Source organism: Natrix helvetica (assembly GCF_964273705.1).
Source record: "Natrix helvetica genome assembly, chromosome: 14".
NCBI classification, from domain to species: domain Eukaryota; kingdom Metazoa; phylum Chordata; class Lepidosauria; order Squamata; family Natricidae; genus Natrix; species Natrix helvetica.
The window spans coordinates 13,842,256-13,909,947 of NC_138564.1; the positions used below are offsets into that span (position 1 = coordinate 13,842,256).

At 49.6% G+C, this 67,692-nt stretch overlaps 6 protein-coding genes across 11 annotated transcripts in view; 3 read left to right on the forward strand and 3 right to left on the reverse strand.

Moving 5' to 3' along the window:
- Positions 1 to 1,518, forward strand: part of WSCD2 (WSC domain containing 2) — a 19,503-nt gene extending 17,985 nt beyond the window's left edge. For all 3 annotated transcript variants that reach the window (XM_081966251.1, XM_081966250.1, XM_081966252.1), the window contains one exon: positions 584 to 1,518. In XM_081966251.1, the coding sequence (XP_081822377.1) occupies positions 584 to 936 (353 nt within the window). In that variant the 3' untranslated portion in view covers positions 937 to 1,518. The remainder of the gene's footprint in view (positions 1 to 583) is intronic.
- Positions 1,519 to 7,136: 5,618 nt separating this feature from the next.
- On the reverse strand, positions 7,137 to 21,581 carry CMKLR1 (chemerin chemokine-like receptor 1). Of its 3 annotated transcripts, none has more exons than XM_081967006.1 (4): positions 21,224 to 21,581; positions 14,603 to 14,705; positions 11,808 to 11,886; positions 7,137 to 9,671 (listed from the first exon to the last, which is right to left on the reverse strand). In XM_081967006.1, the coding sequence occupies exon 4, from the start codon at positions 9,666 to 9,668 to the stop codon at positions 8,589 to 8,591; it is 1,080 nt and encodes a 359-aa protein (XP_081823132.1). In that variant the 5' UTR covers positions 9,669 to 9,671; positions 11,808 to 11,886; positions 14,603 to 14,705; positions 21,224 to 21,581; the 3' UTR covers positions 7,137 to 8,588. The 3 variants fall into 3 exon arrangements, with proteins under 3 accessions (XP_081823132.1, XP_081823131.1, XP_081823130.1); XM_081967005.1 differs by lacking the exon at positions 21,224 to 21,581 and adding an exon at positions 15,190 to 15,603; XM_081967004.1 differs by lacking the exon at positions 21,224 to 21,581 and adding an exon at positions 15,083 to 15,101.
- An 8,398-nt stretch (positions 21,582 to 29,979) lies between these two features.
- FICD (FIC domain protein adenylyltransferase) lies at positions 29,980 to 33,944 on the forward strand. The gene is made up of 3 exons (XM_081966256.1): positions 29,980 to 30,062; positions 30,455 to 30,811; positions 31,606 to 33,944. The coding sequence occupies exons 2-3, from the start codon at positions 30,505 to 30,507 to the stop codon at positions 32,700 to 32,702; spliced, it is 1,404 nt and encodes a 467-aa protein (XP_081822382.1). The 5' UTR covers positions 29,980 to 30,062; positions 30,455 to 30,504; the 3' UTR covers positions 32,703 to 33,944.
- Positions 33,945 to 34,465: 521 nt separating this feature from the next.
- On the reverse strand, positions 34,466 to 47,580 carry SART3 (spliceosome associated factor 3, U4/U6 recycling protein). 2 transcript variants are annotated; one of them, XM_081966716.1, is made up of 20 exons: positions 47,473 to 47,580; positions 46,785 to 47,092; positions 45,051 to 45,177; positions 43,725 to 43,829; positions 43,333 to 43,517; positions 42,711 to 42,816; positions 41,859 to 41,983; positions 41,304 to 41,459; positions 40,722 to 40,860; positions 40,267 to 40,374; positions 39,985 to 40,062; positions 39,831 to 39,889; positions 39,605 to 39,714; positions 38,879 to 38,991; positions 38,703 to 38,779; positions 38,037 to 38,295; positions 36,833 to 37,296; positions 36,199 to 36,351; positions 35,869 to 36,050; positions 34,466 to 35,433 (listed from the first exon to the last, which is right to left on the reverse strand). In XM_081966716.1, the coding sequence occupies exons 2-20, from the start codon at positions 46,956 to 46,958 to the stop codon at positions 35,274 to 35,276; spliced, it is 2,880 nt and encodes a 959-aa protein (XP_081822842.1). In that variant the 5' UTR covers positions 46,959 to 47,092; positions 47,473 to 47,580; the 3' UTR covers positions 34,466 to 35,273. The 2 variants fall into 2 exon arrangements, with proteins under 2 accessions (XP_081822842.1, XP_081822841.1); XM_081966715.1 differs by lacking the exon at positions 47,473 to 47,580 and having other exon boundaries at positions 46,785 to 47,202.
- On the forward strand, positions 47,546 to 50,210 carry ISCU (iron-sulfur cluster assembly enzyme). Its single transcript, XM_081966717.1, has 5 exons — positions 47,546 to 47,743; positions 48,708 to 48,821; positions 48,921 to 49,031; positions 49,231 to 49,309; positions 49,452 to 50,210. Exons 1-5 carry the CDS (start codon positions 47,561 to 47,563, stop codon positions 49,547 to 49,549), a joined length of 585 nt encoding a protein of 194 aa, XP_081822843.1. The 5' UTR covers positions 47,546 to 47,560; the 3' UTR covers positions 49,550 to 50,210.
- A 4,020-nt stretch (positions 50,211 to 54,230) lies between these two features.
- TMEM119 (transmembrane protein 119) lies at positions 54,231 to 57,518 on the reverse strand. Its single transcript, XM_081966659.1, has 2 exons — positions 57,485 to 57,518; positions 54,231 to 57,350 (listed from the first exon to the last, which is right to left on the reverse strand). Exon 2 carries the CDS (start codon positions 57,311 to 57,313, stop codon positions 56,408 to 56,410), a length of 906 nt encoding a protein of 301 aa, XP_081822785.1. The 5' UTR covers positions 57,314 to 57,350; positions 57,485 to 57,518; the 3' UTR covers positions 54,231 to 56,407.
- Between the last annotated feature and the right edge of the window lie 10,174 nt (positions 57,519 to 67,692).

A 67,692-nucleotide genomic window follows, 5' to 3' on the forward strand; every position in this document is an offset into this window, starting at 1 on the left:
TCTCCTGCTTCTTCCCACCTGTGGGCTCTGAGGGATAACCTGGGTGTGTGTGTGTATGTCCATACTTTGTGACTGCCATGCGACTGCCATGGACCTCCTAGGACCTTCACCTTTCTACCTTCATAGTTCTTAGCTGTAGGCAGGCAGGAAGGCAGGCAGGCTGTCTATCTAACTAACTAACTATATTATCTATATCTATCTCTATCATCTATCTATCTATCTATTTATCTTCTATCTATCTATCTATCTATCTATCTATCTATCTATCTATCTATCTATCTATTTATCTTCTATCTATCTATCTATCTATCTATCTATCTATCTATCTATCTATCTATCTATCTATCTATCATCTATCTGTTTTGCTGTATGGCAGTAATTTTAAGATGGCCTTAGGAAAGTTTTATGAGATAGGAGTTTACAAGAGGTGCTACACTGTTGATGTTTAACGAAGCAAAGAGGCTATTTAAAGCTTTTATCTCTGCTTGGGAGTGGGGAAAGATGGGATAAAAGTCCAGACAGACCCTGAAGAGGCCAAGAAAAGGTTTCACGAATAACCTATTTCCTTCCTTCCTTCGTTCAGAATGGCCGGAGTTCGTCAAGAACTATGCTCCGTGGTGGGTGACACATACGCTCGACTGGTTGAAATTTGGCAAGAAGGTCTTGGTGGTTCATTTTGAGGACCTGAAGCAAGATCTCTTTGTCCAGCTGAAGAGGATGGTCAGCCTGCTGGGCATCGCCGTTCAGGAGGACCGCTTGCTGTGCGTCGAGGGACAGAAGGATGGAAACTTCAAGCGATCAGGGCTGAGGAAACTGGAGTACGACCCTTACACCCCAGAGATGAAGAAAATGATCAATGGCTACATCAAGACGGTGGACATGGCCCTGAAGCTCAGGAATCTCACTGGTGTCCCCAAAGACTACTATCCCAGGTGATGGACAGCTGCTGGGGCCGAGGAACTGGTCTCCTTGGGAGGTGCAAATTCGCTTCCTCCCGGCCAGGAACCATTTCCACCCAGTGGGTGGTGTAGGAGGACTCATCCTGCCGGGCTCGCTTTTAAAGGACTCTTTTGCATGAGCAAAGATGGCAAAATTCATGGTTGAGCGAAGATGTTTTGGCCAACCTGTCTCCAGAAAATGAGGTCCATTGGTGGGAGATATTTGCTGCTGCTGCTGCTTCTGCTGCTGCTTCCCCCCTGCCCCCCCCCCCCAGGAGTTTTGTGTTCCTTCCTACTCTGCTCTTCCTTAGCTGGTTGCCTTCTTGAACCCAGCAATTTGGTTAAAACCCCCACCGTGTGGTCGCCTTCCTTGGTTCTGCTGACCCGAGAAGAATCCTCTGTTTTTGAATCCTGGACTCTCCAAGGCTGGTCAAGATGGATCAACTGATGGATGCTGAGCTTTGTGCTAGCAATATAGTTTCTACATCTTCCTTCTTGGGGCAACCTCAAAGCTGCTGGACTCCATCTGAACAAACCTCAGGTTAAATGCTGCCCATTAAACCAACATTTTGTTAATATCTCCATGGCTGCAATTGTGGGTCTTTTGTGGGATTCGGCGCTCGTGTCTGGGAGGATGGTACTATTTTGGGTGTGAGTTGGTGGATCTAGTCACAGTGGATCTGTCTCTCCCTAATCTATATTCATCATGCAGTTGAATCTCTATCTCCTGTTGAACTTCCAAGGAGCAAGTAGGTAGTTGCCATGCTATGATGATGTTCAAGGGGATTAGAATTTTATCTCATGTCTTAAATAACACAGATTCCATATATGACTTAGCCTATCTATGTCACCTATCATCCCTCTATTTATGTCTGTCTGTCTCTATCATCCATCCATCTTTCTTTCTTTCTTCTTCTTTTCCTCTTCCTCCTCCTTCCTTCTTCTTTCTTCCTTCCTCCTTCCTCCTTCCTCCTTCTTTTGTTTGCATAAAGGCAAAGACAGACTGGGGAAAAATCCATTGGGCTGTTTTTTATGTACCTAACGAGGACCAGCTATGTCCTAGGCCCACCCAATGCTGAGGAGGAGCACGGGATTGCGAGGGATGAGAAGAAGCTCAGAGAACGCAAATGGCAGCCTTGTGAGAAAGCAAAACCATCTGGCCAAGATAGCCGCACTGCCCGTTGCGACATTTCTCTTCAGCTTCCACTCGTTTGTGGGGTGTCGTTTTGTCTTTCCGAACAGAGCATTCCTGCTTTGCATTGTGCTGATGCTTCTCCTTTGGCAAAGAATCTGCTTGCAAAGCAAGGCTCGCCTGCCCATCAGCTCCCCGGCAGGATGACGGGGGAGCAGGGGGGCCTTGGGGAAGGGGCAGAGCTGAGCTGAACGTGACGGCGGCTTCAGTCCAGCAGTGGCGGGAACATCGCCGGGGCTAGATGTGGGTTTGCAGGACTGTGGATGAGGCAAGGAGGGGCTGCAATGCTTCCTACCAGAAAGGGTTCTGTGTGCCCTCCCCTCTTTCATTTCTATCCCCTCCCTCCTTTCCTGCACCCTTCCTCCCTTCCCGCTTGCTCTGTCCATGGTGCTGAATACAAAATGAGAGGCTCCCGTTCGGTGTTTTCACAGGTGCTCCCACTACCGGCTCTTCCGATCAGCCCCCCACCCCAGAGATGTTGACTGCATTATAATCATATCATTTTGAGGAGGGGCTGCTGGTGAGGGGCTGTGGATCTCTTCCGCCCTGGGTGGCCCTCCTTCCAGGCCAAGGTCTGGGATGTTCTCTCATTGCCCTTTGCTTGTGTTGATGCAGTAGCTAATGAATAAAAAAAGGGAGTTCACAATCAGAACTTCTTGGAAAGTACAAGCAAGGCCACGAATGTAATTCCGGAATTTCTTAAGACATTCTTCACGAAGGGTTTGGTGTCCATGGTGGGCACAGAAACAGGAAAATTAGCTGACCGAAGGCTGTTTAGGGGATGAGGAGGAGAGGAGGAAGGAAGAAAGGAGGGAGGAAGGAAGAAAGGAGGGAGGGAGGGAGGGAAGGAAGGAAGGAAGGAAGGAAGGAAGGAAGGAAGGAAGGAAGGAAGGAAGGAAGGAAGGAAGGAAGGGAAAAAATGATACTGTCTCCCTGTTGCATAGTTTTGACAGTTTAGGCTCACTAAGAAATATCTACAGCCTCCAAGTTAAAATTTTCCAGTGTCCATTTGAAATTTGTTTTCTGCCTTCATCCTAATTGTGCTTGCGCATCATAGTTAACCAGACTCGTGCCAAGACTGAGTAAAAACATTCCCACAAAAGGCTAAGGCGTGTGAGGCTTAATTGTGATTCGGATTTGCCGTCCCCGTGTTGCGTAAATGAAGCTCGCTTGGCTAGACTGACTGGGGAGACGGTGCAAATCCCTCCAAATTGATTTAATTCAGAAGCGTCGGATTTCGCCCTCGGAGGGACTTATCACGGGATTATGCCAGATCAGGAAAATTCAAAATAGGCAGATAAGAGAGCTAGGAAAACAAATCTTCTCTCTGCCTGCCTGCTTCTCTTTTTTCAGCCCTTCAGCTCCTGAGGCCGATGTTTTCCTGCCGCCTTGCAGAGCTGCTGAGCTACGCAAAACCCCCCGAGAAATGCCCTAGAATGGGAGGAAAGGCCCATCACGCCAAATCAAGCTACGTTTGCAGATTAGGAGGAAACCACCCCACTTCCCACTGCAGTAGGAATTGTGTGGAGGGCGTCCCCCAAGATGGAAAGGAAAGGAGAGGGCTGTTTATTCCAGAGATTCGCACCCAGCTCCTTGAGCCATTCAAATATGGGTGGGGGTCTCCCATTTAGGCGCTAACCTTCCTTGGGATTTTGCTTTGCTTTGCATCCCTCTGCCTTATGAATTTTGAGACGCCTCCCCCCACCCGGGAGGCCTGGGCAGCCCCTGGTTGGCTACCTACTGGTTGCTATAGCAACCGCCCCTTCCCATTCAAATCCAGTCTGGTTCTCCCTGTAAAATCTGAAAATACTTCGGATGAAGGGGGGGGGGGGGGCTGTTTCAGCAGATGGAGATAAATGATTCAGAACGGAAGCAGGTGAACGCGGGGCCTGAAAAATGAAGAGCTGTTCCCTTTTGCACAGATAAAAATGGTGCCCCCCCCCCAATGAACTGAAAAGCTTTTTGATCTCCTCCTGGGTGGAGACCAAGACTGAAGATGGATGGTCCCAGAGGCATCCAGTGAAGGAATTCATTGGTTTGGCTCCCAATGAAACATTGAGCGACTCTAGGAAAACATCAATTTCCTAAGATACTCAGAGGATGAAAGCATAAGCCTCCCATGCCGTGACATTCATCCCTCCACAAAAGAAAGAGGCTTGTTTGCCACTTTTGCGCTTTTTCCATAAAGTTGACAGTCCACCATCTGCCAGATCACGGGGAGCTGGGATTGAAATGGGGATCCGTCCAAGCAACATGGCAGCCGGGAAGAAAACAAATATGTCTTCCTTTTGTTTTGCTCCCATCCGTGTCTCAAACAAAAGGGGCTGATTGATGGAAATAACAGACCGCCCAGCTTTGTTTCCAAAACTCGACAGCTAACTGTGGGGGGGGAAGGGGGGAGAAGCACACGCCGCCCCGTAATTATGGAAAGCAAGGCAGGCAGGACCCAAATGTTATGGGTGTCGCTGGGAGGAATCCCTCTCTCCCAATGTTTACACCAACATGGGGTTGGAACCAGCCCAAATGCCTGAAAGGGTGCAGAGAAGGAGCTGGATGGTGCAATGTGGCTTCACCAGAACCCATCAGCTCCTGAAGACGGAGAGGGAGAGAGGCAGGGGAGGGGGAGGAGGAGGAGGAGGAAGGCTCTGAGAGGCTCCAAGAAGATAATGGAAGCAGAAGGAAGAAAAATGGAATAAGAACACCTGCAATTGAATCCCTGTAACAAAAACAGAAAACTATCCACAAGAGATCATTCTTTTCCTTTCTTTCTTTCCTTTCTTTCTTTCCTTTCTTCCTTCCCTCTCCTCCCTCCCTTTCCTCTCCTTCCCTCCTCCCTCCCTCACTACCCCATCCCCTTCCTTCCCTCCCCTCCCTCTCTTTCCTCTCCCCCAACCCCTTCCTTCCTTCCTCTCTATTTTCCTTCCTTTCTTCCCTTGCAATTGGCCAACAATATCTCCCCCCCGTGATGGTGGCAGCCAGCTGTGTTCGCCCTCCGATATGATCAAGAAAATATGCAGTTATGCTTATTTCAGAGAGAATTATTAATGACACAGACAAGAGTGCTCCCTGGTTTTGGAGCAATTTACATGTTGCTCAGCCTCAGGCGTGCCGAGGACAACATCCCCATCTCGGCTTGATGGCATTTCAAGAACCGCTCTTCAGCGTGCTCTAAGGGACATCTTTTCTCCCCTGCTTGGTGCCACCAGGAGACGTGGCCCAGTTTCACAAAAAGGAGGGCAGAAACGGATCCTGGGATCTAAGGGATTCCCAGTCTCCAGGCTATTGGCAGCCTTGAATGTGGACTTGGTTGGTGAGACAATTGGAAGATCCAGCATCTTGCGTTTGAAACCACACTTACTGAGATGATCTCTATGGGATCATATTACGGCCCAATTCTCTTACTCATCTTCGTTCCCTTTTAATATTGTGGATTTAGACGATCCATCTCTGATCTACCACTGTCTGAGCCTCAGCTATGCTGGCTGGGGAATTCTGGGACTTGTAGTCCTCACATCTTAATGTTGTGAAGATTGAGAAACACTGAGCTGATGGACGAGAAGAAACTTCTAAACCAGGTGAAGGTATGAGAAGTAGAAGAACGAGATGATGGATACAGTCAGGGGCCTTCAAACTTGGCCAGTTGAAGACTGGCTGAGGAATTCTGGGAGTTGAAGTCCTCAAATCTTCATGTTGCCAAGTTTGGAGGCCCCTGGGTAGGTGAAGGAAGAAGGACAAGGAGACTGTTGTGGGAAGCTGAGGATAACTGTCTCTGGAGTCAAGTCACGATGAGGGTGTTTGTTGAATTACTAGAGTTGGGGCTAATTTGATGGCATCTAATTGTACCCCAAGATTGAACCCACATGGAAAAAAGCCAAATTAACACTGCAGCTCCTTTTAGAAGCCGCAGAGATACAACATGGATGGTACCCAAATCACGATAACATGTGAGATGAGAAGAAAGAGGCATAGATAGGACTGGTACAGATGAGCAGCCCTGAAAGTAATGGATGGCCTTTTTAACCTGAAAAATGAAACAGGTGAAAACCAGATTGTCCAGAGCAGTTTCTCAACCTTGGTGACTTTAAGTCCTGTGGACTTCAACTCCCAGAATTCCCCAGCCAGGTTGAGAAACACTGGTCTAGAGTGATGTAAGTTATTATCGAAAGGTTCATCAGTTCTGTTTTATATTTTTCATTAAAAAAATAACTTTGGAGATGGCAGCACTGAATATTAGATGTGCCTTTCTTTGCACACGTTAGAAAATTTGTCAAAGCTAACCCTAATAACCATTAAAAGTTGGCATGGAATTCCAGAAAATCCTAACAGATTCTGATCCGTTACTTCACAGGCCTGAATAGCCAGCTCCGTCCTGTTCAAGAAAAAAAAACTTGGCTAAACCAAACCAGGGTTTAGCAGCATGTGTGAATGCAGCTAGCATGAGGGAGAGGAAGGTTGGTGCTTCCACCTCTAGCTTGTGAAACACACCAGCTGCTTCCGCCAAGACACGCTTATTTGTATGCGAAAGAGGTTGGTGCCACATCAAACAGGCAAACAAACTGGAAGGATGGAAATCAAATATTTGCTTTTGCCAAGTGTGCTTTATGTTGGTGGCTTCACCCAAGGGTTGTGCACCACTCATCAGTTCAAGAAAGCTGTTTGCAGAGATTATGGCTTTCTGGAGAGGACGGGCTGGGGAAATAAACAACAGGTGACAAATGGACCTTCTGGATTGAAGGCAATAGGCGGAAGAGACATCCTGGCCCAGGTGGCCAGGACAGGTGGGTTTGTGCCTGTAGATCCACTTCCCAGGGTCTCAGCAGAGGTCATCCCAGCCAGTTGCCCCAGACTCTCTTTGAGAGGTTGGGCTGAGGACCTTCCTTAGAAATGTGGAGGCCGTGGCTTCATTGTGCCAAGGCCTCTTGCAATCGGGCAGCTGAGTTCCAGAATCTTCGTATGAGCAACAGGATCGGGTTGGAGGTCAAGAAGAGAACTTGGCAGCCCTCAAGTCACTTCATTTTATTTATTTATTTTTTCATTTTAAAAAAACCATGGACTTTTACAAAACTGCTTACGGGGGAAAAAACAGCGCATATCTTTAGAAATACCAAGTTAAAAAAAAACCCAACTTATCTTAAATACAGATATACTTGTTAGGAATGTTACATACAACAATTACTGGTACATGCTTTTTCATTTGTAGAAAACCTGACATAACAGATTAATTTTCAACACACGCCATCATATTGCTAGGACTTGAACTGAGGGCAATGGGCTCTCATGCCAATAGTTGGAGTTACTTTTTATTTACTAAATCCTCAAGATTCTCCAGCTGGAAAACATCGTTGGATGTCTCTGCTTGTCTCCAGGGACTATTTCTGTCATCCAAGCAATTGTTCCTGATGTAGCAAATTTCCACAACTTCCTTTTAATTTTGGTTGTATTTTTGTAGACCAACAATAGTTAGAAATCCTTGTTGATCTGCTCCAGAGGTGGAGAAGTTGTTCTGCCTGACACTTTGGGGGACAGAGGGAGAGGCTCCTTCGTCCGTGTCTTTCCAGAGACAATAAGAAGTGATTTCTTTAGATTTGGGAGAAGTAAAATCAACTTAATCAAGCTATAAACCCAGGGTTGGATTCTAGCTCATCATTTCAGATTTAGGTCTATTCGGTGAAAAGAAAGAGAGGGGGAAATGAATTATTTCCCAAATTAACTGGGCATGAAATTGAATAGACGGGACACGCAGCCCACCTCCTAGAGAAAAGATTTATTCGTGGACTATGAAATCTCACCAAAGAGTCAACAAGAGAGGAAAAAGTTGCTGGACAGAACCTGTATGAAATTATTGTTCTCCGAAGCGGGATTTATAGTGTGAGAGGAAAGGGTTGGGGTTTTATTTTTTAACTAGAATTAAATTCTCCACTGGGAAAATTTGGGATTGCAGAAAATGAGCCTCTTGCATGTCTGCTCACATGGAAGGTGATAGAATGAGAAATCACACCTGGATTTACACAGGTACAAATGATTAGGAAACACACTACACACACACACATCTGTTACAGTGTCCTGTCTAAAACAAGCTAATCCTAAACTTCCAAATTCTCAGGCCAATGAAGGGGTTACTCAATTTACCCCAGAGCTCAAAATATGCTTTTTACCAAGAATGTGTAGGATGCAGTGAAGACTTTACAGGCTGAAGTTCAACCCTCGGGCCTTCCTTTGTCGTGAAGTTTGTTTACGTGGTTAGGATCAGGTGTTTATGCCATAACCTTCAAAAAGCTGTGATAAGAATAAACTAGAGTGTACTTAGAATTACATAGCCACCACTGGCTTAGATTCACCAAACCAAATGTCAAATTCCTCCTGAAACCACTGGAGTAATCCAAGAAGGCCACCACGAGGAGTTTTGGACCATTGCTGGAAACCAATGATCTGCTGTAATCCACGTTGGGCTCCAAAGCTCAGAGTAAAAATGATTCTTTTTCAGTCATTGAACTGGCTTTGGTGACGCTTTTGCGTGAGAACGAATGGACCGAATTGATTGTGTCCTCGGTCAGCGCATTGGCCAGCCTGGACAGGATGGTGACCTTAAACTTCTTGAAATCTTGGCCCATGAAGACATACAGAATGGGGTTCATGCAGCTGTTAGAAGCCGCGATGGCGGTGACAAGAGGCACCCCAATCTCGAAGACGGTGCTCGGAAATGACTGGTGGTCCATTTCCAGCAGGTGGAAAGTATGGTATGGACACCAACACAAGAAGAAGGTGGTGATAATGGTGACAATAATTCTCAAGGGCTTCTTGGACTTGGCGAGACGGTTCCTTTTCAGCCGGAATATTATGGTGATGTAACATACAGTGATAATGATCATTGGTATGATAAACCCCAACAAGAAGCGAATGGTGGTTACCATTTTGTGCCTCTGGTGGCCAAGGGCGGTGTCATTTGGAGAACTGGACAAGGAGAAGTTGTGAAAGCAAAGGATGCGGTTGCCGGAGGTCGTGGTGTCTCGAAAAACAAGGGAAGGGGAGCTCATCAGAAAACCAATCACCCAAATTAGGATGCAGAGCAACCAGGCAATGGTTGGGGTCCGACGCTTTTGGGATTGGACTGGGAAGACCACCAAAAGGCAGCGATCGAAGCTGATTGTGGTCAGCAGGAACACACTGGTGTACATGTTGAGGTTGAGAAGCAAATTGTTGACTTTGCACATGTCCCTGCCGAAAATCCAGTGGAAGCCCATGGCGGTGTAGGCGATGTTCAGGGGCAGGAAGACGTTGAACAGGAAGTCAGCAGCTGCCAGGTTGAGGAACCAGACCGTGGTGACCGACCTCTTCATCTTGAAGATAATGGCGATGACCAAGCCATTGCCCAATAGGCCCAGGAGGCAGGTGACGCTGTAGATGAGAGCAGCGACCACTTGAATGACGGTCAGGGGGTCCATTTCGGTTTTTCTGCTATATCCGTCTCTAACAGGGAAGTGGTCTTCGAAACTATAGTAGTCTAAGTAGTAATACGTAGAGTTCTCCAATTCTTCCATGACCTGTTGGAACACAGATTGGTCAAAAACTTGAGATGGAGCCAAGGTAGCTTCACACCACGGTTTGGAAACACAGAAGAGTGAAGGCTGATGGGACAAACCAGTGAGAGCTAGCCTCATCTAAGACTGCCTGTAACGGCTGAGTAACAACTGAGTAACAACAAAGAACTATTGTTGCAAGTCAAAACTAATTGATACGGATGGATGGAGAAGAACATAGACTAATTTCTACACAACGTCTTCCTTGGATGACCCAGATCCTACCGGACTTACCCAGTGATGCCAATCCCAGGGCATGGAAGGAGGAGGCTGAATACAGCATCCTCCAAAATAAATGAGCATCCTGCCTTGGAAAACGTCCCAGAATCCCTTGCAGGAGAGACAAGGCAAATCACACGTTAAGTGGGGGAACATTGGTCTGGTACCTCTGTTAGATCAAATTGTATTAAAGCACATTAAAGCTGACATTTAAAAAAGAAGAAGGAAAAATCCTTTGGCAAGCAGAGCACAGTGGTGTAAATTATTTAATACATAATAAATAGAAGGCTAACATGTTTTTTTGCCTGAACAAAAAGCCTTCGTGAGCTTTGAAATTTTAATGGCAACACTTGCAATACTCAAAACTATTGTTAAAGACAATACAAAGGGGAGTAGAAAACTTAGATGGGTTACGACAATGTTTCTTAGCCGTGGCCACTTCCCCCCAGGCTGGTGGGAATTTTGGGAACTGAAGTCCACGTGTCTTAAAGTGGCCATAGTTGAGAGAAACTGGGTTAAATCTAATTTAAGAACACAATTCAAAAGCATCCAATTTTTTTTTAAATCAGCCATTGTTCTTCTCCTTGGGGATCCTGCTGAATGGAACCGAGTGAGAAATTTTAAGCTGGAGCTTAAAAGGCAGACAAAGGATTTCCAAGCAAAGAAAAACGTTAATATTTCATGGGCAGGTTTTACATTTGGGGGCAAAAGGAAACAGATAGGTAGTGGGCTTCTGCCAGCAAAATGAAGCCAACCCATCTGGCCTGTGGAATACCAAATGAACTGTCTTTCCAAAGCTGTGGGCGAGCTGTAATCGGATTCCAGAACGCTTCCAGATCCAAGGATCCTTGGCCATCTCAATTATCATATGGGGAAGCCAAGAGAGCAGGGATTGCAAGCTATTGTCCAGCTGGATCAGAATACAGAATAAAGAGTTGGAAAGGACCTTGGAGGTCCAACCCCCTGCTCAAGCAGGAGACCCTACACCATTCTGGACAAATGGTGCAATCTCATTAAAAACTTCCAGTGATGGAGTACTCTCAACTTCCAGAGGCAAACTCTTCCATTGATTGATAGTTCTGTCTCCTTAATTCCAGGTTGGGTCTCTCTTTGCTAAGCTTCAATGCTGCTCTCCCTGAAGGTCTCTCCCAAGGATCCACTGGAAAAGCACATACGCCCAGCCAGGTACAATAATATCTACATGTGAAGTGTTAGTACTGCTCTATAAGGCCTTGGTAAGGCCACACTTGGAATCCGGCATCCAGTTTTGGTTGCCAAAATGTAAAAAAGAGGCTGAGACTCTTGAAAGAGTGCAGAGAAGAGCAAGGAAGAGGATTAGGGGACTGGAGGCTAAAACATATGAAGAACAGTTGCAGGAACTGGGTATGTTTAGCTTAAGAGAAAGAAGGACTAGGGGAGACAGGATAGCAGTCTTCCAATATCTCAGGGGTTGCCACAAAGAAGAGGGAGTCAAACTATTCTCCAAAGCACCTGAGGGTAGAACAAGAAGCAATAGATGGAAACTAATCAAGGAGAGAAGCAACTTAGAACTAAGGAAGAATTTCCTGACAGTGAGAACAATTAACAGCTTGCCTCCAGAAGTTGTGAATGCTCCAACACTGGACGTTTTTAAGAAGATGTTGGATAACCATTTGTCTGAAGGGGTGTAGGGCTTCCTGCCTAGGCAGGGGGTTGGACTAGAAGACCTCCAAGGTCCCTTCCAACTCTGTTATTCTATTCTATCTGCACAGGTTTCCTATCTCCAAATGAAATCCCAAATCAGAGGCAAACCACTGTTTTTTTGAACCAGACAGACAAAGCCAGGCACAGGAGCGAAGACAGAGGAGGATTCAGACAGGTCCTTGACCCGAGTCTTCTTACCGTCAACAAGCGAGGCTCAGAGCAGGACTACGGAGAAAAGAAGGGCAGCTGGGGCGAGTCGGCCTTACGGGAACTTTTCCTGCCACGGGTACAAAACAAACAACGATGACACCCGGTGGAGTGAAGAAGATCAGCCAGCAAGGAGGAAGAAAGCAATGTCCCTGTTTAATGAGCCATTGGAGGCCAGGACTGGGCTAGTGCTGCTTCGCAGGCGGTTTGTTTGGAAAGAGGAAACTGTTTCAGGGAAGTTTGCCTCTGTTTTGCTTTCCCTCCTGGTCCGGGAGGGAGGGAGGGAGGGAGGGCAGCGGTTTGGGTGGCTCTGCCTTGGCAGAATCAGAGGCTCTGCCACCCTGGATGGAACCAGCAGGGGCCATCCACAAAGGCTGAGCTCTGTCCTTGGGGGAGAGGGGAGTGAGGGGCCTGTAAGTTCCCTCTCAAGGACAGAAGGTGTGGGAGGACCCTCCAAATGAAGGCTCTGCATTGGGAAGAGCTTGGACTCCCACATTTTTGTAAGGACAAACATGGATTCTTCTTTCCAGAAATAGGGCTGCCTTGTGGGTCGTCCCCCCCCCCCTTGTTTAATTAATTCAATTAATCAGTAGAAGGTTTAATTAATCAGTGGAACGACTTGCCCCCAGAAGTTGTGGGTGCTCCAACATTGGGGGTTTCTGAGAAGAGAGAGGACAGCCATTTGCCTGGAAGGGTGAACAGGGGGTTGGACTAGAAGACCTCCAAGATCCCTTCCAACTCTAGTTGTTTTTTTTTTTTTAAGAAATGTAAGGATCTTTTTTTAAGAAGACCAGGGCAACATCTGTGGGCTGTTTGGTGTTTTCAACCCTACTTACTATAAGTGTCCTAAACCAACCAAGATTTCCTTTCTTCCCCAGATGCAGTTATTCACTAATTAATGTGACCCATTTGATGAGCCAAACTCCCCAGTGGCTGCATCTAATTCACCCGATTCCACCAGGGATCTTCCTTACGCCGAAGAGCTATGGATAACACTGCTCAGATTTTCTCCCCTGGTTGCCCACTGTGCCTTTCAACACAAGCTCTGGGGAGACCGTGGATCCCTGGAGTAGCCCTCTACTCTGGTGGTTACTTCAAGGAGCAGGATATGTGCGAAGGGAAGTGCTTTGTCAAGAAGGTGATTGGATGCATGTCTGAATGTAGCCTACTAGGTCGGATTCATTGCGTAAATACTTTGGGGCAGGCAATGGCTCTGAGTAAATGAAAGCATGTCCTGACCACCCAATATTTTTCGTGTCCTGAGACCAACAGTGTCCCCTGGAGTGGCCCCAATGAATGGTCCTCCTCTGCTTTTGACCTCAGAATTGACATCTCCGACTAAGGATTTCTGAGGATGGAACAGAACTTCTCAGAAGGTGGAACAGGGCGGAGGAGGAACCCAACTAGGACTTGCAAATAAGTATCAGAGCTTCTAAGCAGGTCCTCCTTAGGCTGGTGAGACCGATTCTTCACGTTCTTGTGTGTGGTCAGAATGCCCAATCGCCCATAAGGCACTGCCGGAGATTAAGCCTTGGGATGACAGGGGGTGGCTCTACTTCTGGTGGGAACATTCAGAGTTTTTAATTTCTGTCCTCAATTTGGGTGGACTTCCAGCAGCCTCATCCAACTCTGCAAAGAGAGTCCGCAAAGCAAGGCCAGCAACCAACTCAGCACTTTGTCTTCTCAAAACCCAAACAGGATGTCCTGATTTAGAAGCCTCCTGACTCAGGCAGCCCTGACCACCAACATAGTCAGCAACCCACCCACCCACCCACCCCCGCAAAAAAAGCTAAAGGGCTGCCTTTCCCTAGTTTTCTATCTCTGCCCCACGGAGGAGGATGGGCAACCGGCAGAGCTCTGTTATGCCCTGGCAAGCTCCAGGGCACCCGATTGTTGCTGCCTAGGCAGGAGATAAGGACGCCTGTAGAATTATCTGCTCAGGCTTTGTCTGCACAACCCCAGGGCAAAAAGGGAAACAAAGGGAATCTCAGCCCGGGAGGGAGGGAGGGAGGGAGGGAGGTCAAGGTGGAACAAGGCTACACAAACCACAAAACAAAAGCTGCCTGCTCTGCCCCCCCCCCCTCCGCTAAAGAGCTCCTGCCCTGGTTTAGCCATGCAGCCACCGGCCCCCTCTGCTCTCTGTCCAGAATGGCTGATATCCGGGAATTCCTGCCCATGAAGTGCCTGCCTGTGTTTTCAAGAGGACTTGAGCCAGGCCTGAATGGGCGACTAATATCTTTCCCTTCTGATGCAAATCCACCTGCAGAGGCGTCTGCAGACCAGAGTCAAAAAAGTCAAAAGAATTATGGCCACCACCGTGGGATCCAAGTTCCACCTCTTTCCTTGATGGACCCCGGAGAACGTTTGGCTTATCCAAGGAGATTTCACCAGGGGCCCTTAGATCAACAAGGACAGAAGGTGGTAGAGCTTCCAATGTGGTGACCCATCCACACACCAGTTTGGTTGCATGAGAAATAAGCCAGGTGTGCTGAGCTTGCAAAGCGTCTCCCATTCCCTCCCACCCACCCACCACCCACTCATCCCCCACCCACCAACAAATTGGGTTGCACCCAATTTTGAATCTTAGTGGCTCTGTCCCTTGGAATGGATTGAGAGAACATTGTTCTCACCCTCGGGCAATTGGTGTCTCTTCTCAGAAGGTCTTCGGCACTCCAACTTCCTTGCTGCTCTAGCTTGCCCCAGGAGGTGATACGGCTGCCTATCATTCCACAACACACACACACACACACACCAACCAACATAGAGGGGCTCCCTGGACTACTCACCTTGTGAAAAGATGGTGGTCTGTCTTTGCTGGTGAGGAAACGTCCCTTTCAGAAGGTGTTTTGGCTCAAGGGAGTCTTCAAGACCAGCAATCTGGACGCCAACCTGCACAAATCAGAAGACAATGCAAGGAAAAGAAGAAGCGATGTGCAAAGAAAGGAAGAGAAGGTGGAGCAAGTGTGATAAGATATTATTAACTCCTTTATCCTTCTTGACTTCCTGTGTTTGTCATTTCTGGTGCAACCCCCACCACCTTCACCTTCTGCTACCTCATGATCCCAGCCACAAGATGAGACTTGGGCATTGTCTCAAGCAAAGGTGGCAACTGATTTTGAGGACCTAGTGATCACCTCTTCCTTGAGACAATGCCCAATTCCCATCTTGAGGGCCTATAGCTGAGGAGCCCAGCAGCTTCAGAACATCTCATGCAAGCAGCAGAAGGTTTTTCTCGGTCTATTTGCTTAGAGAGGATTCCTACTCACTCAAGGGGACTGTGGACAAGGGCTGTTGAGGAGCTGCCCGACTGGAGACTCCAAAGTGCCCAAAGTTGTCATGAGGCCGGAAGAGAAGGACAAGTCAGGACACTCACTTAGAAGACTCAGTCTCTTCTTCTTCCACTTCTGTTCTGTTGGGTTAGCGCAAGAGCCTCTTCTTCACTTCTCTTAGCAGTCTATCTTCAAGAGATGGACCCCCAAGTGAAATCTCCAACTGGGGAAGACAAGCATTTGAAGCCCTAGCAGTTGGGGTCTGCCCAGAAGCCGTGAAACTGAAGAGGGGCGAGTCTTCAGGGGATTCCTTCAGGATCAACGGGAAGAATTTAAATGATGAAATGATCACCTGCCTCAGACGAGCCTCTTTCAGGGTACGCCGGGTGCTCCGATTGGGGTGAAATGGTTTTCTACGCTGCCCTCTGAAAGATTTTCAGATCCTCCCGCAATGCTCTCTTGGCACTGGTTGAGCCAGATGCCAGCTGGAAAGAGGCAGGGAGACCAAATATTGTTTCACGCTCCAGCCCAGATCAACAGCCACCCAGGCGTGGCTTTGCACAGCCAGATGGGGAGAAGTTTTCCCAGGCTCTCTGTTGCTTTGATCTAAGAAAGCTCCCCCTGCTTATCTCTAGCCCTGGTTGCATTGCAAACAGACTTAACCCCTGCCCTCTCTTGGACAATTCTGGGCTTAGCTACTTCCCCAGGGACAAGGGAAGAAGAAAGCTGAACAGGAGATCCAGCTGGGGCCATGGATGATAGAAACCACGGGAGAACATGCCCTCAACATCCTAAGAAAATCCAGCCATTCAGGCTTCATTGGGGTAAGGGGTTCTTGGGCACCCCACGGAAGGTCTCCAAAGAGCCTAGAAGATGGATCGGGCCAAGGGCACAGCTCAGCTGGCAGACTGAGATGAAGAGGAGGTTGGGGCTGTGGTTGAGGAAACACCTCCTTCAATTCCAGAGGGATCAAAGGCTGCGTCGGATCATCAGCCACTGACACCACCACATCCCACCCTATTTAAAAAAAACATTCACATTGTGCTTGTGCGTTGGTTTATGGGTGTGTTTGTCTACTGAGAGGTTCAGGTTGAAGGACAGAAGATGCTGTTATTCAAGCTGCATCTTTGGGCTCCTGAAGTCACCAGGGAGCCCAGGATGCTTGGCTGGAGATCGCAACCCTAGAGCTGAATCAGAAACCGATGGGCCCACCCAGCAGCTGCCCACGCAGGTGGCCAAAAAATGCAGAACTAACCAGGCAATCTGGTTGAGGATCTGCTCCCAACTCGTCCTGCGTGGTTTCATTCCGGCCCTCTGCTCCAACTAAAGGATTGCAGACTTTTTATTGCAATCGTTTGCTATAAATGCTTTGCGCAGCCTTTGGGCAGGAAGAGTTTTGGCCTTTTCACCCACCGTTTCTTCCCTCTGGGGCTGCAGGTTGGACCTGGGATCCACAGTCTATGAAGTTCCTTCCCTTGGTTTGGTTGGTGGGGTTCCTTCATTTGTCTGGCATCCCTTGGTGGGTGGCAGGAAAGAAGTGGATTTTGCCACAGGGGCTGAGCTCAAGATCCCGTCTCGGCCTCAGCAGTCATTTTAAGAAAACGAACCCATGACGGGAATCAGCGCATAAAGGGGGCGGATGAGCAGAGTGTGAATTTTCCCATCGCCAGTGCCAGTTGACCACAAAACGTCACCCATCTCAGCACTTCCTTCCTTTTTTTCAGCCTTCTCCTTTCTCCCACTGGGGCACCGCGTGCTGAGTCAGCAAAAGCGTTGTGCGATTTTTGGCACGTTATTCTGACGATGCTCGAGCCACACATATCCCCCACTGGGGTTCGGAGGGGTCTCCAAGTGGGTAGCCGTGAAAAACGACACATAAATTGTTGCAAGCTGGTTTTTAGGAATGCAAAAGGCTCTTAAGTAGCTCCAAGTAGGAAAGGCCTGGTAGGAAGAGGCCTCTGGGTTGACCCACTTCCGAAAGGGGCACTTTGCCTGCATGGGGCAAGGGAGGGGGAGCTGGGGCTGTGGGTCCAACAAGGTCCTTTTGAAGAGGGCAAATCCTGCAGACCATCATATTCAACATATTGATCTGGATTGGATTGGATGAGCTTGCTTATCTCAATCCCAATTGGAGGGGGGCTCTCATAAGGACATAAAACCAGTCAAAGCTTAAATTTCACCATGATGGTTATCATCCTGGACTTTTGGACTGCAGAGACCCTGGTTGGTTTGGCTTGGCTTGGTTTGTTTTGGTGTCGTCTCTGATATTACAGAGTTTTAGGAAGACCCCAAAACACTAAACTTTTCCAGGGTATACAGCCACACATTTCTCTCCTCTCCTCTCCTCAAGGCTTGCTCAGCTTCAGAGGCTCCCCAAAATCTGACAGAGAAGTTTGGGGAGGATATTGGAAGCCCAAGGAGCCACCAGATCTTCCTTGGTCCTTCAGCCCCTTAGAGAAGACGCCTCCTTCTTCTTCTCTGGCAGGTCTCCTGGCAACATCCTTCAAAAAGTGGAACAGAAGTTGCCTCCAGAAGTTGTGAATGCTCCAACACTGGAAGTCTTTAAGAAGATGTTGGATAGCCATTTGTCTGAAGTGGTGTAAGGATTTCCTGCCTAGGCAGGGGGTTGGACTAGAAGGCCTCCAAGGTCCCTTCCAACTCTGCTATTGTATTTATTTGTATAAAGAACATCTGGAGGTCAGCGATGCGTTTTCCACCCTCTTGGTCTCGCCCTTCATGTGCGTCTAACTCCCCCGGTGTCTTTGGGCTGAAATCTGAGGACAGCCTGTTCATGTTCACTCTGGAATCTTTATTTCGGCCGTGCCAAAGCCATGGTGGAAGCTACCCTCAAGGAACCTGTAAGAGGAGACGAGGAGCAGATGTCCGTTTCATGACATCAGCGGAGAGAACAAAAAATCAGGCTCTCAGCTGGCTTGCTCACATCTTGGCACTTCCTTTTCCTTAATCGATTGCAAAAATAAAATGTTAAAAAGATCACTTCTGCAGAGGAAATTCCCCACCACTCTTCTCCTTTTCATTCTGCTGACCATTCACATTGAGCTGGGAGGAACGTGAAGCAATCCAGAGAGCTGTTTATAAAATCACCGAATGTCATCTGGAAAACAGCCATATTCAGATCAATATTTCACTGGCTCTGCTGCCCATTGCCCTCAATTCTTATCAGGCTGGGTTGGGTTGAGGTCCAGTCCATTCTCACTAACCCAGCACTGTGGTTTGAGGATTAGGTTTGTGGTTCCGTTGTGACTTTTTCAAACCATGTCGTGGTTAAGCGGTGATTTGAGCAATGTGTGAACTTAATCACCGGTCCCTCTTGGCCTTCCTTCCTTATCTTCACTAGATAAATTCCTGGAGCGCTCACATCACGACTCGGGGCTGCTGGAAAAGCTGTCACTACAAAGTGTTGCCTTAACAGTGTTGTGATTGTCTCAAATGCCGGCTCTTGATAGCGTGTGATTGTTTGCAACCTTTTTTCACGGGCTGCAAATCCCTGAAGCCAAGATGAAAAGGAAAACAAAGTCCATTTTGCTGCAGAATTATTTGCCATTTGGCCAGAAGTGAGCAAAGCAGCACAAGAAAATTTTGATTTTGCAAAAGGGGCCCCCAAATCAGCAAACTTCCTAAGAAAACCAAAGTGAATTATTTTCCTCTAGTTATTCCATCTTTTATTGCGTGTGTGTGTGTGTGTGTGTGTGTGTCTGTGTGTCACACAATGTTGTAGGAAAGGGGATTACAACTGATAAGCAGGAAGGAAATGTTTGAGCCTTTGTTTGTCCTTAGCCATAAAATGGATCCTTACCAATCTAATGGTACACACAGCAATCTTCTGTTGTGTTGCCCACCATGAATTAATGAAAGGATGCGTGGTTTCTCGGGGCAAAATTGGTTTCACTCCATTATTGGTGTGGGGAAGGACAGAACTCATACAGCTCTTTGAACTGGTTGCATAAAAGCAGAAGACTCTGCAAAACATGGCTGGTTTGAACCATGGCTTCGCTTCTGGATCATGGCCCATGATGCTAACTTGAGCTAGTCTGAGGTTCCAGAAGCAGTGCAAATCTCCAAGGTGGTTTATTTAAGTGCCTGGTGGGAGTTCAGCCAGTTCCTCTGTGGATGGAGATCTCAGCCTCCTCAGGACCTTCTGTTCTCCACGTCAGCAGCCATTCAAGCCTGGTTTTTCAAAACTCTGGTTTGGAACAGGTCAGCCAAAATGGACAGGCCTGATTTCTCCTGTCGGCAGAGTGAGGCGTGATGGAGACGGTTCCTGGTCCATGAATAAGCCATGATTTCCCAAAACAGGACAAAACAGCCCCATTTGCTCTGTCCAGTTCTCAAGGAGTGAAATTCTCCCAGGTTCAGACAAAACCTGCCACTACCAACTCACCCACGAAAGGGGAGCAAAGCAACCAATTGTAAAACTACTAGAACATGCTAGATTTTTTTTGTAAACTTAAAACATCTTGCTGTTATTTTGAGACGGGTTTTTTTCTGTTCACAGGACATACTTAGTAGGGTCAGGGGAAGGTTAACCTATGAATTCTCTGGTTATCCCATGCGCTAAGAACATTCACAAAGCAGAACACAAATAGGCTTCATAGTTCCTTTTTGCTTTTAACCTCCTTACAGACACACAAGAGTTGGAAAACAGACAGGAATTCACCCCAGTTTTTTCTATCTCTAGATCTTTCAGACCCCATTAAGACCCCATTGGTAGTCTAACATCAACATCTGTTTGGCCAGAAATTTGACCAGGATGTGAAGCCAATTTGGAATGCTTGGAAGAATTAAGCATGACCACATCCACTATCGTCTCAGGGCCAAACTGGACACCTGTTGTTGCAAAGGAGAAAATTAATTTCCTCCACTGACTTGGTCAGGGAAGAGATCCGAACAAAATCACCAAACTGGCAGGAAGCAGTTGATAAAACAAGGTGTCCATCAACCAGTGTCCCTCAAGGTCAGACTATCCCAAGGTTATCTGGCCTCAACTGGACCCAAATCCTCCTAATTTGACCTATCCAAGAAGTCCACAAAAGAGAGGCCAGCAACCGCATTCACCCACATTCATCAAGGAGAAACTGAAAGTTGGTGGTTTTTTTGCCATTGCCACCATATCTGATGGAGATTCTCAGCTAAGTTGGAGCGGGAAGAGGGGCTACTATTTACCTATACTTAAATACTGAAGGCTTGGTTGGTTGGTTTAATTGCATTGCTGGTTTAATTTGACTTTAGCCTCCCTTTCCCCAGCTATGCTGCTCTCTAGGCAAGAAGGAAGGCAGGATAGATAGACAGACAGACAGATAGATAGAAGACAGAGACACAAGAGATTAGATATAGATAGATAGAAGACAGACAAACAGACGCAAGAATTTAGATATAAAACTTTTTCAATAAAAAGAATTTAGATATAGATAGATAGATAGATAGATAGATAGACAGATTAGATACAAGAAATTGGATGGATGGATGGATGGATGGATGGATGGATGGATGGATGGATAGATAGAAAACAGACAGACGCAAGAGATTAGCTATAGATAGATAGACAGATTAGATAGAAGACAGACAGATAGATATGATTAGATAGATAGAGAGACAGAGAGACAGAGAGACAGAACTATTACTATAGGATGAAAATATTCTTGCCCAACTGTTTCACAATCATCCTGAACTTTCAAAGAAGAGGAAAATGTGCTTACGAGGCTTCTGTCTTAGGGTTCAATTCTGGGAAAAGGAGAAAAAGGGGAAGCAGGGTGTCAAGTAAAGGCTTGAGATGCTCAAGGATTGTCTACTTGAGGTCAAGCAGCTTTTCTACAACCCAGGAAATTCTCCTCCTTAGCAGTCTGTGAGCTCTCGCACGCATTCAGCTCCTCCTCTGTGAGATCTCGCACACATTCAGAGATTGAGAAGAGTTTTTGTAGCTATCCTAAGGATGCTCAACTCCTAAAGTGACCAAACACGCCAAGCATTTCTTTAGCTTTGCAAAATAGCAGGAAGCTCCAATTTTGCAGGCCACCCACATTTCGCCTCCCAGTTCAGGCTCTACAAGTCTAGATAGAAAAGCTGACCAATGCAAAATAGGTGGTTGTTTTTTTCTTCTTCTCCCAAAGGAGAAAATACCTTTGGCTCAGTCAAGTCACCGTTCTCCCTCTTCACCGAAAGCCGTTTTCACCCCCTTCAGAAGGAGAAACAGCGGCAAATTCCTCCAACTGCTGGAGGGGTTTCAGTCTGGGTGAGGCTTGCAGGTTCTCGTCAGGAAGTCAGGAGGGGGTACCATCCTTCCTCGGAAGGGGCAGCCTGGAGGAAGGGGAAGGACCCCCGAATCGTCTGGAAGTGCAGGTGGGCCGCGAGGGTCAGGGTCCTTCAAGAGACAAGCAGCCCTCGGAACATCAACACAGCCGCGAAAAGAGGCCGAGGGAAAGAAGAGGAGCCGCCCCAGGCGTTCCCCACCACGTTTGAGCAGGGATTTCTTCACTCAACTCCGCAGCTGGAAGAGGAGAAGGTGTGGCCGTCTCCTCCTCCTCCTCCGCCAGACGAGGCTGAAGGGCTGAGCAACGGTTGCTTCATCCCAGGCCCTTCTCTGCCAGATATTTTTTCCATCCAAAAGAATCACACTCGAGGTGCCGCCTTGGAAGATGGGGGCCGGTGTGTGTGTGTCTGGTGTCACCTGGCAAGGTTTCCAAGCAGTTGGAAATGCTGCTCGTTCATCAGAAGCAGAAAGAGGGTAGCTGGGAAGAAGGTTTTGGAGGAAGGGTGCCCTGGACAAGACAGGTGCGTCTCTATCTACAGGTAGAGAAATAAATCTAGGCCAACTTCAAGCAAGTTTCTTGGCAGGTCTCTATTCCTGGGGGTTCCTGGGGGCTAAATACTCTCCAACTGGAGGTGAGGCTCTCTTCCCCAGCTCCTGTTTTCCTTTGCAAACGCTCGGCTGGGAAATCGTGACACTTTCAGCCATGGACAGCTGGAGAGGCCAGCAGCTCTTCCATGCAAAAGGCCTTTGCACAAGGTTCTCGCCCACGCACCTCTCTCTCTCTTCTCTCCAAGATTTCACAGTCAGGTGGTCCTCCGTGGGTTGCTCTGGAACTACACCAGGTGGCCTCCAGCCCTGGTGTCCTCCCAACGCTGAAGGAGAGGCACATTGCTGGCTTATAGGCCAGGAGTTGCAGGGTTTCTACTATTCATTTACGGTTCTCCAAAGTTGGCAACTTGACTTGTGGACTTCAGCTCCCAGAATTCCCCAGCTGGTGTTGCTTCTGGAAATTGAAGTCCACAAGTCTTAAAGTTGCCAACTTTGGAGAACTCTGATTTAGGGCAAAGAGCCCCTGGAGTCAAGATATTCCCACCAGCACTAAGCATCCGTCTTTCTCCAAAGACACCCAGAACAGGAAGTGCTAATCCGCAGCCAATTTGAAACCTGTGAGTCACTGTATTGTCTTCTCCTCCAGGCCATATGGTCAAGTCCTGAACTTTGCGAAATCATTTCCCCATGATTGGCTGGGGATTTCTGGGAGTTGAAATCCACTCTCTGAAAGATGCCTGGGTTGAGAAACATTGTCCAAAGACTCAATCAAAGACTAACCTTAAGACTTCGGTAAAAACCCCATCTCCATCTTCACTGGGCAATCAGGGCTAATTTCAAGTTGACCTCTGGAAGAAGTTCTCCGTGGAATGAAGCAATTCTTCCTGAGTTCAGTTGCCTCCTCCTCCTCCTTCTGAAGATGGTAGGGAGAAAGGTTGCCTCGAGGGCATTCCTGCCTGGGAGAGAGACGCTTGTGAAATGGCCACATGGAAGAATGTTCAAGGTTGCTCCCTCATCTACTTCCTAAAGACCAAAGCTGGCCCAGGTGGAGCTGGAAGCTTTTTTGGTTCCGCCAAGTTCTTCTTGCAAATTCCTAACCAAGGATTTCTTCCAGGCGACTGTTGATGCCAAGCCCACATCTGAGGCCGACCTGATCAAAAAGGAAAGGCCCTGAGAATTGCTCTCCCTAGAAGAAATTTACCCACTTGGCAGAATCGAGAAAAAGCTTTTGCTGATCTGACAGAGCCGGGGAACGAGGAAGGATAGGAGAACGGAGGCAGAAGAACTGTTGCAGTGGCTGACCTAGAAAAAGAGGCTCAACCAGCAAAACAAGCTAGGAATCAAGTCGAGACGTGCGAGGCAGAGGCTGGGTGAAGCCACTGAAATAACAATCCCATCGCTCAGGTTTCTCAGGTTGACAGGTAGAGGCTGCACACGAAGCACTGAACTGCAACAGCCACCCGGAGTCTCTGAAGCCCCTCCGTGGATGGATGGATGGATTGGATGTATCTGTCTATCTGCCTTTCTATCCATCCCTCCATCTATCCATCCATCTCTGGCTATCATCTATATCTATCTATCCATCATCCATCCATCCATTTATCCATGCTGGCTGGGGAATTCTGGGAGTTGAAGTCCATCCATCTTAACATTGAAAAGGTTGGCAAACACTTTCTCCCTCCCCCGTTGTTTTTGTAAAGTGGGATTCTATTTTCTCCCTAGCAAATTAAAACATCCCCATTTCTGAATGCTGCAATCAATTACTCTCAACTCCCAGGTGCCTCCCCCCCCCCCGCGCCCTCCGTGGGCTCATCGTGATGAATGGGGAGTAAGAAAGGCATTGTCACCCGAGGCACCAGGGTAAGCATGGAAAACACACTGAGCAGCGTCCCATAAATATTCAGAGATTTTTAAATATATCTTTGGAAGGGGAGGGGGGACAGGAGAAAGGAGGGAGATCCAGGGTTCATTTGACTTCCCTGGCAAGGTCTGATTTATCTGCCCTGGGGGCTCCAGGTGATTTCTCTCCCCTTTCCTGCCTAAAGTCTCTGTAAACTGAGTGATGTGATTTACGACTCTCCATTGGGACTCTGCAGAAAGGCCATTCACCAAAGTCAAATCACGCTGGCTGGTTTTCCTCCTTGCCCAGGTGGGGCCTGGGATTGATGTCAACCAACCCCCCCCCACACACAGACACATCTGGCTTCTTCCAGGGGCTGCAATTGAAAGGGGGGGGAAGGAAGGAAGGAAGGAGGGAGGGAGGGAAGAAGGGAAGAAGGGGAAGGAGGGAATTTGTTTAGAACTTTGTAAGAAAAAACCTTGCTGATGTTAAGCATTTCACATCGGCCAATTTGTCTTTCCACTTAAAACTACCTAAATCAGAATAAAATTATTTTTGCCATGTAGTTTGGCAGTCCCATTTTCATCTAAAAAATACAGAAAAAAATACACATATATTATTGTTTGGTGAACGTTTTACCAGGATAATTGTGACTAAGGTTATGGAATAGAAATCTGTCCCCTAAATCTCTCTCCAGAGATCCCAAGGGATCCTCACACACACACACACACACACACAAAAGGAACAAAAGCAAAACCACACACGCATGCACACACACCAGCATTTCCTGTTGTCTTTTTCCCATCTCCCCTGGCAAGAAGCAAAGGCAATAATTTTAGCTAATTTAATTAGGTTTTCCTCTGCTTTATGCCCCATGACCCAAAGATGCAATGAAATTTCGGAACGCGGGAATTTTACACCCAAACAGTATTCCTACTGCAACAGGGTTGCTGGTAGCCAAACATCAAACGACCTCATTTGCAGGCGTGTGTGCAGGATTCTCCCTGCCCTGCCCCTCCTTGCCGATTCCAGCCTCCGAAGAAGCAGGGGAGATCATCAGGGTTTTTGCAGAAGAATTGGAGAAGCCCCATAAAAGAACAGAGTCACAGACCGTGTTTGACTCCGCCAATGGCTGCTGTGGAGATTTCAGTCATTGGAAAGTCTGTATGAATCAATAGAACTAAATTGGAAAGTCTGGGCAGAATGCCACATCAATCCAGAGGGTCTCTCCGCATACCAAACCCCCTCCCCCCCGGTAACCCCCATCCCAGTGTCCAATCTGCAAATCCCTTAGGTGTCATGTGAGTTCCATCTTCAAGGAGCATCATCAGGTTGGTATGCAGGACGGTTGGCCTTGACCGACACCAAGCACTAGTCTCCAGCAAGCGCAGTAGATGGTGAGACCAAAACTCCCACTTTACAATCTCTCCTGTACTTAAACTCCCCCCCCCCAAATACCACCACCCCTCCCCGTTTCAATGGCAGCCGAAAGCAAATAGCGAAACAGAGGCTGACATTGGGTGTCCTCCTGGGGAAAGGTTAGGAAATGGGAGTCCTGCCTCTCTCGGAACCTTGCCCTTTTCCTTGTTTTCTAAACGGTCCCTGGCGGTTTCTGCAGTCTCCAAGGCCAGGGTGATAAGCCACAAAGAGCATTTTCATCTGAAAAATGTTTAATTGGGTTTTGAGAAATGAGAAACATGGCAGGATCTGGAAATTCCATCTCTCCTTGGCGCCTCTTGGGCAGCTCCGTCCCTTTGGGTTCTTCAGCGCTGGGGGAAGAGAGAAGCCACTTCAGAGTCCATATGCCTTGCTCTGCTCCGGTGCAATTAACGGGGGGTTCATCAGAGATAAATAAGGGGTGTGGATGAGCTAATTTGTTAATTAGTGGGAACCTGATGGCAACATCCTTCCTCTGCAGCCACTCAGAGCCAAGAGGAAAGGCCTCTCCTCACAGTTCATCATCCCATTTCGAGTGTTTAAGTTTGGCCAAAGAAACAATCAAACACTTCTGGAAGGAAATGAGATTTGGGGGGTCCACGACAGACCTTCCTCAGTGTGACTTTCAAGGGTTTGGGGGGGGAGTATTCAAAGCTGGGGGTGCACTTTGGAGGCTTCTGGTCAAGGGGGAACCATGTGAAAGGTCAAAAAAGGCCACAAGTAAAAGACATGGCTCTCCTGCAGCCTTGGCCGTTCAGTGAGGTAGACTGTCCCTGGAACCTGGAGGTTCTATCGTGACTCAGCGTTAATGACTTGGGGACAGGAGGAAAGGGAGTTTGGCTATTGGGCAAACTTGATATCTCTTCCTGCACGTTGAATTAAGCTGGCAGGATTTTCCTTTAAAATACAGATGAAACAGATGTTGGGATTGCTTTTTCTCTTGCTTAGAAAAGAGAAGCGCAACCGTTGATGTCGCCTTCTAGCAAAATAAATAAATAAATCCATTAATCTGGGCTGGGGGCCCTGCAGCTCTCTCCAGACATTCCTCAGAAGTCTCATCAATGGATCAAACAACAACAACAACAACAACCACCCCCAGATGTTCATTGGCAGTTGCTCCTGTGAGTCTGTCAAGAGTCCTGGCCTAGATTGGCGGCTTGGACAGATCAGACGGGCTGAACTCGCAACGGTTTGAGAAGGTGCCAGGGACTGAAAAGCAGGAGATACTGGAGTGATTGGGGGGGTAGGCAGAGAAGAAAGCCCCCTCCCCAGAAGCTATGAAGACCACCCACAGCAGCAAGAAGCTCTGCCTTGCATACAAGTTGTGTATCTAGTCATTAAGCACAAGACCCTCTCAGGTTTTAGTGTAAACCTGAATTGGGTTCCCATCAATTCACACACTAGACCCAGTCAAGAATTGTTCAACAACTCAGACCAGCCCAATCTTCCTAAGAGAGGAGAGAAGATGTGCCAAAATATTTCCAAGCTCCATCCTCCAGCTGCATCGTAACATCAGAACATGTTTCTTTCCGTTGAGCCGGCTTGCCAGCGGTGCTCCAGATGTACTGATCTCTTGACACCCGCAATGTGGACTAGAACCTTGATTGCCTTTTTTAAAGAGGAAACCCCTGAGTCTTGTGCTGCTGGGAATTTTCCCCACCGCACATGTGAATATCTCAAAGAAATCTTAAAGAAAAGAGGACAGAAACTCTTGCTGCAGTGGATTAACCCCAGAAGCAGAAAAACTGTCTACTCCCCCCACTCATAAAAAGAAAAGAGGAAAAATTAGGCAGCATCAGGCAATGTCCTTCACTCCCACCCACCCACCCAAGACTTCTCTCTCTGATGTATTAAGCAGAGGATCCTTCCCTCCCTCCCTTCCTTTTGGCTGCCATGGAAACCTGGGGAGGGGGAGTTAGAAATATATAGGGTAACTCACTTTAAACTAGCTTGCTTCTATTTTTAACTACACCAGAGGAAGGAGAAGGTGGGTGGGTGGATGAGCAGGTTTTTGCCAGCCTGGTTGGGAAAAGAGACAGGTTCTGTTGGTGTGAACCCTCCCAGGGGAAGCACAGAAATCTACATTTCCCGGATTTTGGTGAGAAAAACAGAAGCTTTTAATACCAAAAAGAAATAACCTGAAAGTTGGTTTTCCCCTGATCCCCTTCTTGCTGGAAGGACTGGCCCTAAGAGAACTGAATGCCCTAGGCGTTAGAGCCTAGGCTGGCTGCGCAAAATACATTGCAGCTCAACAAATCATGGTTTGTTTGCTGGTCTTCTGCATGCCACGCTGCCCAGCCAAGAGCTCTCAAAGCCACCAAACCGCTACCACATTGGACTCATTTTTAGTGAGAAGTTTCAGGGAGAAATTTCACTCTCTGCCTCTGGCACAGTCCTGCAGCTGAGACGAGACTTTTCTCTAGCTTGTCACTCGAACCAAAACTCCTCCACAAGGCTTTCTTTGTTGAAAAGGGGGGATCCGGGCAGGGAAAGTGTTGGGGCCGAACCCCCAAAGGGTTCCATATGGAAAGGAGATCACAGAGCCCTCCGGGAAAGCAGCTGTCAGACCCTTGGTAGAGAAACGACAGTGACAAGAGATGCTGGGAACCACAGATGGTCTTGGAAATGAAGGGAAAAGAGGAGGCTCCTTAACGCCCCCCCCCCACTCCTTCTTCTCCTTCTCCTTCTTCCTTCTTTCTTCACTGGTGCTGGCGAAGCTATGGGTGACGCTGAGCATCCTAAATCCATCAGGTTCTCTCACGTTTGACCTGCAGCAGCTTCCAAGGTGATGGAGATCTTATGGTGGTTGATCCCCCCGTTAGCCAGATGCTTAGACTGGATTTTTGTCCTCTTAATCAATGCTTTCCCTAGCTATTCCTATTCGTATTATTTGAATTGTGGGATCCTTGGGTCCTCTGAGCTTCGTCGTTTTCCTGCAGACGTTTCAATACCCAACTAGTGAACATCATCAGTGCTAGCATCACCACCTAGTACTGATGATGTTCCTTAGTTGGGTAATGAAAACATTCCACCCCGAATCTCGTCCCCTCGTCCGTTTTTGCATTTGGCCTCAAAAAAAAAAGTGACGTCACAGGCCCTCAGTTCCACATTCAAGCCAACAAACGGAGTCAGGGTACTCAGGAGGGGGGGGGGTGTCAGAAGCTCAAATTAAATGCCCTCTGACTGGCCAGGGACTCGAAGAAGCACTAACAGCTGGGAAACTGGGACCCCCACCAGAAAATCTCACGCTTTGGCAAAAAAGATATTTGGCAAGCAGATATTTCTGCAAGCAATAAACAGATCAATTATTGAATACCCTTCTCTCCATTGGAGGAACTCGAGAGAAATCAGAGGCAAGTGCGGCTTCTGGGGTTTTATTTGTTCATTTCCCTTAAGGAAGAAAAAACCTTGCATGTTTGAAATATGTCGTGGATCAGCCTGGCAGGTAAACAAATCGTGCAGTCTAAGCCTTTTCCCACAATTAATCCACCTGTCAATAAATGTCACCATTTTTATTGCCTCTCCTGGAGGAAAACAGCCAACTCCAAAGCTCCCTTCTGGTTGTGGCCAGGTAGAGAAGCTGCCTGGTTTCTTGCCAACCATTTTCACTGTGGTGGCAATGTCAAGATCCGTAACTGGCTAAGTCAAGGGAGGGTGAAGGAAGCAGCTCAGCGAATGCCAGTCTCTGCTGCCATCTCTCGGCAGGGGACTCTGCCTGCCCGGCCTGAACATTCCCTTCTTGTGGTACCAATTTTGCTCTGCTTCACCCGTAGATGGAGAGGGAAGCTTTGCCAACCAGCAATCGTGAGAATCCCTGAGGTTTTTATCTCCATGCTCACCTGCTCCTTTGCACTTCCAATCAGTATTTTGATGTTCCCCTCTGCAGATCTTGCAATTTTTTTCTGTTCTGAATTGTTTCATTAGCCGTTTAAATATAACTTTGGTACCATGAAGCCATTTGCAACTCCAAGCAACCACCCAGATTCTTTTCTCTATATATTTATTTAGAAACAAAACAGAACATCTACATTCAATATGATACAAGCGTGCCACAAATCATATAACACACATAACGTCAACGTGTATTAATTGCTGCAGTGGTTTCATTCAATAACCAATCCTGCCAAAAGCTCTCCTTAAAAAGAAATAAAAAGAAAGCGACAAAGACGCGGATTTCATCATAAAGCCGAGTCTCTGATATGAAGAAGCGGGTCTCTCTCCGCTTCCGACGTACCACGCGGATCCCGTGTTAGCCTTGGCAAGTTTGGGGAAAATGACGTCATAAACTTTCAGGCTTCCGGATGTGACGAAATACTTCGCTTCCCTGCCCAAAACAAACATGGCCGCGCCGGCTTTCTGCAGCGGAAGTTATCCTGTTTGGAGCGAGTGATGCTCGGAAGATAAAGCAGGGGGTCTTTCGCCCCCCCCCCCGAGAAAAGGGGCAATTTGCGCCCACAAAGTGTGGCGCACCCTCCGCTTCCTCCCCCCTCTCCCGTCTCCTTGACAACGCACTTCCCTCTTATTTTTTTAATCCGCGCGCCCCGCCTCCGCCTCCTTCCCATTGGTCCAAAGGCGCCTTTTTCCGATGGACGTGGAAATAAGCCAATCGCGTTCCTCCACGAAGACAAGCCTCTCGGGCTTTGCGTCTTCGCCTCCTCCCCCTCCCTCTCCGAAAGGAGGCGAGACACGAAGGGAGACCGACAGTCCGGAACAGCCAATGGCAAGTGAAGAAGGGCCGTCGGTGAAGGCGGGGCAGAAGAAGTGAGCCTTGCGGTGGCCAATCGCAAGGCAGGATAATGAGGAAGGGCGTGTTGAGAGGCGGAGCCGGAAGAGAAACTTTGGTGGGTGATGGAGGAATGCGGGGCAGAGGGAGCCGGCTCTAGGTAAGGGCGGGAGGTGGGGGGAGGGAAGGAATAGGGGGGGGGTCTGGGGAGGGGTCAGATTGGGGAAGAACCAAGGGGGGGAGAGGAGGGTCAGATGGGGCCTCCTGGGAAAGAGGGGAGGGGAGGGGGTCTTTTAGAGGAGGGGGAGAGAGGTAGGGGGAGAGAAGGAATATGGGGCGGAGTCTGGGGAGGGGTCAGACTGGGGAAGAACCAAGGGGGGAGGGGAGGGGGGGCCAGGCTGGGGGGCAGGTCAGCCTCTGCTGCCAGAGCCTAGTTAGTGGTGGCTTCTCCAGCCAAGACCCGGGTCAGATGGGTTGTGTGACTGACTGAGGAGAGTCACTTGGGGGGCTACTTGCTAAACCCCCCCCCCCTTTCCTTCCTTCCTTCCTCAGGTGAGACCCTCCAGAAGGATGATGTGGCACCCGCTGTTCCTGGCGCCCAGATGAAGTTGGCCTCCATGGCAGCCGCGGTGACGGTGGTGGAGCCAGACCTGAAATGGGTCTCCCTCTGGCTCCGGGCCCGTTGGGCAGCAGTGCTCGTGGCGGTGCTGGCGGCTCTCCTGGTGGTGCTGCTTCCGGTGCTGCTGGTGGAGGGGCAGTGCCAGGCGGTCCTGAAGGGCTGGGCCTTCCTGAGGAGCCAGCTGGGGCTGGGCTACGTGGGCATCGCCACCTACACGGGGCAGACCACCGAGCTCAGCGTGACCTCCGGCGGGTTGGAGCTGATGGTGCTGAAGGCCAAAGTCTCCCCAGGTCTGTCTCTGGAGTGGCCCCCTCCAATTTGCTCTCTAAAAGAACCCCAATCCAGGAGAATAATTGTGGGCGGAAATGTGGGGCCCTTGGTGATGAGGCTACTCCCACTGATGAAGTTACCTAGCTGGGTTATGAAACGTCTGCAAGGAAACAGTCAAGCTCAGGAGCACCAAGGAGCCCTCCCTCATCTCTAAAGATGGGGCGACCCACAAGGCTTCTGTGTTGCTTCTGGCGTCTGGCACTCCTTGGAATGTGCTTTGTTTTGAGTGTGTTCGGTTGTGTGGTGCCTGGTAGGTTGCAAGTAAACAATCTCACCAATCTCTCCCTCCTGTTATCCCTGTGCTGGCGTGTTGGAGGCCAGGACTCTGATGGAGAATGTTAGGCGCTCCCCCTCAATTGCACGCAGAGGCATTCAGTGGAGGAAGTTGAACCTAACAAGAGCCCCCCCTCCCCTATTTTCCAGGTTTAGGCTGCATTTTGAGAAGTACTTTCCTTTAGCTGCTGTTCCTGAATTGCTTAGCCAGCTGATTTCTTTGGGGTTGTGAAGGTGCAGGAAAGAATCCATAGATGCTTCAGTACAAAGCACAGAATATCCAAAGCTAACTGAAACAGCGTGAAATTCAGGTTAGATTGAGTGGTCTAGCAAAGGAGGGTAGAAATGCTTTGCCTCTAGTTCAGGGGTGTCCCAGCATTGCTGGGGGAGGAATTCTGGGAGTTGAAGCCTGACCCAGATGTCTCCGCAGAACAGGTGGCTTGAACAAAAGGCTCCTAACGGTGGTTTTGCTTCGTTTCAGAGGTCAGATTAGAAGCCAAGGCAGCCTTGCACCAGGCGCTGGAGATGAAGAGGCAAGGGAAGCGCGAGAAAGCTCAGAAGCTCTTCCTGCACGCCCTCAAAATGGACCCCGACTACGTGGATGCCTTGACCGAGTTTGGCCTCTTCTCCGAGGAGGAGAAGGACATCATACAGGCCGACTACCTGTACTCCAAAGCCTTGACCATCTCCCCACACAACAAAAAGGCTCTGGTCAGCCGGGACCGGACGTTGCCCCTGGTGGAAGAAATCGACCAGAGGTTCTTCAGCATCATCGACAGCAAAGTCCGGAAGGTCCTCTCCATCCCCAAAGGCAACTCCGCTCTGCGGAGGGTGATGGAGGAGTCCTACTACCACCACATCTACCACACGGTGGCCATCGAGGGCAACACCCTGACCCTCGCTGAGATCCGGCACATCATCGAGACCCGTTACGCAGTTCCTGGGAAAAGCCTGGAGGAGCAGAACGAGGTCATCGGCATGCACGCTGCCATGAAGTACGTCAACACCACCCTTCTCTCCCGGATCGGCTCCGTCTCCCTGCCGGACATCCTGGAGATTCATCGGAGAGTCCTGGGCTACGTGGACCCCATCGAAGCGGGCCGATTTAGGACTACCCAGGTGTTTGTTGGCCACCACCTCCCGCCCCACCCTCGCGACGTGGAGAAGCAGATGCTGGAGTTCGTGCAGTGGATCAACTCCGAGGACGCCATGGGCCTGCACCCCGTTGAGTTCGCCGCTCTGGCTCACTACAAGCTGGTGTACATTCACCCGTTTGTGGACGGCAACGGGAGGACCTCCCGTCTCCTGATGAACCTGATCCTGATGCAGGCCGGCTACCCCCCCATCACCATCCGGAAGGAGCAGCGGGCCGAGTACTACCACGCCTTGGAGGTGGCCAACGAAGGGGATGTCCGGCCCTTCATCCGCCTGATTGCCAAATGCACGGAGACCACCCTCGACATGCTCCTCTTTGCCACCACGGAGCATTCCGTGGGCCTCCCCGAAGCGCAGGATGGGGGCAGTGGCAGCTGCAGTGCCGGCTGCAAGCAGACCATCTCGCTCAAAACTCGGACCTGAACGCTGGTAGTGAAGGACGCCCCCTGTGGGAGGAGAGCTGGAAAAGCACTTTCTGTAAAACATTTCATTTATTTATGTCTTTAAGTTAAACTGTTTAATGCAGCGGCCTCTCCATATTTATTACCCCCATTAGGCCCCGAGTAACTCGTCTAATTTTATTGCAAAAGGGAACAGGTCAGATCTTACCACCACAGAGCTGCTTCCCTGGCTGGTTAAGCACCAAGCAGGACTGCTTCAGCTGGAAAAATCCAACCACCGGGTCAGCTTTCTGGCTAAAGATGGTCAGATATGGAAAATGCGGCTGTTACTTTGCCCAGCCAAGCCTGGTTGAGGAGTTCATCCTTAGTCCTTAGTGAACTGATGCAGTTTTGGTATTGTTCAGTTTGCTAAACCTTGGGGAGGGCCCAGCCTCCCTCCCACCTGTTGAGGAAAAGGGGGGGAGGGAGCTTGTGTGAAGTCCACAAAGCTGCAACTTCACCTGCCCCCCCCCCCCTTGTGTTTGTGGCAGTTTCACATCTGAAACTAAACCAGCTTCCTGCCTGCCAGTGCCTTGACTTTCATTTGTGCTGAATTGTGCCTTAGCTCTTCCCCAGCAGAACCACTCCAGGCCCTCTCAGTTCAGGCCAGAACCTAAAGAGAAGCCTGTGGGCTTTGGGCTGCTCCTTAGAAACAGACAAAAGCAAAACCGTAAGGAACTGACTACGCAATACCACAGCAGCCTCCTCTTTGAAAGTTGGGGGTAAACCACGTTTGCTGGTTGGCTCTGGTGTGGGATTGTCTGTGGGAAAAGCCTATCCAGCCTCAAAGGGCTTCTTAAACTCCTCCTCTGATAGCACTTTACTTCCGTTCTACTTGGAATGTACAAAGGTGGCTGCCTGAGATTCCAAAGGAGAAACGGTTGAGGTGGGGTCTGCGTGCTTTTTGTTAAGCTGAAAAGACAACATCCCCATGCACAACCGGTCCACCTGAATGAGCCCCTGCCCTCCTCCTGCCCACATTCTGGACTCAGCCTCTTGCCATCTTGGTTGCCCCTGGGAAGAACCCACACGCGTCGGGGCAGGCGTGATCCGATCTCAAGTCGGTCCACACCTGCCCTTCTTAGTCTACTTCTATCTAAGCCAAGCCGGGCAGGTACAAGCATAACGCAGCGTGTGAAATAGGAGCAGCGGCTAACAAAAATGCTTCTGTACAACCGTTTTGCAGTCTGTTCATATTTGGTTGGTTGCAATAAAGAGATTTCCCGACTCGTGTTCTTTTTTTAAAAAAAAAATGTAAAGAGGACTGCATCTTCCCCCTCACAGCTCCCAGGTAGGCAAAATTAGTGCCATTTTACAAGCACCCAAAAATAGTTACTCAAAATAAGATGGGCAGCCTGGAGCGCTGAGATTTCATGTGTGATATTGTTTAGTTTGCAAGGAAGGGAGCGGAATTGTCTACTTCTGTGCGTTGCTTTTGTGAACAAGGGATTGGGTGTTAATTTTCCATGCCCGCCCTGCTTCCTACTCCTTGTTGGCAGCAACCCTCCGCGTGCCTTAGGCCAGGTGCTGAGGCAGGAACAACGCAAGCGGGAAAGGCAGCCGCCCAGGTAAGCCCTTCGGGCACCCAGGGCCTGCCTAGCTACAAAAGAGGATTGCTAGGCTTGAAGTCCAACAAATGGGAGGAGCCCAGGGTGAGGGAGGGTCTCCCTAAGAACGGTTTAAAGGTTCACAATGCAAACTCTTTGCCCTTGGCTCGATTCAGCAGGTCAAATAAGCAAGCCATGCTCAATTTGCAAGAAGAACTTTAATGAACCCAGAGGAGGAACGCCACAGGCTCACGCTTTACATTGTATAAAAAACAAAACATTGCAAGCCAAACATCTCGAGAACCAAGAGGGGCCTGGCTAGAGACCCTTACAGGAACCAAGAAAAGAGAAACATCGAAGCGGAGCAGGGGGTCTGTCCCTCTAGAGCCAGGTCAGAGAAAGCTCAAAAGTAGCCATCCAGAAAGAGGTACGGATTATAGGTATATATCAAAAAAGCAGACTGGGCAAAGGGGTCAGTAGAAACGCCTCCCCTTCTATCCCAATGCTGAAATAGGCTATTATGGTGAACATCATCTCTTTACAAGCCTTTGGGTACATGAGAAGGCGCTGGGCTCGTCCGTGGCTCGTTTTGCGCGCAACGGAGGAAGCGTCGCAAAGCTGCCCGACTTCGCTCAGCGCCTGTGGTGGGATTTGTACAAACCAGATCAAGACTCAATTCACATGAGACTCTTCATTTGGAGAACAGTTGAAAAAAACCCAACTATTAAATAAAACATGCTGTGTTCAGCCTCAAAAGTGAGTGCCACACAAACCCCCAATATGAGGAAACATGTAAAGCCATTTTTCCCACAAATTCCTCAAAACACCCACCCACCCCCCAACTCAGTAACTTTGCCCTGGGGCGCTCCGAGGGGGTGGGGCACCGACACCTCCCTCTTCGGCCGCTTGGCGGATGAAAAAGTCCAAATTGGAATCGGAGGGGAACCATGATCGGCCGCTACGGGGAAAAAACAGCCAAGGGGGCCCAGGGGGTCCTCGGCAGCGGCTCACTTCTTCAGGAGCATCTTGGCGAAGTCCGCGTTGGTCATCATCTTGGGCGTTTCCGCGGGCGGGGCGGGCGGGCTCTGCCCGCTGCCGTTCTCTGCCTCACTTGCTGGGTTGTTGTGACGCTGCAAGGCACGAGGGACCATCTCCAGCTTGTGACGGCTGAGGAAAGAGAGGATTTAGGGCGCTTACAAAAGGGGCGTAGAAGATAAAAGTCTCAATGCTGTGGAGGGATGGAGCCCAGGCTGCCACGGCCAGAGCTTCCCCAATCCTAGTTTGAAAGCCCCTTGAGCTGCCGGGTGCTTCCTTCTGAGCAATCCAGAGCTGGCCTTATCCATTTCTCTGTTTCCAAAGAGACGTTTCTGCCTCCCTGTGGTCTCGTGCCACGTCATTTATCTTTTTAAACAAATCTAGCTGATGTTGTAAGTAAGTATAAAAGCTTAATACATAAAATAAAAAACCCAACTGATTTCCCAGCCACCTGAAGTTCCAAAATGGGAAAAACCTCCACAAGGCTTCGGTTAAATAAATACCCTTTGCTTAAATAAGGCTGGAGAAACCTTCTTCGGTCTGGAGTTCTGGGTTCAAAACACTCACCGGCCACCAGCCTTCTGGAAACTCTGATTCTGACTCTGGGATTCCGGCTTCTCGGGAACTTTTCGGGACGGAGGATTGCTGATGGCAACTTTGATGACGTGGCCCTTTACGGCCATCCCGTCCATTTTCAGAAGCGCCTGGGAGGCCTGCGCTTCGTTTTCAAAATCCACGTAGGCCAAGCCCTGAGGGGAGAAACACAGCGAGACGATCAACACTCCGGACTCCTCCTCCTCCTCCTCCAAGCGCAGCACTCTAATGTTGAACCTTAGCAAGACCAACGTCCCACCCTGGGTGAGCAGGGCAGGGCAGCCCCCGCCCCCAAAAGCGCACCTTGGGCTTGCCAGCTCGGTTGGTGACCAGCCGAAGTTCCTTCACCGTCCCGTGGGCTTTGCAGATCTTCTCCAGTTCCTCTTTTGTGCATGAAAAGGGCAGGCCGGAGATGAAGAGTTTGTGTTTCTCAAGAGCCGTGCTGTACTTGAACACCTGCAAGGACACCAAGGAAGGAAACTCAAGCACAGGCCTAAAAAGGGTGTGTGTGTGTGGTGTGTGTGTGTGTGTGTGTGTGTGTTCTTTTAACCAATGCAAAGTTTCACGCTTCTCATGTCAGGCTCAAGCTTCTGATCTTCAGCCTTCTTTCTAAAGCAGGGGTCTCTAAACTTGGCAACTTTTAAGACTTGTGGACTTTTAATTCCCAGAATTCCCCAGTCACCAAAGCAAAGGGATGTTTCCCCTGCTGCAGTGAGGGGAATTCTGGGAGTTGAAGTCCACAAGTCTTTAAAGTTGCCTCATTTGGAGACCTCAGGTCTCAAGGGAAATCCCACATCTGTTTCATGCACACAAGGACAGCCTGGCGACCGAAGTGACCCTGCGAAGGCGCTCTGGCTGGCTGCTTCCGCCCACTTCAGGAGCCTCGGACTGGCTGACCCTGCCCCCCCCCTCCCATGGGCAACGGCAAGAGGGGCACCTTGAAATCCGGGTTCTTGCTCTTGTCCACGTAGGGAGAGATGAAGATGGGCCTGCCTTCCACCACAGTCCGGTCCAGCTTGAAGGCCTGCAGAGCCGACCCCTCGTCCCTGAACTCCACGTAGCAGTAGCCCCGGAAGGCCCCTTTGTTGCTGTAGATGGAGCGGACTTCGGCCACTTCCCCACAGCTGGCAAAGAGGGCTCGGAGCTTGACCTCCGGGTCGGTCATTCTGTAGGCGAGGTTGCTGATGAAGATGGTGAGGCGCTCCTTCTTGCTGTCGTGAAGGACTTTGGGGGCGTCCTTCCACTTGGCCGCTGCTCCCTCTTCCTTTGCCTTGGCGTCGCCCTTCTTTCCAGAGAGGCCCAGCTCCACCTCCAGATCCGTGTTCCTCTGCAGCGTCATCTCCTCCTCTTCCACTTCGCACTGATCGTGGCACTCCATCTGCCTCTTGGCAGGCACTTCCGCTGCTCAGGGGAACAGGAAGGGATTCAGAGGTCTGCAAAGGACCTGCCCGCGGGGGGGGAACGGCTCATCAGTTAAAGACACAGAGCCTGCCAGCTGGAAAGCTGACAGCCCGTGTTCGAGACCTGTGCAACAGGCTGAGCTCCCGTTATTTCCCCAGCACCCGGCCGTTTGAAAGCACACCCATGCCAACAGATAGGGACCACCCTTCAGAGGGGAAGTGACACCGTTCTGTGAGCCTTTGGCACCGAGTCACGTGGGTTCCCTGACCACAGAAATGTCTTTGGAGAACACTGGCTCTCCAGCACCGCCTCCTACAAGTTGGGCACGGCTTCTACCTTTCAAAGCACCTGCTCTGCGGCCACAGAAGAAGCACAAGCGAAGGGCACGGCTGCTTCCCTCGACTGAGGTGCTCCACCTCCCAGCCACTGGCCCACGAGCACAAAAGGAGTCCTGGCAGGGGCCGTACTGGTGCATCCTCTTTCCCTTTCCCAGGCACGCGTTTTAGGCACGAGGGCCCTCGCCTGGCCAGGCTGCTTCTGCGCCCACTAAGGTGCCTCCCGACATGATGGCTTCGGAGATCCTCTGTAAGGCCTGTTTTGGCCAAAGGCCAGCTCAGACCACGCTTGGATTCTCCCCTCCCCGATTCCACTTTCCTTCTCACCCAGAAGCATCCCGTGGGGACTCAAGCACCCAAACCCCGAAGCAGAGCACAGGACCCCAGCCATGCTGCCACCGCTACCTTCTTCCTCCTGCCACCATTCGCCACAGCAGGGTGCCTTCCGCTTGACTCCGGCTCTGGCCCTCTTTCTTTTGCGGGATTTCCTCTTCCTCTTCACTTCCTTGGGCTGCTCTGCTTTCTCTTCCTCCAGGTAGGCCAGGGAAGCCTCTTCCTTCCATCCCTGGTCGGCCAGGGAAGCCTCTTCCTTCCTTCCCTGGTTGGCCAGGGAAGCCTCTTCCTTCCATCCCTGGTCAGCCAGGGAAGCCTCCTTCTGTGCCGCCTATCAGGACAAATGGCCCCATCAGCAGACGCTCCAATCCGGTCCTTTCTTCCCCTGGCAAGGTGTCTGCAGCCCCTTTTTGTTGTTGCTGCTGCCGCCAAGCCTGGCATGCCTGTTCAGAGGCATCGCTTGGGAGCAATGCAGGAAGGGAACGTGGGAGGCCTTGGGGGCTGCGCCGCTCATTCACGAGGGGAAGAGAATTAAGAGTAAAACCCTCCCTGGATCCTTCCAATGGGGAGATGTTTAGATCTACTGCGCCCGGGACTCTGCAGCAGCAAAGCTTCCATCCATCATTGTTCAGCTTTCTACTCCTAACTACAGGAGGCTTTCAAAAAGCTGGTAGGACCCCCCACCCTGCCTTTACTTTCAAGAGGGGAGTTCCTGTTTTTCCCAAACAGCCCCTTCACCTTTTCTCTCTGCTGTTTCACTCGAGCCAAACGGGTTTCCGTCCTCTGAACTGCCGTGTCCCATTGTTCCAAAGTGCCTGCGAGGGGACAGGAGAGGGAGGTCGGCTCTCTCCTCCCTTCCAGAAAGCTCCCAAATATCAACCTGAGCAGGAAGTGGAAGGCAGGGGGCTGCTCACCTTCGACTCTCTCCAGAGTGAGCAGCACCTCGCAGACGTGTTCGGGGTAGTCCTGAGTACATTGCACGGCCCGGTACAAAGCTTTCCTGCAGTGGGGGGTATCCCCGTGTGCCCTGCAGCCAGAGGAGACAGGAGAAGGGGTGCAGTCATCAACACCCAAGGAGACACAGCTGAGCCAAACCTTGGGAAACCCCCCACCCACCCAAAGAAAGGAAAGCTGGGGAGGCCCTGGTGGGAAAACAGCAGGTGTGCAGCACCCCACAACACCTCCCAGCTGGGCCCACCAAGCAAAACCTTCTGGTCATCATTTGGGACTGAAGAATGAATTATTTCTGGTTGCGTAGGATCAATGGCTCCTCTTCCACACGTTTTCCCTATGTCAGCCCCACACCAGCCCTGAGTAAGCTCGCATTTCCAGTCCTCTCCCAGCACATTGGAGCATGGTGGCTCCCGTGCTTAGGATGCGGAGGTCAGCAAAGCCCACGCTTGAGACCCAAGTGCTGCTGCGCAGCGGAGCGAGCTCCTGTCCTTCGCTCCAGCTCCTTGTCGAGGACATGAAAGGAGGCCCATCCGGGCATCTCCCAGTCAACGGTGATGTCACTGGCTCTTCCTTCCAACCCGGAAGACTTAAACGGGGCCTCTGACCCAAACAGGGCGGGGCTTCCAAGCACCTGACAAGAACAGAGCGCTGGTCACGGGCCGAAAGGAAGAGAGGCTCCCTCTTACCGCTCCAGGTTGTAGTACTCCAGCCACATGTTGGCATATTTTGCGTTCCCTTTCGCCATGATGAAGTCCCAGAGTTCTCGCGCTTTCTGCATGTTGTTGCAAAAGCGAGCCTAGGGAGGGGGAATGGCCCCCGATTAATATAATCTGAAAATATCCACGGGTAACCTCCACCCCACCCCCCCGAGGTCAGCAAATAAAAGCAAACAACAAGGTGAGTGAAGGTCACCTCAATCCTGGCCCAGGTCTGCATGAGGCTACAGGAAGGGTTTCCGCTGTGAATAACCCCTGCAGGCAAACAGAAATAAGCCACGATTATTTCTGCCAGCAACGCTAATCCCTGCGGCAGAAAAACCTTGTTTTCTAAACAAAAGGCAACCTACGTTCCTCGACGTTTTGCTTTAAATGTTTGATGGCACGACCAAAGGCCGACCGAAGCTCTTCCAGCTCCTTACTCGAGTCTGAAAAACAGAGAGGAGAAAGCGTGGCCATTCAGAAGCCACCCCTGGAGTACTAGCTTTCCAGAAGCAAGGTGTTTTTTCCTCCAAAGGGGGGAGTATTCAGGCCATGTCGCCCTGGGGCAAAGGTTACTCCTTCCTGGGAGCTGGAAGAGTGGGGCTGCCTCAGAGTGCTTGTGATTAGCACCTTCCTCCCCCCGTTATCACCTTGGGCAAAGTCCACTCTTCTCCGAAGAAAATCAAGGTATGCCTGCCAGATTTCCAAGTAATCGGTGGCCTTAGTGAAGCGGGCTTTTAAGCCCTTCTCAAATGTTTCTAATAGAGAGAGGAGGGGAGAGAGAAGAAATAAGGGCAAACGCAGCTTCAGCAGCCCAAGCCCTCCCCTCGCCACAGCCTTGAATTCTCCGCCTGAGCCAGGTGGAGGCCTCACAGACAGAGGGACACAGCCTACACCCTCCTCTCCCTTCCCAGCACGGGGCCTGGGGAGCAGGCAGAGAGGCTCCGGGTTAAGAAGATAAATGAAACCAGCCAATGTCTCCCGACAAAGCCTGCAGCTTGGAGAAGCTCCTGCAAACTGGATCGGGAGGGTTGTGTGGCTTCCAAGGCCGTGAAGCCCCCACCCGAGAAGACTTTCGTAGCCGTAACGGTTCTTTGGATCCTACCTGAGATCGCCTGATGTTCCATGCGATGCCTCTCCATGGCCAACAGGTACTGGCTCCACAGCTTGACGGCCCAAGGGCAATTCCTGACCGCTCGCTCATAAGCGGAAAGCACCACCTCCTTCACCTTCAACTGCTTGTCCTACAAAGGGAATCAGGTTTAAAGCTGGTTTAGAGCCGGGCTAACTGTGGTTCTGTGTCACACAGAAGGGGGCATTTCATGCTGCAACGCTTGGGGGGGGGGGGGGGGAATCCCTGCTCAGAGGCACCTTGAGCACTTCATAGAGAAAGGGTATCTGAAAGAGGGGAGAGGGCTTTTATTAAACTCTCAGAAGCACCGGGAAGGCTGAAGACTACATCGAGTGGACACTTGTCCCTCTGCAGAGCTAGCACTATCAAATAATCTGCAATAAAGCTTTTGTGCAGACCTGTTACCCTGCGTGCCCCGAATTTCCTGAGGTTCTGAAGTTCTTTTAACAAGAATGACTCTGGTTAACCCGAACAACTGACGAGGACCAGGAAGGCTCTTTCGCAGAAGGACATGAGGCTGGAGGAGGAGGGAGCCTGCTGATGGCAGACGCTTACCAAGTACTGAGTGTACTGCACCCAGAGGTGCGACACAAGGCAGTTCTCGCCCAGGGCACGCTCAAACACCAGCTGAATGCGAGTTGGATCCCCCATCTTTATTTCGAAGCCGATGTAAGCTAGATATTCGTACAGCTTTGGGGTTTTAGCTATCAGCTGGAACAACAAGAGAGGAAGAAAGCTCTTTAGGGAAAGTAGAACAGGGGAAAGAAAGCATTAAGAAGCAAGACCAAAAAAGGCTGCATTGCATTGGTCAGCGTAAAACTCATTTTTTTAAAAAAAGGGGGTGGTGGAAGGGGGACAATCCCAGAAAGTTCTGAAAAAGAGAACCATTTAGATACCACCAATTTGACCCAGACTTAAAAGCAGTTTTGTTCCTCCTTCCCTGGCAAGCTTGAGGGCAATTTCCAGATTCTTCCCATGGTGTCACCCTATAAAAATACCTTCCAAAGGAAAATTGGAAGCCCAGCAGAAGAACCAAGGGAACACGCTGCCACTTGGAAGGAAGCGCCTTAAAGGGAGGGTGGGCAACACGGCCCTGGGGAAGCTACTTACCAGAGCCTCTTCGTAAGGCTTGTACTTCTGCAACTGATTCAAAGCCTTTACATAGTTTTGCATGACTGTCTCCGGGATCGGCTCCTCGGACCAGTTTTCGTATTCCAAAAATGTGGATTCCATATCTCCAGGAAGAGAGACAAGCCCGTGTCAGCCAAGAAAGGGAACACAGACTCCCAAGCCCTTCCCTCGCCTTAAGCCTCCCCTGTGGCTGCTTCGGCTTTTGGTGCCCTATGCAAAACTCAGCCAACGATGCCTTCAAGGAACAAGAAGCCAAAGGATTTTAGCTAAAATGTTTAAAAATATGTCTAGCAAGTGTTGGAAATGTAATTTAAAAATGGGCACATTTTATCATGTGGTGGATTTGTGTTAAACAAAAAAAAAATTGGGCAAAAATACACAGATGGCTAGAAAAGATAATAGGGAAACATGTAGATTTTAAATCTGAACTGTTTTTATTAGGGATGATATCAGAAAAAGCTTGATAAGAAAAGTATGTATTTAATATCACATGTCTTAAGAGCAGCGAGGGTTGTCCGCACTATATTGGAAGAAAGAAGAAACCACAAGACAAAGACACTGGATTGTGAAGAATGTAAACAGGCTTGTATTGAAAATCAAACAGAAAGAAAAGAAGACACGGATTATTATCAAACATAGAACTTATTTTACCAGTGGTTGGAAAAAAGGGATGGCGATTAAGAATAGGATATGTATGGCTAAGCACTATGAAATGTAGTTAATAAAAAATTTATTAAATTTATTTCTTAAAAAAAGAAGCCGAAGGATTTGGGGGCAGGCCTTGGGCTGAGAGGCAAGCGATAAAGGTGATCCTTTGCAGGTGATCCTTACCTAACAAGGGAACCCCCAGCTGCCGATGATAGATCGAGTGTATCTTCTCCAGCTGTGCCTTGATGTTCTGCTGCTGCTCAGGGGTTGGGACACTGCCCGGTGCTGGCTGCCAGGGGAGGAACAAAGTACACAGATCAGTCTTTGTCCTAAGAGGAGCCGAGTCCCCAAAGCAGCTAAAAGATGCATGTGCAGGAATAGTTTAAAAAAGACGCCTCCCAATCCTGGGTCAGAAACGGGCACTGCGGAGCGAGCCCTTGCCATTCCAGATGCCCAGAGACTGAGCTCTGGTAGAGCGCTGTTAAAGTGCAGTACTGCAGGCGAAACTCTGCCCACAGCCTGGAGTTCCATCTCGACGGGGCTCAAGGTTGACTCAGTCTTCTATCCTCCCGAGGTCGGTAAAATGAGGACCCGGATAGTTGGGGTTTGCAACATGCAAATAATACTTCAAGATGGTAAACCGCCCAGAGGGCGCTGGAGAACTGTACGGGATGGCATAAAAGCCTAAATGCTAAAATGCCACGGCTATCTTTTCTCTGACACTTCCTGCAAAACACGCACGCTCTCTGGGAAATCATCACCTGACCAAACTCCACGCAGCGGAGTGCGGCATGCCAGGGCTTACCTGCATGGTCGCCAATATGGCATTTTCAAATTCCCGATAGGCCTCCCAAATAGCGGCTCCTTTGGTCACATGGAGGCCAACTGCGATGAGCGCCCGTTCCAGGATTGTGCGAACTCTCGCGATCCCTCCTTCCTGACCGATGCCCCCAATAGAGTACTGGGCGTACTCCAGCCAGATTTTAGGACCTAGAAAACAAGCACAGGAGGGGGAGGGGAATCACTTTGGGGGGCTTTTGGGGAAAGAAGCTGAAGTTAACTTTGCATTTTTCATTTCCTCCAGCAGAGTACGTTCTTCGGAGAACCTGTTGCACCTTGAATCTACCTATTTTGGTGCTGTTTATCTCCGCTTGTTTGAGTATGCCTGAAAGAATATCCATTTAAGAGTAAACTTACAGATGTAGTCTTTCACAGCTCTCTCAAAAAGTTCGTAAATCTTCTCCCGCTCCGAGTCCTTATTAGCCAGCTGAATCTCATCCTTCAGCCACTCTAACCACAGCTCTGTGAACAAGGGACAAAGCCCAAGAGGGTTACCAGAGTTTACTCTGGAAAACGATATTGCTAAATAACATATTATTAAGGCAGAGCCAAATATATATATGTAGTTTTGGTTAAAATGACTAGTGATTATTAGTAGAATATATGCATGTGCGTGTTTGTTCCATTAAATTCAAGAGGGTTTACATCTGAACAGATGTTCACACAGCTACGTTCTACTTACATCTCAAGAAACCCAACTCTTCTCTGAAACAAACTTAACCTGAATAATTCTCTAAAGCAAATGCTCTGGAGTTTTGCTTGGTTTCCATCTTGATGGCGCCAAACATCTGGCGGCAATTAAGTGGTGCCACAAGTAAATCACTAGTCATTTTAACTAAAATTACAGCAAAGCTGCCATTTTTAATGCATCCCAGAAAACGGAAGATAAAACGGGTGACTTAATTAAGAAACCTCAGCTTTCATTTAAAAGCCCCACAAAATGTTTGCCAGGAAAGCTTCTACTCGCTGGAGGTTTGGCGGTTGAGAGAATCTTGAATATTACTCTTCAAATTGCCAAAACAACCCCCCCCCCCCCGGATATGGGGGAACGAGCAAAGGCAATGGCATAGAGACCACAGCAGCATGTGCACATTTAACAGGCTCCACAGCACTACAAATTGCTGTACATTTTCATCCAAGGATGTATTCTCTGATGCTGCCAAAACTGGACCAGTGTGAATGCAAGTCTGCTTTCCTTTTAAGGTTTTCAAGCAATTCTACCTAGCCTGTACAGTACAAAATGGAGTGTCTATAGCCCCATCCCCAGTACATCAGCAGGATTGCATATCTCCCCTAAAGTATTCTTAGAGTCTCTCTCGGGAGGGAGGAATACCAAGTCTGGTTATTTTTAACAGAGACACTAAGACAAAAAGAGCAGTATTTTTTAAAAAAAAAACTCTGCCACAACATCAAGGGAGATGGGGAAATATAACTGTGTGTGTGTGTGTGTGTGTGTGTACATATACATATATATGGTTATATAACCACCCAGCTGTTTTTTATTAAGCACATCAATAGAAAACGCACTCTATATGCAAACTTTACCAGTAACAACAATTTCATTTACGGAGTAAAAAATTTTTTTTTGTGATCACCCACTATCTGATCTCAATTTATGTTTTACAAAACAAAACAGAGTATATCAAAATTTGAATTTTTGCAAAACCGAAAAACTTTTCCTACCTTCAGTGAGAGGAAAAATCTTGCTCATGTCTTGGCGGGCATTGTGAAGGTCATAGTCAAGTGTTTGCTGCCGCAGCAGTTTTATCAGATCCAGGTGAGTGTTATAATCATAGGGATTTTCAGATAGCTAAAAAAACATGGTCAAAACAGTCGTTTTATTTACACAGTTCTATAGAAACCTACCTAAAAGCTACTGATGATTGCCATCCAGGGATTTTGGAAAATGTTACTTATTATGGAATAAACAGGCACAAAGACCACGAGGGTTTCCAATGCAGCACATTAATTATCTTGGGCCAGGTACAATATGCCACTGCTTGGGAACGTCTCATAGTCAAGGTCCCAAAGCGAATCATGAGGTACGGATTCCACTAGAGATCCCTAATCCGGTGTTAGACCAAGAAACGCCTGCAGTTTATGGGCCATTTAGAGTGGAGCCAAGAAGGAAAGAAATCCTTTTCTGGGCCGCCTGGCTGCACTTGCGACTCTCAGCGGAGTCCTAACCCCTTAAGACTTCCAATTTCAGTCCCTGCAAGATAAAAAGGTCTAAATGCAAAATTCGCATCGACTGATGCAGAATATCATGACTAGCAAATTTAGGTAAACTCAGCTCCAATTTACAGAGGAGGCAAAATCTGTGAAGGTTGCTCTGCCATCAATCATCGTTGCATGTGACAGTCCTCGACTTACAACAGCTTGTTAGTGTCTGTTCAAAAGTTACAACAGCCAGGGGGGGGGGGGGAGTGACTCAGGGCTATTTTTTTGCACTTAAAACCTTTGCAGCCTCCCTTCGGTCACGTAATTAAACTTCAGGCTCACAATTGTATTTGAACAAATTGGAAAATGGGAAAAATTCCCTCAGAGGGAGCGGCAATTAAAAAAATATTAGACTCTGCAGAAATGAACTGATTAACATTGGCAATTAAAAGGGAAGGAAGAATTGGCATATTATAAGATACGGGAGTGTTTTTATCATTGGATAGAAAATGAATATAGGCAAAAACAGAGAACTGAATAAATTGGGAAAGAAAACAGAATTATAGGGGAGGAGTTGAATTAAAAAGCAATTGAAATGTAAAGGTAAATGGAAAGATAAGAATATATTAAAAATGATGTAAATGTTAAATGTGATGACACAAAAATTGTACTCAGATGACACACCGTAAGATTCATGAGGGAAGAGTGGTGATGGAAAAATAAAAATAAATTACACAGAAAAAAGCAAACAAAAACTTCAGGTTCACATTTACGACCGCCGCAGCTTCTGGGAGGTTCACGTGATCCCCCTTTTGCGACCTTCCAACAAGCAAAGTCGATGGGGAAGACCCGGATTCACTTAACGACTGGTTTACTTAACTTAGCAACCACGGTGAATTTATACTAATGTGTCACTAGCTTAATGACAACAGGAAAGGTCGTAAAGCAGGGCAAAACGTATTTTAACAACTGCCTCGCTTGGCCACGGAAATTTCGGACTCCGTTGGGGTCGTAGGTCGAGGACTAGCCGTGTTGGGGAAAGCAGAGGGGTCCCTGCCTGCCCCTCCCCCATGCCTCCCCTCCAAAGGCCTTCGGGGCAGGGCAGGGGCTCCTGGCGAAGAGGAACAGCCTCGTAGGCGGCCTCCCTTCCTCTCGCCCCCCCCTTCATTCCTATTCCCAGGCGCCCCGCCCCACCCGAGGAAGCAGAAAAAGAGGGGAGTGGGCGTGGCCCACCTGCAAGAAGCCCCGCCCCCTCACCTTATCCTGCAGGCGGACGATCTCGGCGTCTGCCAAACTATCCTGATAGCGGCGTTCGAGGTCGTCGTCATCGTTCTCGGAGTCGTCGATGGGGCGGTCGTCGGAGTCCCTCGCCGCATCCAAGAGCTCGATAAGTTGTGAGAGGGCCGAATCCGAGTCCTCCACGTCCGACATCGCGCCCACCGGCGGCCGCCTTCGCTGCGCCCCCTGGCAGGACCCCCTCGCGCGCGCGACACGAGCCTCCGGGCTGCCCCGAGCGGCGCCTGATCCGGGAAGAAGCCCACCAGAAGAGAGCCGGGCGCCTGAACCTTGAAAGAGAGGCGATTTTCGGCGTGAAGTGGGATCTTCCGCTGCAGGCCGAGCGGGCGCGGGAAGAACTCCCGAAAGGGAAGGGCAGTGCTGGGCCCCGCTCCAGACAGGCACTCACGGAGGGCAGCCCTGGGGAAGGGGGCCTCAGGGATGCCGCAAAGAGCCCTGGGAGGAGCAAGCGGCCCCCCACCGTGCAACGAGGGGGCGGGGCTAACCCATGCACCACGAGGGGGCAGAATGAAAACGAAATAAAACCGATATAAAATGAAAATGCCCGGATTTTCTCATTCGGGGGGAGGAGGGGAGGAGGCAGCGCTTACGTCTCCTGAAGCGGAGGCTCGGCTGCTTTTTCCCGCGGCCTCAGAGGCGCAAGAAATACCTGGCACGCAGCGAGCGGTTAAGCTCCCTCCTCGAAGGCCAAGGGGGCGTGGCTTGGCGGCTCCGCGCCTTCTCCTTGGCGCGCCGTGATGGCGTCACGGGCGCGTCGCCCCGCCCCTTCTGTTTACCCTGCGTGCGTCCCCCAGCGGCAGCAGCGCAGCGACTGCGAAACGGACAAGATGGCGGCGCTGCGAGCAAGCGGCGTTAGGGTCGCGGCGCTCCTCAGGCCCGGCCTGGCCCGTCCTCCTCCGGCCGCCGGCTACCACGAGAAGGTGGGCCGGGCCTAGAGAGGGAAGGCGGGAGACGTTCCTCCCCGCACCGGAGGGACTACAACTCCCATCGCTCCCGATAACGGGAGCCGCAGCCCCGCCCCTTTCACGACCCAGGCTGTCAAAGGCTTTGAGGACGCGGGTTCCCGTCAAAGTAGACACGTGTCTGTACCGGGGAGGAAGGGAGTATGGGCTGGGTGCCGGCCGGGGCTTGTGGGGCGGGGAGTTGGAGGGAGCCCCGTCCACCCGCCGCCTCCCTCGAGAAGGAAGGGCAGGGCAGGGCCGGGCGCTTTCTGCTTCCTGTGGGCGGAGGAGGGAGAAGAAAGAAGAAGCCGGAGGTGCTGGGTTTCCTTCTCCCCGGTTCCTCCTCTTGGGTCGCCTCTCCCTCAAAAGCAGCAAAAGGGCGTTGAGCGAAACTCAAAACTGCCCCGAGATTGGCTGGGCCTGATCCTGGGGAGGGAGGCTGAACAGAAAGAAGGGGGGCCAAGAGTCCCGATCGCCTGGGATCCGTTCTTGGCTTGCTTTTCAGCCGCTGGTGGGCGAAAAAGCCTCCCAACCTCACTTTCACCCTGTTTCCCCGAAAATAAGCCCTCCCCGGATAATAAGCCCCATGTGGCTTTTGAGCACATGCAGCAAAATAAGCCCTCCCCGAAAACATTGCAACACAGCAGCAGCCATGAGGTGACCACACTCACCACCACCTGCACCTCAAAAATAGTAAGACCTCCCTGAAAATAAAGCCAAGCGCTTATTTCAGGGCTCAAAAGAAAATAAGACCCTGTCTTCTTTTTGGGGAAACACGGTAGGGAACTCGTCAATCACCTGTCGCAACCTCCAAACAAGCTGAGAGGGGGAAGAGAGGAATCCTGCGTTATTTGGGGAGGCTTCTCTTGCCCCTCTTCTATGAGGAGGATTCTCTCAGCTCCTGAAGGATTGTCCTGTTTTCACCCTGAATTTTCCCTTTCAGGTGGTAGATCACTACGAGAATCCCAGGAATGTCGGTTCCCTGGACAAGGGGGCGAAGAACGTGGGGACTGGCCTGGTGGGGGCTCCAGCCTGCGGTGACGTCATGAAACTGCAAGTAAGCAAAAGCCCTGCTTTTCTCAGCCTGCCCAGCCTGTCCCCGTTACGTTAGCCTTGCTAACAGGCCAGTAATTGGGGTCTTTGTAACTGCCCTCAGATCGAGGTGGACGAAAACGGAAAAATCATTGATGCCAGGTTTAAGACGTTTGGCTGTGGGTCAGCAATCGCTTCGAGTTCTTTGGCGACGGAGTGGGTGAAAGGAAAGACGGTACGTGCTGTCCGTTCCAGATCCTTGGCCATGTTTTTTATTAGAGTCCCGGCCCGTCTTCCATCTTTTTCATTTGTGAACCTTCAGCCTTGGTGGGGCATATTCTCGTGTAAAATAAAGTGAGAAACTCTTTGTAAGCAAGATCCTTGGGAAAGAGTTACCTAGGCCTTGCTAAACTCTCAATTTGGGTCAATTTCAGGTTGATGAAGCCTTGAAGATAAAAAACACAGATATTGCTAAAGAGCTTTGCCTGCCGCCAGTAAAACTGCACTGCTCAAGTGAGTAGGGTTTTCACTGTTGATTGCGTTCCTGGAACCCTTTGTTTTCCCCACAAAGGGGGAAAAAAGAGCATCACACATTTCTAAGCTCTGACAGTTTCTCTCTCTCTCTCTCTCTCTCTCTCTCTCTCCTTCTCTCTAGTGCTGGCAGAAGATGCCATCAAGGCTGCCTTGGCGGATTACAAGTTGAAGCAGGGGTCAAACCCATCTGGACCTGAGAAGAGCGCAGCCAGTATGTAGGGCTCCTTTGCATCTCAAGACCTGGGAGCCAGCTTCCCTTCATTCCACTTGTAGCCTCAGCACGATACCTTAGGCGCTTGATCCATCAACCATTTGGAAAGACGCACAACTCATACGCACAATGTTAAGACTGTACTAGAGCCAACAGGATAGACTGACTTTGCTGCAGCTTTTTGCTCTTGGCTTCTTTTCCTTTTATCTGTGTGAAAGATCTTCGTCTGAGATTTGATTTGTAGCCTTAGGGATGGCCACCAAAACGGAGGGGGGGGGGGTGTTAAAGTTGTCTCTTACTTACAAAGAAAAGTCCCAGGGCCATTTCAGGTACGATCCTTGAGTCCACAGGGACAGGCAGTGATGTATGGCATCCCAGTGTTCTCCTTCCAGGGGTAGATTTAAAGCAGTATGGAGGCTCTTTTGCCTTACAACTAAAATTCTGGTCCTTGATTTGGGGGGTAAGAGCAGTGTGGTTTTATGTTGCTGCTTTACACGAGGGATCGACCTGATAACTACAGTAAAGGTTTCTCTGCTATTTTCTAGATTAGAATTATAAAGAAGGGAATATATTTTTATTTCACCTGATTGTTAATACACAAATTTCAGATTTGTTTGTTGTTCAGCTTGTGCAACACATGCAAAGATAATATATGTTTGTTCTAAAGAACGATGAGTTCTTTTAATTTGCGTTTTCTTTATTTATCTCACACCTTTACTATTTTCATAAGTAACTCAAAGTGGAGAACATACCTAATACTCCTTCCTCCTTGTTTCCCTATAACAAGAACCCTCTGAGATGGGTTGGGCTGAGAGATAGGGACCGACCCAAAGTCACCCAGCCAGCCTTCATGGCTAAGCAGGAGTAGAATTCACATCTCCTGGCTTCTAGCCTGGTGACTTAACCACGAGGCCAGACTACCCATCTGCCAGCGAACAGTTGCTTGTTGGCTGGGGAATTCTGGGAGTTGAAGTCCACACATCTTCAAGGTGCCAAGCTTGAGAAATACTGCACCACATTTTTTATCAGTCCTAATGACATTTTGGCATTTTTCACCCTGATGCCTGGTGGTATCTATCAGCTTGTGCTCATTCCCAAAAACCTGATAGAAGTGGACTGTCTGACATAGATTGGAAAACCAGCAGGAGAGAATAGCAGGATATGCACCAGTTTCTCAGCACATGCAAAACGGCACCTGCTGCTGCTGCTGCTGCTGCTCTTGACTCTCTCTCTCTCTTTTTTTAATCTGCCTAATGAGAACAAGAGGCTCTGTAGAAGGCGCCAGAAGGGAGTCTTTTTAAATTAGGGGTCCATTGACGTGTCCAGGCTGGTGGTGGGATGGAGACAGCCCCAATGTGGCAATTCCCTTCTGCGAAGGCTACCCAAGCCAGCGAAACCTGGCCCTGCATTCTTCAGGGGCCAGGGAGAAGTGCATGCTGACAGACAGGCCAAGGTTTTTCACCCCTCCTGTCTGCCTGGTGCCAGCTGCCACCCTGTATTTGGGATCATTTAATCAGCAGCTCAGGTTTCCAACCAAAACAGTCCTCAGCTGCCGAAGCTCCGTCTGCCTGCCATTGAACCCAGCAACTGGATAATCCACTCGGAAGCCACCCCGGTCAACAATAGGCCTCCCCACCCAAAGGCAAAAAAGGAGATGCTTAAAAATAAACCCCCCTGAGATATTTTGCCGAAAGGGATGGATCGACCCATTTTAGGCTGCCCAAGTTTTAGAATCGAGTTTTCTTTCCCATAGCAGATGATATTTCTATTTCTCCCCTTTGAAAAGCTCTCCAAGAAACAAAGCTTAGATAGTCACGGTGTTGCTTTTCTCTTTTCAATCTTCTTGGATGCTCGACAAACGCATCCCTGTTGCCCAAGCTCTCCGGCAGTTTGTTCCGGCAGCTTGGCATGCCAGTTGGGGCGACATCCTGGTTTATGACCAAATGCAAGCCCAGTTTAAAGGCAGACTCTGCAATGGAGAGCCAGAGGGGCTCTTGCTTTCAATAGTGCAAGGAAGGGCAGCTGAGGAGCCTTCGGCTGAAGCTCTCCTTGGAGGAAGGCGGTCAGAAATGAAAGGAGTAGATGTTCTCCAACTCTCTGCCTGCCATAAATATTGGGCAGATTTCTCTAAATCTGGACCATGCCGGCCACAAGATAACTCACAGCAACTGCTAAATTACAACCCTCCTTTTGTTCCAGGAACGGCCCAAAACTTCAGTGCTCCCAGCAGCCATTTTGAGTCTTGAGGTTTCTCCTGAATTCGGGATCAGCATTTCATGCCGTCTTTGCATGCCCTGCCCTGCCGAATGGCAGAAGTTTGAATCGGGCTGTCTTCCCCCTAACCCTAACCCTAACCGTAACCCCCCCCCCCAAGCACTATCAAAAGTGGCAGGTGGTGCCACTGGTACCTGGTCAACATCTCCACCTTCCCCACTCCCTCCTCAGAAAACATGTCCCCTTTATAAGTTCTCTGAGTCCAGAGGGGGAGAAGCGTCTAGGAAACAGACCTTTTCCCTGCTCGGTGGTGCTTAAAAAGCGTTGCAGATTTTGTTCCTTAAAAGCAGCCTGACCAAATGCTCCCAAGTTCAGCTCTTTTGTGCTCAGAGAAAGGGAGGGGGGGGGGAATAATTGGGGAGGGATGTTTAGTTTTGCACACTCCTATCTCTCCTTCGCAAGCACACACATCCGTGTTTTTTGGCAACTGACCTTGCCATGGGGTTGTTGCTTCTGCTTCTGAGAAATTACGCAAATTGCAAATGTTAAGGCTTTCTCTGCAGGAGGACCTTGACGTAAACTGGAGACAGGCTGTGCCAGCAGATCAAGACTCAGGGGGTCTTAAATCAGGGCTGGGCTTTCAGGGTTGAAAGCATGCAGAGAGGAAAGAGGTGCACCCCAGTCTTCTGCCCTCTTGCTGATGAAAAGGGGCCCAAACTGGACTCCAGGTGAGCTGTCACAAGCCAAAGGTGCGAGGAAGGGTTGCAGCTCCCCTTAAAGGACCCAGAAAGGGAGTCTGTCTCCACTTTCAGCTAGGTCAGTGGTTCTCAACCTTCCCAATGCCATGACTCTTTAATACAGTTCCTCGTGTTGTGGTGTCCCCCAACCATAAAATTGGTGTCTCGGTTCCTAAGACCATCAAAAATATGTGTGTTCCGATGGTCTTAGGCGACCCCTGTGAAAGGGTCGTTTGACCCCCAAAGGGGTCCTGACCCACAGGTTGAGAACCACTGAGCTAGGTGGATATGATACCCACATCTGAACAAGGAGAGATCCAACTTGGAACTGAGAAATTTCCTGACCGTGAGAACAATTCATCAGTGGAACGATTTGCCTACAGAAGTTGGTGGATGTTCCGTCACTGGAGGTCTTCAAGAAGAGATTAGAGAATGGAAAGGGTCTCCTTGAGCATGGGGTTGTACTAGATGACCTCCAAGGTCCCTTCCAACTCGGTTATTCTGTGTGATTTGCATTTGGACAGAGCACTTAGACAAAAAAAAAAAAGTCAAGAAATGGGGGCTGGGAGATTCCCCTCCACGAAGGATAAATCTCTCTGGAGATTGTCAACCATCCAGGTCATTGGTTGTCCCAAAGATGCTTTTCAAAAGACAACTAGACTTTTTTTTTCTTTGAAAGCATTTCGCTTCTCATCCAAGAAGCCTCTTCAGTTCTGATGGAACCGTAGGGAACAAAAGCTGCAAATAGAAATAGAACCAGCAGTTCCATTGAAAAGCACCTTTGGGACAATCCTGAAGGAGAGGGGCCCAAATATTTTGCCACCCTTCCCAAGCAGGGCCTGCCTGCCCTTGTTTCATTGCAAGCAGAAGGGGAGCAAAGGGGAAGACAGAGATGGCAAGGGGAGGGCCTGGCAGTGCCAATTAGGTCAGAAAAGCAGCATCACGTCACCCCTGGTGCCTGCTAGAAGACCCCGGACCACCCTCAAGGCCTGTTTCCCTCCACTCCAGTCCTCCCCTTGGCTGAGCTTGCAGCTTTCAAAGGCGGCAGAAATTCCCCCAAATACCGCAGCACGGCAGAGTCCGGAGCGCCCGATTGGAAGACGGAGGAAATCTCCATCCGGAGGCCCCTGTGATGCTCTCTCTCTGGCCCAAGAATGCCGGCTATTTCCTCTTTTAATCCCAGGGGAGAAAGACGTTTCATAGTAATGTTTGCTCCCTCTTTCCAGTCTAGCCACCAAGACTGAAAAGTTAACCCGCCCAAGGGAGGGTTGGAGAAGCTTTGGGGGCTGTTTAGGAAATGGGATGAGAAAGAAGGCAGGCGGGAGGGGGTCCTAGTTGCCCACGGACTATGATAAGCGTCCCGAGAGAGCTTAAAGCAAAAACCGGCATGACGAGGTAGGACGAGACAGGTTTAGCTGACCCCTTCCCCAAATAATCCAGTGGGTCAAGGAGGAACTGTGCAAATCCAGTAATTCAGATTTTGAGGAGTGATTTGGGCGTAATCCGAGACTGCAGGGACCATTTCCAAGAAAGACGTGATATTTTATGAGCTGCTTAATAAGCAAGAACTGTCTTTTTTGGGTGGTGGTGGTGGTGGTGGTGGTGGTGGTGGTGGTGGTGGGACCTCCTTCCATTTCTATACCAAGAAGTCTTTTGCTATTTCAGATACGTTGCCTGGAGAATTCAGGGCAGGAAAACTACCCAGTCCTCATCCACACATCCACACAAGCCTGCTTTATCATTTCTTTTTAATGGAACATACATCTATAATGGAGAAAAATACATGGGAACTCATTGTAGGCTTAAAGGGGGGGAGGGGGGGTTTCAGGCAAGGGAAAGGAGCATGGCAGTGACGACATTTCTTTGAATTTTTTTAAAAATCATTGGCCACGCCAACCCATTAACTCTGCTGGCTGGGGAATTCTGGGAGTTGAAGTGCCAACACCTTAAAGCTTGAGAAACCCAGTTCCAGGTGTTTGGGCATCTGGTTTCTGCCACACCTGGACTTTAGCCGCACGTGGGCTGGGTTGGAACATCTGGGAAGTGAAGACGGGCTGTAAAGACATTTTATTTTGTGTTTTTATTCCTCGCGTTTCAAGGTTTAGGAAGCCCTTAGAAAAAGATGCTGAGAGGGTCACAAGGACTCTCTTGCTCCTAACCCAGTTGGGTGTTTAGCTGATTGCAGAGCTCCAAACATTGCTTTTTACAGCCCCGTTAGAGTCTCCCATTCCAAAAGGGCCTTGAAAGTGTAGGACTGCAGAGATTCTGCCAGAGAGGGTCAGCCTATTAAACCCCATCCCAGATAAGTCCTCAAAACTACAATAAATGTCTTGGTCAGCTAAATTTATAGACGTTTTTACTAGGATTACAAGGGTCAGCCTGGAAGAACCCCAGTGGGAGGAAAAGTCATAAATATCAGCAGAACCTTTGCAAAGAGGCTGGGAAAAACCAAGGAGGGGTTTTTTTTTGGGGGGGGTTGTTGCAAATATGTTCTCCTGGCACCCAGCTTCTTCAAGGCTTGTCGCAAACCAGGTAAATCTCACTTGCTTCAGCTGTAAGGCTTGACCCAGAAAGATTAGGACCTGGGAATCTGAAATCCAATGTCGCCCGTCAAAGTATAAAAACATTTTTTTTAAAGACCCAAAGTCTTTTCCCCCACCCATAACTTTTTTAAAAGCCCAGAAAACATTTTCAATGGGTTTGAATGCAGAAAAATATGAGGCCTCCCTCCTCTGAAGATCTTGACAAGTGAAGAACCTCCAGACTGAGCATACATAAAAATCCACCTTTGTTGGGCTTCATTCACTCATGAAAGTCCTCAGTGTCTTTCTTCCCCTCCACACAAAACTCTGAATATTTGTAGACCTTAAAGAGGAATAATTTTCAAAAATGTCATCAGATTCTTCCCAAGGTTGTTGGGTTGAGCAATCAGATCTCCTCAAGCAGCTGTAGAACTTGGGAGTTAAGGATTCTCAGAAAACAGATTTGGAAAAAAAAAAAAACACTTGGACTGAGTGGTGTATCCATTGTACATCGTTGTCATTGCTTGGACGGAAATTGTACTTAAAAAACTGAATTCAGGGTGGCCATTCTGAAACTATATACAGCCCTGGGTTCAACTTTCAGAGCTGATATTAACACAAGTAAATGAACTAATGATTGGTATAAGGGACAACTAAACAGAGTTGAGCCAAGGTTGGCTTTAAAAGAAGAGCAGGTATGAAATAGCTTCACCTTTGCCCAAAGACCATCTCGTCAGCAGTGGAGGGGGGGGGAGAGAAAGGTCTGGGTGACTTCATGATTGACAGAAAGGTTGACCAATCATCTCTGCACACAACCTCGAATTAAGGATTGATATAAATAAATGCTCATCCAAAGGGCCCACCTCAAATATTATGTACGTATGTATGTATGTGCAGATATGTTCTCCCTGAAAGTGGGAAAGTCCTGGAGGACGAAACTAGGATGGTTCCTCCCGAAGAATCCTGGAAGCACGTTGAGGTCAATGTGTCTTCAACTGGTCTTCTAAAATAAGTTCTACCTTACCTGATCAATGATATCTGGTTGAGTAGCTACATTATGATATTGCAGTCACTCAGCTTCCCTCCCCCCTCCCCCCAGATGTGTTAAGCGACTCTCATCACCTCCCTGGGCAGGTTGGCAGGGGATGATGGAAGTCTTGGTCTTCCACACCTGGAGGGCGCAAGACTTGCGTAAGTCGTCATAACTGAAGAAAGTCCGTTAAAGCAAAATTACAATAATGTAGACCTTTCAGGTGTTTCTTGGGAGGGTGGGAGGTGGCTAACATGTCTTTATTACAGGTAAGGTAAAGATCTGCTCCCCTCTGTTTAATAAACAGATTCCTGTAGATTTCATATTATAAGCTGTCCCGCCAGTGATGGGAACTGACCCGATTCAGTTTTTGGGTTCTTCTGTGGGGTCAAGAGTCAGTGGAGCACTGAGCTCTTCCTTCTGCTCCTTCTCACCTTCTGAGACAGTCATGGCAGGTTTCTCGGTGGGTGGGGCTTCCTTGGACTCCCCAGATGGAGATGGATGGGTCTCCACCCCAGATGGGACCTCTTCTTCTCTGGTCTCAGCATCCACCAAACTGTTTGGAGCTGATGTCTCTGGAGGCATCTCAGACTCAGTTGGTGATTTTCCTTCTTCGTCTTCGTCTTCTTCTTCCTCTTTGGAGCTGCCCTCCTCCGCGTCTTCTGTTTTTTGAGCCCCTTCCTCTTTTCCTTCAATTGGTGGGTCTTCCACGGGGCCACTTTTCCCATTTGCCATGACGACCTTGGTTGGAGACTTGAGGTTCTGGGCAGCAGCTAAGATGTCAGCCTGCAATTGTTTGGTGGAGTCCACCGGCTCCTCTTGGCTCTCATCGGAGGGCTTCTCGGGGACTTCGCTGAAGGCCTTGGCCCCCCCTGCCTTGTCATTCTGATCCACGTACTTCTTTTTGGGAAAAGAGGAGGGGTAATAGGCGGAGGCCTTGTGTTTCTGCTGGGTGATGACAGCCGCACACACGATGGAGAGGAAGATGAGGAGCAGGGAGCCCACCACCACGATCAAGAGCATGTAGGTCTGGAAGAAGTTCACGATGCCGTCCAGAAGGTTGAATGAGTGCAAGGTTCCATTGGCCAAATCGACCACCAGGCTCCCTGAGGTGGGACTCACACTCAGCGTCGCCCTGGCAGTAGTGGGGTCTGGGGGAGCCCCCTCGCTGTCTCCGCTCCCCTCGCTGTCTTCCAGGGCCAAGTTCTGAACTGATCTCGAGGCGCAGAAGGGCAACAGCAAGAGAAGGAGCAGGCAGAGGTCACGCATGGCCGCCGTGGGAAGGCTCAAAGGGACACACAAATTTCTGAAGTGGGGGGAAAAAGCACAAGGGACACACAAGGGACCTGTTATTCTTCAGAGGGCTTTGAATCAAAGAAACCTTTTTCTGGAAGGATTTCTCCTCTCCAGAGAGTTTATAAGTTTAGAGCTAAAACAAACCGTTCCGAAGAACTGCAATCGGGCACGAAAATCAAAATATTTGGGCCCCTCAGCCTCTTTCCTGTCTCCCCCAACCCCAAATGCCCATGTTACATTGTTCTTGTATAAAAACTTTCAGCCTCCACCAACAGTAATAGTTGTTCTTGTCTTCACTTGATTTCTAATGCTCATTTGTTTGTTTGCAATCCTGGTTTGGGATGGTCATAAAAATATTCCTTCCTTCTATCTAAAATCTGCAGTGATTGGAACAATAAACCCACCCTGAAGTTTCAAACCTTAGGCCAAAGCAAGGCCTTGCCACACCAGCTTAGGGTGCTTGGGGGGGGGGGAGTCTCAGTATGAGCCCCTGATCTGCAGAAGGCAAAAGGGGAGCGTGAAGAGATTTCCAAGCTTAAGACCCTGACTTTCTACCCCCAATTCCAGAATGGCAGCTAGCTAGATAGGGAGCCTGGGTCACCCCATAGGTTGCTGGACTGACCAGGGTCAAGGTTCTTTCACAGGGGGCAGAGACGCAGCCCCAAACTCCCATACAGCTTCAGAAGCAGCTGCAGTCATACACATCTGTCCTTGTTCATTTGGGGTGTCTCTGCAATTGGGCGGGGGGAGCAATGAAGTTATTGTGGTCTGTCCGAATTCAGAACAGCCGTACTCTGTGTTCAGAGAGGGAGAACGTCTGGCCTGCAAAGGACTTGGGAATCCGGGCATCGCTCCGTGCCCAGAGTCGGTTTGCAGCCTTGGTTGCTCTCAATCATTCTTGGGACGGTGGTGTTTAAGGATCTCCATTTGGCCCAAGCGGAGCACAGCTGGCAGCAGGAGACATTCCTGAGCTTGGAGCTTCTCAATGGAAACGGCCGGCCGGGGCTGAGCGATGCGAAATGGGCAGTCAAGAACGCCATCGCTCTTCCCTGCTGGGTGAGGTTTACTTTAGGCCCCCATTAATCTATCCAGTAGATCTAAACAAAGAAATTTCAAGGAATGTCTCCATTCCTTCTCCTTCTTTCTCTCTCTCTCTCTCTCCCTCTTTCTTTCTCTCCCCTTTTCTCCTCTCTCCCTTTTTCTCTCTCTCTTTCTCTCTCCCCCTTCTTTCTCTCCTCTGTCACTCCCTTCTTTTCTCTCTCGTTCTTTCTTCCTGTCTCTCTCTCTTTCTCTCTCTCATTTCTCTCCCTTATTTTTTCTCTCTCTTTCTCTATTTTCCTCTCTCTCTCTTCTTCTTTCTCTCCTCTGTCTCTCCCTTCTTTTCTCTCTCTTTCTTCCTTCTTTTTTCTCTCTCTTTCTCTCTCTTCCACTCTCCCCCTTCTTTCTCTCCTCTCTGTCCCTTCTTTTCTCTCTGTCTCTCTTTCTCTCTTCCTCCTCCTCCTCCTCCTCCTCCTCCTCCTCCTCCTCCTCCTCCTCCTCCTTCTTTCTCTCCACTCTGCTTGTCCCTTCCTTTCTCTCTCTCTCTCTCAGGACACACATCCTGGTCTTAATTTTGAATCTCAAACGACTTGAGAAGCCCTCCTGGAATCCTCAGGGAGAGGCGCAGGGATGTCCTTCTGCGCATGGTCAGAGAGTAGCCTTTCCCTTGAGACTGCCCAGGCTTTGAGACCTTTTCCAAATTCCAGATGTTTTGCAAAAAGCAGCCAAACTGAAAGCCAATCCTTTCTTGGCCAGCTGAGGGCAATGCATGCACCCACGCCCCCTTTGCCCAGCCTGGAGCCTTCCTGCAGCCCCCAGAGTGGGTGGTCTGGACATCTGGAGGTCGGGGGGGGGGGTAGAACAGCTGGAGGGTCCTGGGCAGGCTGCCAGATGTGATTGGTCCCCCTTCTCTCTCCAGCAGTTGCTTTTTGGCTTTTCAGCTCTCCTAAAACTTCAGCAGAGCAACTTTGGGGATCGTGGTGGATCGGAGGAGACCAAGAGCAGCTGCAGGGAGATTTGCCAGCCCACCCCCACCCCCACCCCCAGGAGCTACCAAGGAGGATTTCTCTGCAGTCCATGGACCAAATTTTGCCTGATCCCCATTCTCTGCCTTTGATTGGATATAAAACCCCCTTCATCTTCCAACTTCCACCTTTTATTTCCTACCTCTCCCCCCCCCCAAAGGGGCATCCACATTTTTGGGATGGGGGGACATCTGGAGCTCTTTGGTGATCGGAGAGGCACCTCTCTGGCTCCCCAAACTAGCTTTCAGTCCTGTCTGGCATCCCTAATCCTCTGCATTCCCAGGGTGGAAAAACTGCAGGTTAAGGGGGGGGGAGGTCTGCCTTGCACACCCTCTCCCCTGTTTAAGGATTTCTTCCTTCAATAGGCGCAAAACTAAATGTTCCTGAGCAGCTCAGACACCACCATTCCCATTTCTGGTAGTCACAGGTAGGCTGCTGCTAAGGATGTAGGCTCTGCTGTCTAAAACCTGATGTAAACATCAAACTTAAGAGCACCCCAATAAAAATTCAACTTTTTTTATCCCCCTGCTGTAGCATCTGGGAAAAAGCAGTCCTCCCTTCTTCAATCCTGGTTCCTGGGAATGTCTCCAACCCCGTGGCTTTGCTCAGACTGAATACGTTGTCAGCCTCCCTCCCTCCCTCCCTCCCTCTTTCCTTTCCCCAAAAGCATAACATATTCTCTAAACCCACTTTAGCTTTCTGTAATCTGAGATCTCTCTGACTCTCCTTGGCAGGAACAAATTATCAAATGGCAATTAAATCAACAGTCCAGACTTTGCTCGGGATCCCAGCCCCCCCTAGCCCCCCCCTCCAGCCCCCCACAAAAGAGCCAGCTGCAGACTCTGGACCACAACAGGGGATATTTAACTCTACTTTATTTCAGGGGTGGGGGCTTCTGTATACTTTCCAGCCCCCTGGGCCCCCCAGGAACACGTCCACCTAATCCGTACTTGGACTCACTGAGTCAAAAGCACAATAGATGATAGATAGATAGATAGATAGATAGATAGATAGATAGATAGATAGATAGATAGATAGATGAAAGAGAAAGAAATAGAAAGAGAGAAAGAGAGAGAGAGAGAGAGAGAAAGAAAGAGAAAAGAGAGAAAGAAATAGAAAGAGAGAAAGAGATGGAGATGATAGAAGGATTTATAAATGTCTGATTTGAAAAGACAGGGAAATTCCTTTAAATTTACTTCTAGTTAATATTGTAAAGTCCGCAAAGTCAGAGGAAGGATGCAGCCATAAAGCAGCCATAAAGGCTATCGATAGAGGATGGTTCTCGGGTGGAGGGGGGGCTCTTCTCTCATTCCAGCCCCCAGGCTCCCACTGCAGAAGGTGAGGCACCACAGGGCCCGCTTGTGAGTCAAGCAGAAGCACTTTGCCCATGTGCAGGAGAAAGGAAATCCCAAGGTACCCCAGTGTGGAAATCTGTCCGTTCGGGGAAGGGATGGAGAAAGAAGAGACCTGGTCAAGGTCAGTATGAGTGTTGGGGCTTGGATCCCCCTCAAAAGCCTGCCTGCCCTCACCCGAGCTTTGCAGCTTTGGAGGGGCAGGTGGGTGCCCGTCTTGCAGCTCTGAAGGGCTGGGCACACAATGGCAAGAGACGGCGGCAAAAGGGCAGTGGGCATCAAAGCCAACCTTTGCGGTTGTGTCAAAGTTTGCTTAGAGGCAGTCGTTCTGCAGGGAGCCTCCGTTGGCCTCTGAAGTCTACCGGACAGCAGCTGCCCAACCTTCTCGCCTCTTCACAGGGGCAACCCTCCAGATGCAGGGTGGGGGGGGGGGGATCCTCACATGCCCTGCTGGCTCTTCCTTCATCCTTGGAATTAAATCAGGGGCAGAGGCGAGCTCTGGACACCCTTGCAGCGGTCTTTAAAAGTGCCCCGGGGTGCCTGGCAGGGCGGGAGGGATGACAGGATCCCACCACGATTCTCCAGTGCCAGGGAGAATGGCAGAGAGAGGGCAACTGAGCAGGAGAAGCGCCTGGCAGGGACTCACCCGGGAAAAGGAGGTGGGAAGGCAGCTGGTTCCTCACGGGAAGTTTCTTTCTCAGTCGGGGCGCCTGGTGCCTGGATGGGCTCTGCTCTGCTCTCCGCAGCGTCCTGGGCAGCTCTGAGCCAGGCCAGCTTGTTTGCATTAAATCTGGTTTCATGTGGGAATGGGAGGGTAGGAAGAGGGAAGGGCAGGACGGCCCCAAAGAGCTCCCCTCTCCGTCCCTTCCCTCCTCCTTTCTTCTGGAGGCAGAGCCCCCCCCTCCTCACTGGGAGGGACCGTGGAAGGCACAATGGGGGGGGGGGGGAGAGATTCATGTCCTGCACATCTTCCCAAAGACATCGAAAAACTTTTTCTTTCTCTCTTTCTCTCTCTTTCTTTTCTTCCTTTTCCTTCCTTTCTTCCTTTTCATACCCGTGATAGCTTTGGACAAGCCATCTGGGGGGAAAAGAAATGCTGGTTTGTTCTAACTTGGAAGCTTCTATTTCTGTCTCTCGGTTTGTGGCTCTGGTTAGCCACTGCTCCCTAAGCAGCGTTCCAATGGAAATGGAAATGTTGATGAAACCTTGCTCTCAAGGCAGGCACGAGATGCAAAGATAAGGCTCAAAGCAGCCACATTCTAAGTCCATAGCAAGTTCTTCCAAACTATTTGCCCCAGGAGAAACAAGGGTGCATCTGAGCATGTACCGAGTTTCTTCTCATCCTCAAAGAGCCTGTTTGGTTTCCTCTTCTCCTTGATTATGGCCTCTCACTGAGGAAAGATTGCTGGAGAAGACAGATTTTGGCACCGTGCTAAGCTAGAGTGTGGTTTGGTTCTGGTTTAGCCTGTCGCAGAAGCATGATTGTGAACGGGGCCTGTTGTGGCTTATTCCACAATCCCGGGGCAAATTGGATGATTTCATTCAATTAGATGCCAGCAAATAAAATGAGGATGCTACATTTCTAGTCCATACAATGGAGGAATGTCAAATTATGCAGCGAATCCCTCCTCTTCTCTGCCTCTTCCAGAGTCCGTAATGGGCGGTTGTGTTGCACACCCAGAGACAGAGGTTTCTGATTAAGGCTCCTCCAGAGAACGATCGTTTTATTCCAGTCAAGCCTGCAAATGGAATTTGAAACCTTCCTTTGCTCTGAGTTTCTTAAGGAACCCGGGAGAACGCAGGGAGGAGGAGGTTGAGAGAGAGAGGGAAAGGAAGGGTTAAGTTTCAAAAATGATTCCCCCCCCCCCCCTAAAATGCCTTATCAGGATCGTAAATACATTGCTGTCACCTCCCGGGGAGCCCTCGCTGGAGCGCAGAAAGAATTCCAAGACACGGAGAAAGAAAAATCAAATGAAGCCAAGACTGGGAAAATATTTGCAAAAATATTTGCTGCCTTTCGGTTTTCCTGGCTTTTTTCCTCCCAAAAAGGAAGTGGCCATTGAGCTGACGCAGCTTCTGAAGGCAGCTGCAGATAGAAGGAGAAGGCAGCTTAAGGCAGAGAAGTCCCGATTGTGGGAATCAGGCGGAGGGCACAGACGGAGTGGAACACTGGCAGGCCTTTATGAGTGGTAAAGTCATAACCTCACCCCCCCGCGCCCCCCCATGGACCAGGATCCAAAGATCCCCCAGGGGTGCAGCAGGAGACCAACCTGCCCCCCTGTGAGAAAAGGACCGGTGCCAGGCCTGGAAATTCCAGCAGGGTTGAAGAATACAGCACCCCAAACCTGGCAACATTCGGGATTATCATCCCACCAGCATTCAGTGACTTCCCCGGAGGAAGCATGCTGGCTGGGGAATTCTGGCAGTTGAAGTCCAGGGAGCTTAAAGTCAGCTGGGGGATTCTGGGAGTTGAAGTCCAGGGAGCTTAAAGTCAGCTGGGGAATTCTGGGAGTTGAAGTCCAGGGAGCTTAAAGTTACCACGGTTGAGAAACACTGGACTAAGGGCTTGCCTCTCTCCAAAATCCATGGCTTTGCAGCGGCTTCTCGCATGCGGAGGTGGGTTGGCTGGAGAGCCTGCCGCCCCACACGGGGGTACCTCCCAGGCTAAAACGATGCTGCCTGTGGCTTGGTGAGCCCCAGGGTCACTGTAGTCCTCTTCCACTCTCTAATTTAGCTCCGGCAGAGAGACCATCCCAGCTGCAGCCCTATGGAGACGCTCAAGCAGAGCCCTAACTGGCAATTTAGCTAAATTCTCTGGCCAGGCTCTGCTTGTAATTTGGGCTGGTTTTTTTTTTTTTAATGTATTTCTCCTCTCCCTCCATCTCTCCCTCTCTCCCTCTCTCCCTCTCTCTCTCTCTCTGGATTCCCCCCCCCCCCTTCCAGCTGAGTCAGCAGCTCCACACCCAGGGATGGCCAACTGCTAACTGGCTGCAAGGACGGTCTTCGTTGCGCAGAGTTTTGCACGCCCAAAGGAAATTACTTGGCTCTAAGGAGCCTGCTGGCGGCATCACCCCATGGCTTCCGTTTAGCAACCGTTTGACGTCACAAGTGGCTACGAGCAGTCCTCACCCTCACGACCATTGCAGCCTTCCCCTCTGTCACGTGATCAAAATGGGAGCATTTGCACCTGGCCCCTGTCTCTGATGGCTGCAGCCCCCATCCCGGGGTTGCCTGACTGCCCATCGCAATCTTCTCCTCCGCCTTGACAGAAGAATAATTTGGGGTTTCATCTGGAGCTGGGGCTGCGCAAGAATAAATGAAAAGGAGATCCGGAGAAAATTTTTATTCCTAAAATCAAAACTCTTTGTTACAGCAGCAGATTTTCATAAGGGGAGCTTGAAGTGTCTAGGTGTGGTTTCTTGGGTGACACTTGAGGGGCCTGTGTGTGTGTGTGTGTGTGTGTGTGTGTGTGTACACGTAGGTTTATTCTTATGAACATGCAATTCCTCTGGGAGACCTAACTTAATTAACTCTGTGTTTGCAAACCTTATCCTTTGATATGTGGATTAGGTCTGGGTAACTTATTTGGGGGTTTGAGGAAGTTTACTAATTTTAGTCGATGAACTTAGCTTCAGCCTGACTGTCAATTATCCAGCGGGAGACCCTCATGGGGTTCTGTTAGTATTTTAAGGGAAGATGGAAACACTATAAAGAATAAAATATATTTGGATATAAAACTTCTCCCAACCTTCTCCGACTCATAAATTGTATTAAAAGGCATCGGCTGCAGCTCATGAAAACATTTTAGTAAAATTTGCGAGTGGGAAAAGGCTGCTGCCAGGCTCTCTCCCCTCACCCCCACCCCCCACCGATGAAGCCGGCTCTCCTCCTACAAGGACTAGAAACATGTTTTGAAACCAGATGCCGAGATTAGAAGGAGGCTAGACTCAACGTTGGTCTTGCTCTCCCCAACCCAGGGCTACTTTGAGGGTTTTTGATCTTGCAGGACGCCGTGTCTCCTTCTGGGGCTCCCTCCGCTCTGAGGACGAAGCCAGGAGACGAAATGTTGGGTCTACCACGTTTAATCTTGACTCTCTGCTCTTGGGGTTATCTGCGGCCTTGGCTTTGACCAGAGAAGTCAAGGCTCTTTGGCTCTGCAGCCAGGATGAGGAGAGGGGAGGAGAGAGATGGGGGGAGGAAGGGGGGGGAGTATTCTTTTCACAACAGCTGGTGGGGTACCAAATAAAGCATCCCGAAGGGTACAGGCGCCTTTTGTGAGATCTGCATCTGCTGATCCAGAAGACTTTTTTCTATTTTAAAACCTTTATTGAAAATTAAAAGCTTTAAAATATAAATACCTTTAAAAATAGCTTTGTGTAAGTGACAATCCTTTTTGACAGTCCTAACATAACCATTTGTTATTCAAATACATGTTTATACATTCCTAATCATTCCTGTATCGATACATCTATGTTTCTAAGCTGTAGATTTCATCTTCCTCTTATTTATCCATGGATGCCAGTTTTCCCAAACTGTATAATGTTCTGAGTCTCCCTTGTCCCTTAACTCCAAGGGGACTTTATCCATCTCTGCGCAATCAAGAAATCTTGTGGATTATCCAACAGTCTGTCGGCATAGTATTTACTTTTCCAGCATTGCCCGAGCGCTGTTCTCGTTGCTGTAATTATGTGCAAGATTAAATATTTTGTCTCTTTCGGATACTTTCCCTTAATAATCCCCAGAAGGAACAATTCTCCTTTGAGCTTCTGTTTGGGTGTTTGTAACAAAAAAATGATCACAGGAAATTACAAACACCCGGATTTTAAATTGCCCCTTCCTTAAACCGAGATCATCCATCTTGTCAGCTTGGAAATCCTCTGTAGGGATTCTGGGCTAAGAAACCCTCCCAAGATGGATGGGGCGATCCGAGCTGCTACTCAGCACTCAAGGGTCACGCAGGCTGTGGGGTCCAGGATCCTAAAGGTGGGTCCTGGGGAAGCCCACCTTGCGGCTTGCTTTGGAGACACCCCCTCCCCTCACTACAAACCTCTGGGTCTTGGAAGGAGCAGGAATTGGGCTGCCTTCTTGCAACCGCTTCTTCTCCCAAACGGACGAAGCTGCAGGGAACTTTCGGGCACCAAGGCGGTCAGATTGGGTCATGGAGAGGCACACACAGGCTCAACGGTCACAACAGCTCTTTATTGAGTACAACAAGGGAGAACCATCCAGCGAAGGTTGAGTCCGACAGCAGCCCTTTTAGAGGGAGCTGTCAGACCCTTCGAGCAATAGGATCAAACCCCTGTTCCCACTGGAACGGAGGACCTTGGTGGAAACCACTGAAGTTAGAGCTAGTATCTAACAAAGGCGAAGCCTTAGAGCAGCGATGGGAAACCTTTTTGGCACCGAGTGCCCAAACCGGAACGCATGTGCATTCACATATATGTGTGTGTGGGGGGGTGCCGGAAACCCGAAGACTAGTTGCCATGCCTCTTTCTTGGCCATTTTTAGATGTTTTTCAGGCCATTTTCAAGCCATTTTTCAGCATGAAAATAGCCTGAAAACAGCCAGAAAAATGGCTTTTTTTACCGTTTTTGACCACTTTTCGGGCTGTTTTCAGGCTGTTTTTCAACACTTCGGTGCCCGCAAAGACCAGCTGGCCAGAGCGCAAGTGTGCAGCAGAAACCAGAAGAGCAGCTGGCGACGGCAGACCAGTGCCCAGAGAGAGGGCACCCTTCCCATCGGTTCACCATCACGGCCTCAGAGGACAGATCCGGCGTTGAGCAAATCCTTTGCAGCAAATGGAAAGTGTGGAGGCCCATCCATGGCCCATCCGGGGCCTGACCCCCACCCCAGGCAGAGAAAGGAAAGAGTCCTGGGGGCGGATGGGCGCTTGTCAGTCCGGAGCTTGGGCGGCTAGAAGGGACCAAGGGTGCAAAGCAGGGAAGGCAGTGCTGGCTTTGCAGGTGGGGGCCAGCTCAGCGAACTTGTTCTTTGCAAGTGGGCTGCAGCAAGGGAGCCTCCTGGCTGAAGTTCAAAGGACAGTCAGTCCAGGAGAGCCCGCCTTGGCCTTGTGGGCGCCTCTGATGTGTCTGAGGTTGGCTCTGCAAGGCTTCATTGTGGCCACCCGGGGGCCCACCCGTGCCCCCAAAACGCCCACCTCGAGGGAGGAGTCCTCTTCCCCAAACCGCTCCGTCCCCACAGCAATTTAGTCTCTGGGAAGCCTTGCAACTTTGCACGTGGCGATGAAGCTGGAGGTGGAAGGGCCCCTGGCTGTGCTGGAGGAAAATCACTTGAGGGGGGGGACGAGACTGCAGGTCCCTTTCCCCCCCTAGGAGACAGCAGGGCCTGTCCTCCATGAGGGACGGCAACTTGCAGTGCCCAGAAGAGTGCAAATGAAGAGCCCAGGACTGTCTGCGTAGGGGCACATCCTGGCTTGGGAGTCAGGGGATAAAGGCAGATGCCCAGACTTTCTTTGGGGCAGGACTGGGCATTCCCAGCATCGCCTCTTCAGACCAGGCTTGCCAGCTCTCAAGTTTCCACTCCAGTTTGCATGCAAATTGGCTCCATCATGAACCACCAGTTGGAAAGCCCCCCCTCCCCTCCCCAGCTGACGCCTGGCCTTTCTCTGCTTGGATTTTTCACTTGCAAAAATCCCGTAACAGCTCCGTCCATCCCTGGGCGGGAAGAGATGCCACAGCGGGCTTCCCCTGGCAGCAGAGCAGCTGAGGAAGGGCCGCCAGAGCTGATTCACCCGGAAGGAATGAGCGTTTACATTCCCCACTGGGAGGTCAGGCGGGAATGAGCCTCCGATGGGTAAATCCGAAAGGAAGGAAGAACGGAGCGGGGGGGGGAAGGCGTGCCAGGGTCACAGCCATGGGAAAAGGGCTCCGGTTCTAGGAAGGGCTGAATGGGCGAGGGAGCCCAGGACCCAGAGGAG

Coding starts and splice junctions, on each gene's coding strand:
- TMEM119 (XM_081966659.1), bottom strand. CDS start 57,313: ATGCGTGACCTCTGCCTGCTCCTTCTCTTGCTGTTGCCCTTCTGCGCC.
- ISCU (XM_081966717.1), top strand. CDS start 47,561: ATGGCGTCACGGGCGCGTCGCCCCGCCCCTTCTGTTTACCCTGCGTGC. Junction 48,822..48,920: donor GTGACGTCATGAAACTGCAA/GTAAGCAAAAGC, acceptor AACTGCCCTCAG/ATCGAGGTGGACGAAAACGG. Junction 49,032..49,230: donor AGTGGGTGAAAGGAAAGACG/GTACGTGCTGTC, acceptor GGTCAATTTCAG/GTTGATGAAGCCTTGAAGAT.
- CMKLR1 (XM_081967006.1), bottom strand. CDS start 9,668: ATGGAAGAATTGGAGAACTCTACGTATTACTACTTAGACTACTATAGT.
- FICD (XM_081966256.1), top strand. CDS start 30,505: ATGAAGTTGGCCTCCATGGCAGCCGCGGTGACGGTGGTGGAGCCAGAC. Junction 30,812..31,605: donor GAAGGCCAAAGTCTCCCCAG/GTCTGTCTCTGG, acceptor GCTTCGTTTCAG/AGGTCAGATTAGAAGCCAAG.
- SART3 (XM_081966716.1), bottom strand. CDS start 46,958: ATGTCGGACGTGGAGGACTCGGATTCGGCCCTCTCACAACTTATCGAG. Junction 39,890..39,984: donor AAAGCAAAACGTCGAGGAAC/GTAGGTTGCCTT, acceptor GTTTGCCTGCAG/GGGTTATTCACAGCGGAAAC. Junction 38,296..38,702: donor TGAAACAGCAGAGAGAAAAG/GTGAAGGGGCTG, acceptor TTGTCCTGATAG/GCGGCACAGAAGGAGGCTTC.